Genomic DNA, 72089 nt, shown 5'->3' on the forward strand with positions numbered 1-72089 from the left:
ATTCCAAAATATTTGATAATGGTTACAAAGTCTGGGTAGGGTGGAAGAAATGAGGAGTTGATAACCAAAAAGCACACAGTCTCAGGCAGATCAGGGGAATGGTAGACATTTTTCTTTTGATATCTACTGCATAGCTTCGTGAATATAGTTAAGAATTAGATTTCATACATTTTAGTATCATTATGAGAGTGAATTCTGAATGTTCTCATCACAAAGTATGTTAAATACTTACAATAGTACTTATGTTAATAGCTTGATTTAATCATTCCACATTGAATAAAAGAATCAGAACCTTACTTTCTAACCCATAATCCCAAACTTCCACAATTTGTCAATATAAAAGAAAAAAAAACAAATAAATAACTCTAAACACAATATGAAAAAAAAATTAGCATTATTTTGGAAAAATCTTATGTCTGATAACTGATTTAGTTAATCAACTCTAGACACCCATTTTCTCCACATGCTATATTTCTAATTTCTTTATTCAGGATTTTTTTCCTTTCTTAGAATTGAAGCCAGAATTAGACAGGCAAAGGGAAATCGAGTCAGGTTGGATCCAGGAGGCCAATTTTGAGTGAGTTGGGGAAGTTGGAGACAGTCCCACAAGGATTGAAATGTTAATTCCTTCAAAACCCTTCCTCCACCCTTATCAAGAAATTGTCCCTGCTTCAATCTGTTGCCAAGGTAACCTGTCCCAGGAATTGCCCCTGCCTACAGTGAGTTTTAAGGTTGTTAATGTGTCCTCTGCTGCACCACCCTGCCTTTCCCCCTTCAGCCCACCATTTCCATCTTTTGGCCATCCCAACAAGGATTTCCCAGGCCTAGCCAAGTACTTAGGAAGAAGAAAGACAGGGGTAGAGGGAAGGAGAACAAAGGAAGCCTAGGGAATATAAACAGAGGAGAAGCCTAGCTTTTTAGGATACCAGGATACCAGCTGTGGCCCACTTCTCCCTCCCAGGAGAAGCCTATGTTACCCCTTTTTAAATAAAACCTGCTTTATGTACTTGCTTAGGCCTGCTTCTCTATTGTTCAAACTTCAACATGTGAGGAAGCAGGATTCCTCACCAATAACCAGTGGTATCAGAATGACCTCTTCAAAAAGGAATGTGACACTAAAAAGTGGCATATATATTCAGAGCAAATACAAATTTAATATATTATTTTTTATAGCACTACTGATTGCTAGTGTCTAGTTGGGTATGACCATTTTTGCAGACAATTAGCAATACTGAGTATTTCCTTGTAGGACTCATGGTCATTTGTATGTCTTTTTTTGAGAAATGTCTGGTAAGTTTTATAGCACATTTTTAAATGGGATGATTATTATTATTATTGAGTTATTTTGGTTTCTTATAAATTTTTAATGCAATACCTTGTCAGATTATAGTTTAGAAATAATTTATCCTATTCCAGAAATTGTCTGTATGACAGGACAGGAAAGTCTGGACATATGAGGAATTTTCAGGAAGGATGTTTTTGACTGAAGGGTCCAGAGGGCAACTATAGCCTAAAACATTCTCTGGACAAAGAATCTGGAAATTCCTTGAACTTTATATCAGTGGTAGGAGGGGCTTGAAGATTTACATGACAAGTGTTTTTTGTCCTATCTTTTTTTAGACTAGACAGAGGCATTTACAAGTTTTTCTTGCTATTGCTTTATTTTTTTTTTTCTGCAAACCTGACATTTACAGAAAACAGGAAACTACCAACCATAATGCCCTTCTACAGAAGTTTTTGCTGATATCCTATGTAAAAAGCTCTCCAACAAGACTAAGAGGAACATATATGTTACTCTCTGGCTTGCTTCATGTTCACTCTAATGATTGTGTTGCTATGCAAAAGACTTTCAGTTAGCTGTAATCCCATTGTCTATGTTGAACCACAATGCAAGAAAAGACCACTGACTCAGTTTTAAATCAAACAGCAACCTTATATTGTTTACACAAATGCTGGCCTGCGACTGTCTCTCCCTGCAGCAGTCCGGCTGCAGCAAAATAACCGGGGTGACAAACAACTTGGGTACATTGATACAGCAGGTGTGGGAGCCCTTTATTGTAGGACAGGAGGGGTATATATACATTCCACACAGCTTATCTTAATTAACATAAACTAGATACAGCAGTCAACCAATAAGGAATCTCCACACTTAATGGCTCCCTGGCATTACTTCACAAACCACTCCCTCTGGCAAAATGACTTGTTAACAGACCCTAACATTTCCCCCTTTTGTTTAATTTAAATAAGGACCATAGTGGTTTTTACACAAACACCATAAATAATCTGCTGCAAGCAGAAGGGGAGGATACAAAATGCCACAATACCAAGCCAATTGATGGCTCCATGCAAGAAGCCCTTGGAAAAATTATACCAGCAATGACACCATTAGCAAAGATATGGAGTTACAATTTGTTGTAGATTACAGTTTGTTGTCTCAGTCCAGGTAAAGCAGTGTCTCAATAGATTAACTCACAGTCTAGGTAAATCACAGTCCAGGTAAGTTCTGCAGGCAGCTAGCTTAAATCACAGTCCAGGTAAGTTCTGTAGGCAGCTAGCTTGATCCAAAGTCTCATCTGGTTCTTAGCAACACTGGAAATTCTTCCACCCTCATCCTCACAGGCACTGGGAGGAAGGCAGGAACTCTGGCAATGCTGTCTAATGAAAATCCTGCAGCATTCCACTAAGAAAACAATCTTTTGAACAATTTAGTACATTATCTCAAGGTTTTTTACATTTGAAATAAGCCTTAATAGTGCTATTACTCATTAGCTTCCAGGTGTGGGAGAACCATTGTAGTTACTGGCCTTGGAAATGATCAAACTTCAGGGAGGAGGGCTGTCTTTTGCCTGCAACATCCCGGGCAGCCCCAGATGGCCCCAGGAAGAGTCTGGGGAATGTTCAGGACTCAAACTTACACTGGGCACAGGGAGCAAGAGCCTGTGAGACTGTGCCTCAGGGTCAGGTCTAGATTTGGGCTCTGGCAGTGGCGTCCTGCTGCCCGGGGAGGGGGGGGGCGTGGGGGGGTGGGGTGGGGAAGCCTGCTGCTGCAGCTTGGAAAGTCTTTGCTGCGCCATGACCCGGCTTGGACACATGGCAGTCGCCACGCCAATTCATGCACCCTCCTGTAATGAAAAGTATTCAGTAATAGCCTTTTGCTGCAACTTTCCTGACAATCCTTCCTCCTCTGAACTTTCTTCTTTCTGACTAGAGTTCGTGGGCTCTTATCAACACATGCCCTAAGTATTCTTGGTTCCATTGGGTGTGAACGTCTAGTGCGTTTGGGTCCCTGGGTAAGGGTCACGAAATAACCAGGACACAGGGGATGCAGAGCAAAGGCAGCAATTTCAACTGCATGCTGAGGTTTATTTGCAAGTTCCTTTTATATTCTTCTTCTAACAAAGCAAGCAATTCTTCAATAACACTTTGCCCACATTGCCCAGATAACATGCCTCAGCAGATACACAGAGCTAACTTCAGATCGTTCCTGCTTATTTGATAAGTACCCTCCTAAAGTTCCTTGTAGACATTATCTACTCCCCTGAGGATGCATCTATCTCTTCAGAATGTACTGTTCCCAGGACAAGTATGCAGGAAGCTTCTTCCTCTTGGCCAAACCATGCAGAACTTGTGACTTGCGATAAGGGGAAGAGAACGTTTCCTCCTCCTAACTGAGGTTTGCCTCAGCTGACCTAAATCACAGCCACAGCTCTTGCAAAGTGTCAGGCCTGAGGGAGCTAAACTCTGCACACTCAAACCCCCAAAATTGGGGTGTCTTCTTCCCTTATCAATTTACTTCTCACCCCTTCCATATTTTCATCATAAAGACAATACAACATTTCAAGACAAAACAAGACACAAACATACTGTATCAATCTTCTCCATTTTCTCAAAATGTCCATTTTTCCTCTTGCCCTATCTGCCTAGGGACAAGCAGATTTGCTCCCGTCCTATCTATGGACTATGGACAGGCAGCTTTTTTTAGTCACTTACCCCCGAGTGTCCCAGGGCTCCCGGTATGGGCTACCATCTGCTGCAGCCCTGCTGGCTGGGCAAACTAACCGGGGGGTGACAAGCAACTTGTATACATTGATACAGCAGGAGTGGTGGCAGTTTATTGTAGGACAGGAGGGGTATATATACATTCCATACAGCTTATCTTAATTAACATAAACTAGATACAGAAGTCAGCCAATAAGGTATCTCCACACTTAATGGCTCGCTGGCATTACTTCACAAACCACTCCCTCTAGCAAAATGCCAGGCGCCATCCTGATTTGTTTACAGACCCTAACATCTCCCAAAACAAGGTCAGAGAATAGCCCCCCAGCACTCCAGGAAAAGTTTTTAAAGCACAAAAAGTTGCAAAAAGGGGTTGTCTTGATAACTTACAGTTAACAGGATTTTGACAAGAATAATACAAAGGGAGATAGTAGGTTAGTGATCTACATGGCATAATATTTTAAGGTAGGGAGTAAATTCAGATACCAACATCAGAATTTATGAGGCACCACTGAGGTTTTAGAGAGAGTTGTTACCTGGTCAGGGAATCCCAGGCATGAGTGAGTTCAGAGCATGGGCAAGAATTCCAAACAAGTTTAGAAATCTCTGTAATTTATAGTAAAACAGAAATTAACTTCTCATGACTTCAAGATAAGATAGCTCCCAATCTTAAAATGATTTAGGCTGGTTCATGAGTGTACTTTTGGTTCTTTTCTTGTACTTTGGAGATATTGTTCAAAATATTCTGTTCAATTCAATGTCCTGAAGCATTTCACATTTTTTTCTTCCTCATTTACCTTCTTAGATTTAGGTCCTACATTTAATGATTTAACCAATTTTTACTTATATAATGTTTAAAGACAGTGTCTTGTTTTATTCTTCAGCAAAGGGATATAAAGTCTTCACACCATCATTAATTGAAGAGACTGTCCTTTGCCAATGTGTTTTGAACACCTTTGTCAAAGATCAGATGAATGTGAGTGTATGGGCTTACTTAATTTTCTTAATTTTGAACCATTGGTTTATGTATCTATTTATATGTCCAAATCATGGTATTTTGAATTACTATATTTTAAGGTCAATTACTGTGATGTCTACAATTTGTCATTTTTCTAAACATTGCTTTGTCTATTTAGAATTGTTGGGGTTCCATATGCATTTTAGGACCATTTTTCTAGTTTTGTGAAGGATTTCATTGATACTTTGATAAAGAATTCCAATGAACCTGTAGATTGCTTAAAATAATATGGACATTTTAACAATATTGATTCTTCCAATTCATGAACACAGGATGTCTTTCCATTTTGTATGTCTTCTCTAATTTTTTATTGAAATTATATAGTTTTCAATATAGAGATAGTTCAAGTCAAGTGAGATACCAATTCATTTCAATAAGAATGGCTATTATCAAAAAGGCAAAAGATAATAGGTCCTGGTAAAGATGTGGAGAACTGGGAACATTTCCACATAGTTCATGGGCATATCCATGAGGAAAACAATGTGGAGTTTCCTCAAAACATTAAAAAAATTAACCTGTTATATGATCCAGGGATCCCCCTAGCTGGTATATATTCAAAGGAAATGAAACAAATATATTACAAGACAACTGTGCTCCCATGCTCATTAAAGCACTATTTACAGTACCAAAGACATGGAATCAAATTATGTGTCCATTAATGGAAGCCTGAATAAAAAGAAGGTGGAATAGATACACAATGGAATACTAATCAGCCATAAAAATAATGTAATCTCTGATCTGCCATAACAGGGATAGAACTGGAAGATATTAGGTTAAGTGAAATAAGCCAGTCACAGGAAAACACTGCATGATTTCATTCATATATTAGTTAAAAAAAATGTCGATCTCATAGAAGTGGGGTTTAGAATGTTGCTTAACAAGGTCTGGGGAAATTACAGGAATGGGGAAAGGTTGGCCAACTGGTACAAAGTTACAGTTAAATAAGAAACATAAGTTCTGGTATGCTATTGTATACTAGAGTGAGTAGGCAAATAGCAAAAATGTAGAATAAATTTCTAAAAGCTATAATAAAAGATTTTTAACGTTTTCACCATAGGTAAATGGTAAGTATTCCAGGAGAATAAATATGTTAACCTGACTTGAACAATACACAATGTATATATGTATTAATACATTCATGATGTCACATAAATAAATACAATTTTGAGTATCAAATAATTATCAATAAAAATCTGAGGCTTCACCAAAGTGAGAATTTGTTATCAGAGTCTGCTCTGAGTTTTAAAATTGAGTGTGGAATGCATTTTTGTAAATATGTTTTCCACCTTAATTTCTTTCTATTATTTTCCAGAAAACTATAATTATTGGAGAATCACAGTGGGATTACATATAAAAATAAACAGAAAAATTTATTTAACAAATGAAATCATCTTATAGCATGTATTGTTAGCCTCTTGAATTTTATCTGTTAATTACTTAGTTGTATGATAAATTTATACTACAATCACTTCCATGATATTCTTCTAATGTTGTTAAGGCATTATGAAATTTGGCATAATTGTTAAGAACTTATGAAAGTTATAAATTTTTGGAATGATTCACTGTTGACATCTATTAATTTATTGATTATTACTAATTAATAAAGGTCAGTCAATAAAAGTTATTTAGAATTATGAACTTCTGCCCACCCTCAATTATCTTGCATGGTAAAAGGAGATTTTTCTCTATGTTAAAAAAATGATAAGAGCTGGGGGTGTGGCTCAGTGCTAGAATGCGTGAGGCACTGGATTTGATCCTCAGCATCACATAAAAATAAATAAGTAATTAAAGTCATATCCATCTACAACTAAAAAAAAATATTTAAAAAAATGGTCAATTTTTGTGAGTTTTTTATAAGCATTAATCAGTGTAGATGGCATATTTTTAAATTTTACTTGGATAAAACACTCAATTATTATACTGATTATTACCCTTCATATTTATGAAATAAAATTAAGATAATTATATTTCCTCAAGTCCCTCATCTATGACAGGTTTATTTTCTGTGAATGTGCCAAAGGTACCTTAATCAAACAACTTCAATTAGTGTTTTCCAGAGAAAGCACTTTCTAGAGAAAGTTCACATGATTCATAAACTTGATGACTTCATGATCCACTTAAATAATAGGAAAGAAGTTCTTGCTGAACTCAAGGGAAAACCAACATGTTTATTTTCATATTTTCCCCTGGGGGTGGGTCACCAGTCTGCCTTTTTATGTACATCTTTTCTGTCTCCTTCTTAAAAACTGCAAACAATTGCCATGTATTTTCTTGGAGTTAAAAACAAGATAGCCAATTTTTCTTCAGAATTTCTTTGTGTCTACGTGTCTTTGAAGGAGTGACTCCTCAGAATAATTGGTAGGTTTAATAGCAGTGCTGAAAACACCTCAGAATTATGGGCTTTAGTAAAAGAGGAGATATTTTACCTAGAGCTTGCAACTGAATGAAAACCATATTATTCTGATCATGAGGGAAAGAGTAAAAGGCAAGTTAGATCCACTAGTATCTGGATGAATGTATCTGGTTGCAATAGGAATTTAAAAGCTTCTACACTCTCTCTGAGAAATAGCCTCCCAATCCTTGGTATCATTTTTATAGTCTTAGTTTTAATTTTCATAATATAAACTTGCATTAGTTTAATCTACAGGAGACAAAAGGAGAAAATAATTTACAACATGCTAAAATAATGGTAAATTAAGTTCTTTCTTGGCTTAGTTACCATCTATAATAAATCTAACATTTTATCTAATAATATCTCAAGAAAGTTGAGAATTATTGGCTCATTTTGCTCTATTAGTAATTTACTTATCTGCGTTTTTAGTTTCCTTCATTATTTATTTTAATTGCAAAAACAGTTATAGATTCATGTGAGGTAATTAATTCAAATCAATTTTTTAAAATTTTTCTCAAGTCTACACCTCTTTTCTTGATTGGTCATATAATAGTTTCATAGATACAAATGTCTAATTCTACTGCGAATATATGCATTTTAAAACATTTATTTTCTTACTTTATAACTCTATCAATATTTGAAAATGAAGCCATTTTGCACTAATAATATGGAGCTTCTTTCATTAAGTATACAAGTGTATTATTTTAATAAGGAAAAATACTCATGGTGATCATTTCCGAGTATATTTGACTTTTCACTTTCCCAAACTTTTATTAGTATTAAATGAATATTACCTTTGTATTATCTTATTTGTTTATAACTTAACAATTTAATGAAAAGGTAACATAGTGAAACCAAATGATCAATATAAAACTTATAATACATATTCTAATAAAAAAAACTGTATTTTACAACATTTCCATTTACACTAATTGTTCTACATAAGTGCTTCTGTGGAAACGTATTAGCTACTGAACACAGGCAAACAGCACTGGAGACCCCATAGTTTTTGTTTTGTAAGAAGGAGATTATAGTTGAAAACAGTGAGGCAATTGTTCATTTTTTACCCATGTGAAAGGCATTGAATGGGCCTCTCCCTCCAGTCCCACCATAATAAGTCATTTACCCCATTCTTAGATGTAGTTTCTGCCAGAGCAAAGCCAAACATTTTCTGACCCAATTTTATGCATTTCACACCTTTTTAGTTTACTCATGTTTGTATAACACATACTATTCAAAACTTTAAATTTTCCATTTTAGGTTTAGCAGTGGCTTTAGTTAGGAAAGTCTTTTTTTCTATTTTAACTTTATCTATGAATGAGAAATTCTTATACTTTTGAAAATATCTCATCTCTGATAATATGTACAAATTTTCATGATGAATAATGAAGGATTTCAGTCCATCTACTTATATACAGGTAAATATGAGATCTGAAGATTTTTAAGTATGCTTTTAAAACATACTTCTTAAATATTTATAAAGTTTTTGCTTGCAAAATATGCAAATATGATTATTAAAAGGTTTAAAAACCTAGAGTAATGGGTACAGTTTTCTTTTCTTGATTTTCAAGTTTTACATAGTAAATTAAAAAGTTATTTTTTGTGTGTTGTCTCCAGATTTTTACCTGTCATTTTTTTGAGATTGAGGACTATATAGTTTCAAAAATAATGTCAAGATTGACACGTAGTGTGAGTGAGCTAATGATGAATATCAAAATGATTCTTGACAACGAGGTGATTATGTCAATGACATTAAATAGAGCACAATATTTTTTATCAAAGCTCACTATTCCTTACAGATTGTCTGTTGTGAAGTGCTTCTGTGGTCTCTTTTGGGTTGAGTTTCCTTATAATTACCAAAAAAAGAAACTAATTCTAAAGAATAGAATCTCATCAGTGCACATACTTATATGTAGTCAATGAAATACACAAAGATGCTCAATATGTTAGCTTTATACCTTCTTAATAGTCTGCATTTAAAGAGTGCATATTAGACTAATTTTACAGAAAAAAATAATCAATGTTCAAAACACTTAATGGTATATTTCCCTTATAAATACTGATGCCCAAACTGAGATTTGGTATCAGTATTTATATTTCTCGACATGTCTCTTTATTTCTTCAGATATTATTCATTCCAAAGATGTAGGCTAACCAATGTTTTCTGAATATTTGATGAAATACTAAGTCAAAAGTCAGAATAAATTTCTGGCTTCTGTTCTGGTGCTTCAGAATCAGGACATGGTACAAGTGTGTGCCTTTTACACATGTGTGTTTGCTTTTTTATCTCTGTAGGTGTTATCAGTAGTGGTTCTAAAGAAAGAAGAAGGAACAGAAAAGAAAGGAGAAACCAAAAAATCCAAATCAAAATTAAAAAGTAAGATAGAAGTGAGTTGACAATATCAGATTGCTGTGGGAAAACAGAACCCAAATGTCAGGATTAAAGAGGCATTGTATTAGTCTAGAGTCAGTGTGCTCAGGAATGAAACACCAGGGGACAGTACATACTGGCTGCAGAGAAGAGAAGTTCAGTGTTTAGGAGAGAAAAAATCAAACACTACTTGGAAAATGCTTGGTGGTAGTCATGAGATTGTCTGCACAGAGAATACAAAGGAACAAAAAAGTAACAATCCCAGCCAGGAGTCAAGTACAACAGATTCATGAAAATAAGCAAGAGAACTGGAAGGAGACGTCAGGAGTTTGCTCACAACAAAGTAGTAATCACACCCTGCTCCATAAGATAACAAAAAACAGACCTGAATATTGAAAAACACTACTGTTACTATGCAGAAACTTTCTAGGAGGGGAGTATAATTATTTAGAGAGGAGCAAGTGCATATGACAGATACCTCAGTTTAAGTCTTCAGAAATAAGTGAAATTATTGGTCTATATTTGTAGAGTGAAAGACAGAGGAGGGAATATAGCATCACCAATAGAAGAAAGTACATTGAACTGATTTGCTGAGTTGGGTATGTAATTCAATTCACATGTACCCATCTGAATATATCAGACAGAGGGAAAAAGTGAGGACTTAGGTTTCAAAAAGCTCAATGATTATGCTCTAACCCACTTGAAATCACTTATTTGACCATTAGCCATTTGACTCCTTTTCTTCATCAAACACATTGAACACAAGAGCATAAATGCATGAATTCATAATAGAAACAACAAATGTATCTAGATACAATCTATGTATGCAAACAGGATGTATGAAATTTTAAATAGATTTCTCATATTCTGTGCCTCTCTGGCTGAACAACATGCAATAATGTTAATGGCACTTTTATTAATTAAAATTATTTATTTGTAAATATCCATTTTCTCTCTTCCTATAGAAACCAAAGTTTACTGCTTAAATGTCCATTCCCTGAAAACTATCCCTGATTAAAATTTCAGGTTTTTTTTCCAGATGATTTTCATCTAAGAGGCTTTCTGAAAATTTCTGCATGAATAAGAAGAACAGCTCTAGGATATCTGAGTTTGTTTTGTTAGGGCTCACCAGCACTCTGGAACTGGAAATTGTCTCTTTTGCATATTTTTGCTGGCCTATGCAGCAATCATGGCAACCTTCTCATTGTGATCGCTGTGATCTGTGACTCTCACCTTCATTCCACACCAATGTACTTCCTCCTTGGAAACCTCTCCTTTCTCGACATGTCTCTTTCCACCATCACGACCCCTAAGATGGTGGCAGATTTCCTCAGGGACAAGAAAACTACTTACTTGTGGGGCTGTATGGCTCAGATGTTCTTCCTCCATTTCTTGGGTGGCAGTGAGATGACTCTTTTCATAGTTATGGCGGTTGATCGGTACATTGCCATCTGCAAGCCTCTTCACTACACAGCCATCATGAGCCGCAGGGTGCTGGTGGGCTCTGTGCTGCTGTCCTGGGCTGTTGGCTTGATGCACACCATGAGCCAGATGGTCTTCACTGTCACCCTGCCCTTCTGCGGCCCCAACATAGTGGACGACATATTTTGTGACCTTCCCCTGGTAATAAAGCTTGCTTGCACTTCAGCCTATGTTCTGGAGTTGCTGGTAGTTGCTGACAGTGGCCTCCTGTCCTTCATCTGCTTAATACTCTTGCTTACTTCCTACTCTATCATTCTGGTAACTGTGAGACATGAATCCTCGGGTGGGCTCCCCAGAGCTCTGTCCACACTGTCTGCTCACATCACTGTGGTCAGTCTGTTCTTTGGGCCCTGCATCTTCATTTACACTTGGCCGTTCAGTAGTCTTTCAGTGGATAAATTTCTTTCCGTGTTTTATTCAGTCATTACACCCTTACTGAACCCCATTAATTACACACTGAGGAATCAGGAGATGAAATCAGCCATAAACAGACTGAGGAACCAACACATGAGCTCCATACACACCTTCTAAACAATAGTCATGGAGATGAAGGGTTTTGTGGAAAACCCACATCAATTACATGTCAGAATAGGTTGGTCTGAAATGGAGGTTCCTTGTAGCTTTTTAAATATTTTTATATCATACATTTAAAGTTTTACAACATGTCCCATTGTTGTATTTCTTTGATATATACAGTTTTATTGAGAGAAAAAATATTTTCATTGAAATTGATTTCAGATATGTATTAGTAAATTGATTTTTTTAATATAATAAGTATTTTGATTGAAAATTTGGCTCATTAACTATATTTAGAAAGTTAGTAGATACTGAAAAGAGAGAAAAACTGAATTTCTATACTTTATTTAAATCATGGATCTTTCAGCTCAATTCTATAGATGAGTAAGGAGAGTCAAGTTTATGTGAATTCTTCTGAGCCCACAGGCGGGGACATAAACATTTACATTTTGGGGGATCCTAACAAGTCAAAAGATTATTTTGTAACAGAGCAAACAAGTTGTTTTTATGATATCAATTGATAAAAGAATGCATTTTTTCCTTAACAGAAATTACAGCTAACAAGAATGACATTGCACCTTTTGTCTTATCTTTCATTCATGTTTGTGTACAGATTTACATCATGCACCTTTCTAAAAACAAGTAGGATCATTACTTTAGTGTTCGTCCCCTGAACAAAGAAAAACTAAAGTAGCCCCCATGGATTCCTGGCATTTATACCATGAAAAAACAAGATTAGGAAAGCTGATATAATTGCCTACAGAAACCCTAAATTTGGAATAAATAGACCATCCATGACCACTTGAACATGTACATAAAAGGCTAAGATCAAAATTGACCCTCAGCTAAATGCAATAGAATTTGATATTTTACCTTTTTTTCCTAAATTAATTCTTTCTTGTGTTTATATTATCATTTACTCGAAAATTGTTTACTATTGTCCCTCAAATAATGCTTACCAATGTAGTGATTTAACTTGCATAAGTGCCAATCAGTTTTCTTTCTTCTCAAACCCATCAATATGGTAATTCTAGAGAGAATTCATTGATCAAAGTGTTGTTATATTTTCATCATATAAATCAAACTCAATATAACCAACTGTGCCTTAATTAATAACTAAGGTACCTTCAATTTCCTAATAATACAAGCATTTTCATGATTAATATTTTTATACCCTCTCTGCATGTAAACCTGTGTAAAAATTTCTGTAGTATAAACACCCAGGGAAGAAAATAATTAATTTCACTAACAGCTACAGATTATTACCTACTTTCAACTGCTGAGACAGATTTTCCACCAGTCAGTATTCTAAAAGATAGACACTCACATCATTTTTGTGCTCTTTCTCCATAGAATACTGACTGATACACATATATGCATATTTATATATGCATATATAATCTCATATGTAATACATGTATTTTATAAGTAGACACATATAATATTTGTTTGCAAACTTGAGAGTAAGGTAAAGACTCAATGATATTTTACTACTGACTAGTTCAGTGCATTTCCTAAGACAGCATAATTTCCAAATCAGGAAATTCACAGTGCTATTTTATGAATAGCTCATCAATAGACTCATTCAATTTTATTAAACACAAACTAAATAAACAAGGTAAAACCTCTGGAACCACAAATTGTACTGCTTCACCATGTCTCTTTATTATGTATTAATCTTCAACAATTCCTCAATTATTCCTTGATATTTTTATGGTGATAAATAATAGAATTTGTAGAGTCTATCAGAGTTCAGATAATGTTTTATAAGGTTTTATATAATGTTTCATAATGTTCATAATATTTTATATGACATACATAATATCTTATAATGAGTAGATTCAGATTAATCACTTGTGGCAGTAGAACCCCCCAAGATGTATCCTTCTCAGTGATTCCTTGACTTTCTGAGTCTTGCTTATTTTACTTAGCATAATATTATTCACTGGTATCCATTTACATGCAAATTGCATAATTTTATTATTCTTTATAATTAAGTTAAACTCCATTGTGTGTGTATATATATATATACCACATTTTAAAATCCATTTATTGGACAGGCACCTGGACTGTTTCCATGACTTGGTTAGTGGGACTTTTACTACTGTAAACATGGATGAATCTATATCACTATAATATGCTGATTTTAGGTATGGGATAAATATTGAGGATTGGAACAACTGGGTCATGTGGTGATTTCATTTGTAGTCTTTAGAGGAATTTCCATACTGTTATCAAAGGTGGTTGTTCTAATTTGCAGTCCCACCTAAGAGTGCTGCTTTTTCAGAATACACTATTTTGAAATGCACAAACACTTGCCAAGTTAGATAATATTCTTGGCCATAAAACAAGTCTCATTAACTTTGAAAGTATTCAAGTCACTCAGAGTTGTACACAGATAAGCAAAGAAGGTTTATTTGTAATAATCTGAAACTGGAAACAACACAAATGTGCCTCAGGACATGAATGTGAAAACAGTTATGGCTTTTAAGTACAATGAAATATTTGGCAATGAAAAGGAATGTTCTATTGATATAAATAGCATGATGAATATAAAAATAATTATGATTAATAAAAAAAAATTGGGGGGGGTTACCAAGGATTGAATCCAGGGCACTCAACTGCTGAGCAACATCCCCAGTCCTATTTTGTATTTTATTTAGAGACAGGGTCTCACTGAGTTGTTTAGGGCCTCGATTTTGCTGAGACTAGCTTTGAACTCACAATCCTCCTGTATTAGCCTCCTGAGCCACTGAGATTATTAGGCATGTGTCACAGCACCCAAGCAAGAAAATTTTTAAAAAGAGTGCATGCTACTCCAGTTTTTTTACATGAAACCCTAACACATGATAGATTGTAGACTGATGGTTGCCTGTGAGGGAGGATATATGGAAGATCTGGAAGGAGATTATCTAAGAACAACTGAGCTTTGGGGGCTAAGGCACATGTCACTATTTAGAGGGTGGTGGTCTTATTACAGCTGTATGCATGTATTCACACTCATTAAATTGTACATCTTAAATATGAGCCCTGTCTCATATATCAATGTACTATAATAAATTTGGTTTTAAATTCAAGAAGTAAAATAAATATATTTAGAACTCATATCAAAGTCCTTTTTAAAAAACTGAAAACAGCTTAATAACTTGACATACAATATGTAACAGTCAGCATCTCATGTAATCATAGAATAAACATTACATCAGGTCATTTGACCAAGATTCTATATCAGTTCAGACAATCTTGACATGTGTTACGGCACTGACTATCACACCTTTCAGAGTATGACCTCTCTGGCAATTTGGAAATAAAATTTGAATATAATGTGAAACTTATTGTGCTTATTGTCCCAGTGAATAAAGTTTCAAATATTCACTGATTTTTAACATTGGGCTGATTTGCCTGATTTTTTACTTATCTCCCTTTTCTGACTTCAAGAGGATGCAACACTTGGTATCACTCTTATAAAGAAGATCTGAAGTGTTATCCAGGTAATTATTTCCATACTTGTGTTCTGAGCATAAAATGGGTTAATTTCCCCCAAGGGATGGCTTCAGGTGGTGAATATAGGACATGCTAAGGGAGAGCACCTCCACAGACACTATCTCCACCCATAAATGGATGTAACACAAGCACACTTCAGAAGACAGAATCTGCTCTAAGAGAAAAGTGTGTTTAGTAAGTCATCTCATTTCTTTGATTTTCTTTAAGATAATTCTTAAAATATTTTCATGCCTTTATTTTAAAGATCCGTGCTCTACCTGGTGGAAAGAATGGCTTCATTAGCTTTTGAAAATTTCAAAAGAGAATCCACAAATTTTCTCCTCCTACCTGTTTCTACTAGAATTTCTATGGAATTAACAAGAGTAAACACAACTGTAATATGCCTTTCCTCAGCGATGCTCTCAGATCCAGGTAGGAAGACCATAGTCATTTCCCCATGAATCAACATGAACTGGTTCTAGTAAAACTTTTTCATGTAGTCCCTGACTTTTAAGAGAATAAAATTATTTTTATTATCAAAGAATGCATAGTAGATGATGATAGCTCTTAGCATAAAGAAAAAAGAAAACACACAGAAACGTTATAAACCTAGTTATTACAAAATATGTTTAAACTAACAGCCTAAGAATAAAGAGTATAATTACGAACTATAGAATATAACTACATATTTCACCTGTAGTTATCACAGAATTAATTAAATCATCTAAGTCCTATATATACATGCAAAATGCAAATATTAATCAATAAATCTGTTGTGTGTAATTATTCACCAACATTTTCAAAAATAATAGTTACAAAACTTATTTTAAGTAGCTATGTGAGTTTTTATGGGTCAGTTGTTTCTCTCAAATATGCATAGTTATCTTTTAATAAATTTCTATCTCAAACATATTTGCAGTAGTATTTGTGACAGTACTGTCTATGTAATTTATTCCAGGGGGTACATAAATATAGAAAAGTGGCCTCATGGTATCTCTGGGTAAGGCTTCTGTATACGTGACCATAGGAAAGCTGGGTATGACTTCCACATGCATAACAGGATTAAATTAGAATATGTCCCTGGGGTAACAGGGAGGTGCTTGTTTCCTATAGGCTCCCACTACTTTCTCTACTCTACTTCCTCTTTACTCTGCTATAAAAATCACCTCAGAGGCAATAAAGATTGAGATTTGCTGCGCCTTCAAGGCTGACACAACTCCTGGCTCAGTGTGGTTGGTTCCCAGTCTTGGGTGGGGACTGGGCCGTGACACTTACCCTCTTGCTCAGCCCCTCGGAGATGACAGACTGGTCCTGCCTGTCTCCCTCGTACACTTGTCACAGGGAGCAACATTTGCCAGAGATCTAAAAGTGGTGCATCTAAAGCCTTGTCCACCTGCAGTGCCCACATCACAGTTCTGGTGATCTTTTTTGTGCCCTGTATCTTCATTTATGTGTGGCCACTCAACATCACCTGGTTGGACAAATTTCTTGTTGTATTTTATTCTGTTTTTACACCTCTCCTCAATCCAGCCATTTATACATTAAGAAATAAAGAGATAAAAAAGGCTTTGAAAAGACTCAGGAGTTATTATATAGGTTCCCAGGAAAAGGCTTAATGCCCAGAAATTCATTGCATGTACTTTAAATTGACAATATGCTGACCTTATAATATAGTTTAAACTTCAAGGAATATAGTTTATAGCTACAAATAGTTCCAGTTTCCAGATACATCTGTAGATTTGAGGCAATGCAGAGATCTTAAATTTTACTAATCAGGCAATGTTGTGAATTATTTCCCTAAAATCCATACAAGAACAATCTTTCATTAAGGAAAAATTATCTTTTCAGTCTTTCAACACCACTAATAATAGGAAAAAGAACCTGCCAGCAAGCGTAGTGACTTTAGTGTTCATCTGCAATGTAACATGCCTCAGTACAGGACACCAAATAAAACCTTATTGTGTGTGAACCACATTAGGCATGTCTACCAAAATAGTGTGGATTTTTCTTGGTGGGACATGAAAGCATTCTAAAATAAGATTCTCATGTTTGTTCATAGCTGTGTGAATATACCACTTTCAACTTATACACATATATAAGGGAGTTTTATGGTATGGTAATTCTATCTCAACAAGACTGCTCTTAAAAAATCCAATTCCAGGAGTACACCCATGGAACCTATCAAAACATGAAAGCTATGTCTTTTAATTTATTCAGTGTACAGGCTTTTTCCTCCTTTGTCAGGCCTGGCATGGCCCAGGAGTGTCACTGGGACTTCAGTTATCCTCTTGGAGAGGAAGTCAGGTGCAAACAAAAGGGTCTTCTGTTGCCTGAAGCTTCTTTGAGCAGCATGAGGTTCTGGCTCTTCTAAGGTAGGGAGACTGCTGGGGTAAATCTTTCATGAGCAACATCCAGTTGTTCCCACACTTTGGACTTCTAGGTTTTCTCTGACAGTGCCTGATCTGAGCTTAACACCCATATCTGGACTAAGTGCTTATACATTTCTGGAGCTGTGTTATTGCATTAGATGTTAAATGTAGGTCAGTACTATCCCTTCACCACAGGAAATAAGCTTCTTTTTTTTTTTCCTATCAAATATATCTTCAGGCCCTTACACTGGACCTTTAAGTACTTGTTTGTAGCCTTCTGCTCACTATTCCTCTGAAGGGAGTCCTACAGTTTAGCAATGAGTAAACAACTCCCCTATAGGAATGCAGTAGCTATTACTAATCTTTGAACACCTGAATCACTTCCCTGCAGGGGTATTCCTTTCCAAATGAATATTTTTTCCAGTGAGGCTTGGTGGCAGGCTAAGGCAGGAGGATTGTGGTTTCAAGGTCAGACTGGGCAACTGGAAAGAAACTAAATTTATAAACAAGACTAAAAACAAAGATCAAAAATATTTTTTCCCCCAGGACCATCAGTGAAATCTTTTAACAATCAGGAATCTTCTTCCAGAACTGGGATTTCATATATTCCCTGCGACTGATTCTTACTTGTCCACCAAGTTGCTCAGTGACTCAGCCACAAATCCACATTTACCATCTACTTTCCCAAGCTAGTCTCGTTCCTAGTTGTGTAAGCTTGGCTAATCCGAGAGGCAGACATAAAGATGGATTCCAGTGTACTCACACAGATAAAACAGCAAGAAAAACAGAATTTGATACACGAATAGTATAAAGATATGTCTAGAACATTATTTATGTTGATAAGGAGACATTTAAAACAAGAGTAAATTCTGTCAAAGTTTTATTTAACAGGAATTCAAAAATAGAGAAACAAATATTTAATGATAGAAATAAGAATAGTCATTCTTTCCAGTGATACTAACTGAAAAGTAGATTAAGGAAACTTTTAACCTTGAGAAAAAATATTTGGTAGTTGATAAATGTGATAATTTCAAGTACATATATGAGGGAAAAATTTAATCTTTTCATTTAAGAGTTTGCACCTTAATATCTGCAAATTAATTCTCATATAGTAACAGGAAATATGAATGGCAAAACTGGGTTCCCCTTGGTGGAATGGGCTGGGTGAGAAATAAAAGCTAAGAGAAATAAAACAGCAAAATATCATAGAACACAGAAAGTAATTTCAAGAGTGGGGGCAGGATGGGCAATTTGATCATACAGATCAAGGTTCTATACTGACAAAATGAAGCCCGGCTCTGTTTTATTTATATTAGGAAACAACAAAGGCCTTCCATAGAATGTTCTTCATCAAAAAAGGTTAAAGGTAGGCTGTCCAGTTCCCAACGGGTTACACCCATCTCCTGAGCTACTATGGGGGAACTTCCTAGCGGAGCAGAGATAGAAGGCACGTGCGTTGGGCAATCTATTGGGAGGGCCACGGGTAGTTGGATAGTTCACATACCAAACCCAAATCTCCCTGGCCACCATTCCTGGAGAAGACCCTCATGTAAATCACAGATGGCTTCCCACACTTACATCCTCTTCAAACTCCTGGGTATCAACTCCTTTCAACATTAGTAATTTATTATTACATAAAACAAGATTTTGAGTCACCCATTCTGTTACACTATCAAAAACTCTCTGACTTTTCAAAAATATTCTATTCAACTTGTCCCATTTATGCCTCATTTTCTCTCCTGAGTAAAAGAGTCTGTTTGCTATATATCTGGAAAGATGGAAATGATTTATTTATTAAAATTAACTGCAGCTACTACTTCTTAAATTACAAACTAAAATAACTCATTTTACTAAAATTAAAAATGTGAAATATATAAATTACAAAATAATCACCCCTAATAAAGAAGTTCTTCATTAGACTTGAAAGCTCTACTGTTTTAATTGGGTAGGCATATAGTTGGTCAGCCATGTATTGCTCCAGAAGATGATTATCTATCATTAAGAAAATGGAAGTTCGGGCTGGGATTGTGGCTCAGTGTTAGAGCGATTGCCTAGCACAGGTGGGACCCGGGTTCGATCCTCAGTACCACATAAAAATAAAGGCATTATGTTGTGTCCATCTACACCTAAAAAATAAATAAAATTTCTTAAAAAAAAAGAAAGAAAATGGAAGTGTCACTCAAGCAACACTTTGACAAATTTTAGAGGATAACACCAGACCCAAGGATTTCATATTTAGGGAAACTGTCAGTGATGGTCTGCTTATTTGTAGTCTTCTTAACTCAGGCTGAAGTTAATTCTCAAAGCTATATAGTATTATGCAGTGGGGCTTTTTGGAGGTAGGTAGACCAGGTCATGAGATTTGGCCTCCATGACCGCATTGTAATAACAGGGAGAGAGACCCAAGGTAGAAAGCTAGTTCTATCTCACATGGAGACAGTCCACAGAGCAAGAAGGACCTCACTAGAGGCAGCTGCCTGATCTTGCACATCTCAACTTCAGAACCGTGAGCCAAATAAGACATCATTCCTCAGGAGAAGATAGGAGAGAAGAAGGTTGGGAAAAAGAAAAAAAGCTTGTAACTTTCAAAGCAACAAGGGATAGAGTCAAAGCATCAAGTGAACCCCTGTTACACTTTTACTATATTCGTAGGAATAGTTCATTTATTTTACATAAATTAAAACCTGATAAATTTCAGAAAAAAATAAGATGTACATGCAGGTGTCCACACGAATGCTGACCTTCAACTTGTAGTTCTGATCATTTGTTCTTCACACACACACACATGTACACATTTTGTTTTATAAGGAACCCAGCCTAATTCCATCTTAAGATTGGGAACCATCTCATCACAAAGTCATGGAAAATTAATTTCTGTTTTACTATAAATTCCTAAGATTTCTAAACTTGTTTGTATTCCTGCCCATGCCTTGAAATCACCCATGCCTGGCTCTCCCTGACCAGATAACAACCCTCTCTGAAACCTCAGTGACCCCTCAGAAGATGCAAGAGAAGGTGGTGAAGCGGGAGGACCTCTTTATTATGAGAAAGTTGTGGTGCACCTTCTTTGAGAGGAAGCTTGTGAAGGAAGCCTGTCAGAAGACCCTCAAAGATCTGAAACTGGACTATCTGGATGTCTACCTTATTCATTGGCCCCAGGGATTTCAGGCTGGTAAGGACTTATTCTCCAAAGATGATAAAGGCAACAACCTCATCAGTAAAGAAACATTCTTGGATGCCTGGGAGGTCATGGAGGAGCTGGTGGATGAGGGGTTGGTGAAAGCTCCTGGTGTTTCCAACTTCAACCACTTCCAGATTGAGAAGATGTTGAATAAGCCTGGACTCAAATATGAACCAGTGACTAACCAGGTGGAGTGTCACCCATACCTCACCAAGGAGAAACTGATCCAATACTGCCACTCTAAGGGCATCATGGTCACAGCCTACAGCCCCCTGGGCTTTCCAGATAGACCTGGGGCCAAAGCAGCAGACCCTTCACTACTGGAGGACCCTAAGATCAAGGAGATTCCTGCAAGGCACAAAAAATCCCCAGCCCAGGTTCTGATCTGGTTCCATATCCAGAGGAATGCGTGGTGAATCCCAAGTCTGTGACCCCAGAACTTATTCTCGAGTACTTTCAGGTTTTTGACTTCCGATTGAGTGATGAGGAGATGGAGACCTTACTCAGCTTCAACAGAAACCTGAGGATCTGTGTCCTGGCTGACCAGGCTAATTTGCAGGACTACCCCTTCACTGCCGATTACTGCAGCTGAATCTCCTGATGAGACACCTGATGGATTCTTTCTCTTCACTGAAGTGGAATTTGCTCTCCCTGAGGCCCATTTTAGCTAAATTTATATGAAATTATATTGTGCTTGATCTTGTCAGAATCTAGGCAAATTTTTTAAAAAAGTTATTAGTGTATTATAATTGTACATAACAGGATTTTTTGAATGCTCTAATCGTCCATGCATGCAACATTAGTTGCTCAATCTCCTTCCCAGAACCTTCTTTCCTAGTCCTCCTCCCTTCCCCTAAGCAAGGTTTTATTTAGATCCATATGTTGAACCAGGAAAAGACTTATCACAGGGAAGTATGACTCAGATGAGCAAATGCCTATTTCTTCCACTTATTTGATCTGAACAAATGTTTGTTAAACAACAGGGTCTCTGCTACCATTGAGGATGCAAAAATAAAAAGAATTAAAAAAATAATGAAGGTAAAAAAAAAGAAATAAACCAAATTCAAAAGGTCAAGGTTAAATGTTTTCACTCAAAGTGGACGTAAGAGCAAAGTCAGCAAAAAGCTCCCATCTAAAAGATTTTGAGTTTTCTCCACACAGAAAAGATGAGGTTTGAGGAGGTAAATGTTTCACCTGATGTAATCATTATAGAACATATACATCTATCAAATGTTACTTGGTGTTGCATTCATATGTACAATGTTATATTTTTATGTACTGGTTAATTGACAAGTGGGATTACATCAAATTTAAAAGCTTCTGAAGCACAATGAAGAGAATAATTAATACACTGAAGAGACTACTTAAAGTAGGGGTAAATCTTTGGCAAGAATGTATCTGACAGAGAATTAATTTCTACAACATATTAAGAACACAAACATCAATAAAATAAGCATTTCAGTTAAAAATACGCAAATGACATGCATAGACACTTCTCATAAGAAATAAAAACAGCCAGTAAATAATTATATGAAAAAAATCCTTGTACAGTGGTGCACACCTGTAATCCCTGAGGCTCAGGATCCTGAGGCAGGAGGATCAGGAGTTCAAATCCAGCCTGAGCAAAAGCGAGATGCTAAGCAACTCAGTGAGGCCTTGTCTCTAAATCAAATAAAAAATAGAGCTGGCAATATGATTAAGTGATCAAGTGACCCTGAGTTCAATCCCCGGTATAAATTATATAGAGTGCTCATCTAGCATGTGTGAGGCCCTGGGTTCGATCCTCAGCACCACATTTAAAAAATATTTAAAATAAAGATAACGTGTCCAACTACAAATAAAAAATGAATTTAAACCAGGCAGAATTTTGAATGATTGAATATTTTCTTCTATTTAATTTCTTAATTGAGAAATGGAATGTAACAAAGCGTGTGTGTGTATGTATGTGTGTGTGTGTGAGTATTGAGCTTTATCAAAAATCTAAAAATGGAACTTCCATATGATCCATTTATTCAAATCCTAGGTATATATCCTTAAGAAATGTAGTAAAAGATACTGGCAGACCCACATTTATATCAATACTGTTCACAAACTATTTACAATAGATAAGACATGCAATCATTCTATGGGCCCATCAACAGCTGAATGGATAAAGGGAATGTGGTCTTTATGCCAGGGATTGTGATTCAGCCATAAATCAGAATGACATCCTATCATTTGTATTAAAATGAATGGGAACAAGTGAGCAGCATGACAAACAAAACAAGGCACACAGACAAGTAGAGCATACTTCCTCTCACATGTAAAAACATGAGCAGAAAAAGCTGAAAACAGTAGAGAAATTATTATTGATTGATAAGGAGGCAAAGGGGAGAAAGCAGAAGGATGAGGGGAGAGGGTAGAAAAGTGGATGGACATGATCAATAGTCAATGTATATTCATGTATAGAAATACCACAATAAGTATCACTAATGTGTATCATTAGTATTAGTAATTCTAAAAAGTAATTTTTAAAAACTTACACATGAATGCACACTAATGTATATCTTTATAATGTTATAAAATTCCCTAACATGAAAAAGTTTCTCAGAGGTAGAGATTATTTTGGACTAGTAAAGCTCTAAGATACTACTTTTAACCAATTCTAATGTACTATGTTATACACTGAGAAATGGCAGCCAAAGAAAGTCTGTAATTATATAAAAAAGGAAATAAAAACTCCACAAAATCCAAAATTAAGACTTTGTGTTTCCAAGGATACTCCCCTGCTCCCCCTCCCTCTCATTTCCAGCCCCTTCCTCTCTGTCTGTCCACGACTTTCTGAGTTCACCCATCTCTTTGGGCATTATCACTCTTTCTTTTCATCTTTAGTTCTGTATTTTCATATGTATTTTTGTTTATTTGATTTTTCTGTGCTTTCTTTCCAGATACTGATATATTTAACTTTTTTTTACTCCTAAGGATCTACTCTACAGATATATTTTTCATGCAAGATTACTTATGTATGTTCAAAGTTATTAGCAGCATTGACTCTAATAGGAAAGAAGCCCCAACAAACATTACCTTCCTTCCTTTACCTCTTTTATTCACTTTTCATCATCTCCTATTGCCTTTCTGTCTGAACTTGACAAACATTTGAATGAAAGAATACTTGACTGAATATTGTATTTACTTTGTAAAATTAAAGTTCCTTATTTTAGTTTTAATGTTGTTCAGAATAATGCCATTGTTCTTTTTCATGTATAAGAAAAACTAGGAAGGGCTGGAATTGTAGCTCAGCAGTAGAGTGCTCACCTAGCATGTTGAGGCCCTGGGTTCCATCCTCAGGACCACATTTAAAAAAATTTTAAATAAAGATACTGTGTCCAACTACAACTAAAAAAAAAATTTAAAAAAAAGAAAAACTAGGCATAATTTTGAATGATTAAACATTTTCTTCTATTTAATTTTCTTAATTGAGAAATGGAATGTAACAAAGCACATTTTTAGAAAAAAAAAGTATAACTATCAATACAAAACGTGCAATAGATTATTATTTTATTTGAGAGGACAAAGACCTAAAGGAATTGGTCTCCAAGACACCATGAAGGTCTTTAGATAAGCATAATTAGTTATTTCTGACAATTGATTAGAAACCTAATGTATTCTCTTCATCTTACTCGTTTGCACCAAAAATATGCAGATACTATGATATTTATTATTGATTCAGGACCACTATTTAACTTCCTAGATAAGATCTATGACTTGTCATCCCAGATATGAGTTACTTATCTAAAATAACCTGTCTAGGCTTACTGCTTTCATTATGCCTGATTAACATCTGACATTCTATTATCACTGCCGATAACAAATTGTCAAATATTACACAGATACATGTAATCCTATTCTTTTTTTAAAATTTTTATTGTTGGTTCTTCAAAACATTACATAGTTCTTGATATATCATATTTGCACTTTGATTCAAGTGGGATATTTTTACCCCGTATACAGATTGCAGAATCACATCATTTACACATCCATTGATTTACATATTGCCATACTAGTGTCTGTTGTATTCTGCTGCCTTTCTTATCCTCTACTATCACCCCTCCCCCCCTCCCTTCTTCTCTCTCTACCCCCTCTACTGTAATTCATTTCTCCCCCTTGTATTTTTTCCCTTTCCCCTCACTTCCTCTTGTATGTAATTTTGTATACCCCTGAGGGTCTCCTTCCATTTCCATGCAATTTCCCTTGTAATCCTATTCTTGTAGCAGCACAATAAAAATAACCAAGTTATGGAACAAGCCTAGATATCCATCAACATATGAACAGATGAAGAAAATATGGTGTATATACACCATAGAGTTTTATTCAGTTATAAAGAAGAACAAAATTATGTCATTTAAAGGAAAATGGATGGAACTAGAGAGTATAATGTTGAGTGAAATAATGCAGACTCAAGATTAAGGGCCAAATATTATCTCTCATATGTGGATATCTGGAGAGAAACAACAAAGAGAAAAAGGTATCACAACAAAATAAGACAGACTAGTAGAGAAGAAGATGATCAGAGGGATGAGTACAGGGAAAGGACAGGTACTAGGAATTGAAATTTACCACAGTATGTTATGTACGTGTAGAAATATACCATACTTCTAAGGACATTAAAGACATTTTGTTATATTTCAGATCTCTTTGGCTGAGTATGTTTGCTAATGCATGTGGGACTTTGCGTTTGTGTGTTCATCAAATATGTGCTCCTGTATTTTAACTACTTATTCCATAATATTATAACATTCTTGCACAGCTACTGTGCAGAAATTATCATGATATAACTCTAAAACCTTTTCATCAGGATAAATATATCCTCATGTACATTATGTAAATTTCCAGTGTACCTTTCAGCCTCTAACAGTTTCCTTGTCTGGATATTTTACACAACTGTTTTGTGTTGTCTTCTTCTTTCATACAGAACAGTCTTATTCAGGTTCCTTCCTATTGCATCATGTATCAATCAACACTTTACTGTTCTTCTTTTCTTTCTTTTCTTTTTTTGGGGCCAAATTGTATTTGTGTATTTCATAGCACTTTTAAAAAGTATTACATGTAACTAAAAATCAAACCAGCATCTGAATATTTCACATTGCAGTAATTTGTTCTAATCAGTAGTCATTTCTCTTCCATATAATCCACTACAACAGTGAACTATGTAGTCTCAAAGTATTAATTATGTATTTGTTAAATGTTTTTATATTAAACTAACACAAATACATGATTTTTAAAAATATCTGTAGTAAAAGAGAGAAATTCCACTGATTTCAGCACTCCAAAAGATTACCTTGTTACCCTCCATCCCAGAATGAATACTTTCTACCCTAGAGACTAGTATACAGACTAAATATTATTTCTCAATTTCTCCATGATGATTGTAACTCTTATTTAGACAAAGCTTTAGACAGAAAAAGTGACTTCTTTTTTGTTACTGGAATTGAACTCAGGGGCACTCCACCACTGATTGACATCCCCAGCACTATTTTGTGTATTAGTTAGAGACAGGGTCTCACTGAGTTGCTTAGTGCCTCACAATGCTGAGCTGGCTGTGAACTCACAATTGTCCTGTCTCACTCTTCTGAGCTATTGGGATTATAGGCATGCACCACCTCACCTGGCTAAAATGGGAAATATTAAGTCAAACAAAGTCATGATTTGTCATTTAATGCCTTGATGAAATAGTGTCAGTTAATGAAACACCAATACTTTCCTAATCAGTTTTAACAGGGGTATACACACTCATTTAATCACTTGCTAATGAGACTAAAGAAGAAAATACATTGCAAATTTAAAGTTAACTGCAATTAACTTTAATTTAATTATCTCTTAAATGAGTATATTATATGTTGTCTATGGCCAATACCAATGCATTCTGCATTAATTATATTACTTAGGATAGTCAAATTAATTTTCATATTATTAAAAAATATCTGTGAGAAGGATATCATTTGGCTACCATTCTGACATTCCGAGAAGCAGATTTTAGGTATATGGTAAGCAAAAAAAGGTATACTAATTAGAATTTAAGAACAGGATATAGTGCCTAAACAGGATCGGCACCTCGTCATGTATATAACCAGGGTAATACTTCTAAGTCAGATCAAAGGCACAGATCTTGTTTTAAGTGCCTGATGACCAGTTTAGATTGAGAATTCATAAGGCTATCTATGCAGAGCATGACATCAGAATTATCATTGCAATTCAGAAAACAAACAGAAAGATAACAAGCCAGGACTTGGGCTTCTGTAGGACTTGAAAAAAATACTTTGTTATGGGTCAATAAGGAGAAGGGACCCACACTTTGCCCATATTCTGACAATCAGAAATAGTGAATTACCATTAACAACAATGATTAGTCATCAATAACCCCAAAACAGAGAATCTTGCTAAAGTTTATGTTGTGCGTTAGTGAGTAAATTCCTAAGACATTGTAAGCAAAGTAGCTTTGAGTCCTACAGAAGCACAGTTCTATAGAAACTCATGGTTAAATAGGAATGAAAGTGTAGTTAGAAGACCTGAGCGTTGGTGAAGAATGAGTAGAATGAAAGAAGGGTAAATTCAGGGTTCACGAGAATTATGGGGCATAAGTTGCTTTCAACTATGCTAATTTGGGATGTAGCAAATATTTTTTTTTTTACTAGGAGAGGATATATTGAGCAGAAAAAGGTTGGTCATAACAGGTAACTGTTGAGGACCACAACCAAGTCAAGATAGCGCCTGGCACTTTGCCAGGAGAAGTGGTTTGTGAAGTAATGCCAGTGAGTCATTAAGATGATGAGGATTCCTTAATGACAGACTATAGCAGGTAACAATTTGCTTTTGTGATTCTCCAGATTAGGGAGGGATGGACACAGAAACAGCACAGTGGTGACAGAATTCATCCTCCTTGGTTTGACCCAATCTCAAGATGCCCAAATCCTGCTCTTTGTGCTAGTCTCAGTGTTCTACCTCATAATCCTCCCTGGCAATGTTCTTATCATTCTTACTATAAGATCAGATCCTGGACTTAATGCTCCCCTCTACTTCTTCCTGGGCAACTTGGCCTTCCTGGATGCCTCCTACTCCTTCATTGTGTCTCCCAGGATGCTGGTGGACTTCCTCTCTGAGAAGAAGGTGATCTACAGAGGCTGCATCACCCAGCTGTTTTTCTTGCACTTCCTTGGTGTAGGGGAGATGTTCCTTCTTGTTATCATGGCCTTTGATCGCTACATTGCCATATGTCGGCCTCTACACTATGCAACAGTCATGAGCCCCAGGGTCTGTTATGCATTGCTGTTGGCTCTGTGGCTTGGGGCCTTTGCCCATTCCATTGTGCAAGTGGCCCTTATCCTGCACTTGCCCTTCTGTGGCCCAAACCAGCTGGACAACTTCTTCTGGGATGTGCCACAGGTCATCAAGCTGGCCTGCACTGACACCTTTGTGGTGGAGCTCCTGATGGTCTCCAACAGTGGCCTGCTCACCCTGCTGTGCTTCCTGGGCCTTCTGGCCTCCTATGCTGTCATCCTCTGCAGAGTAAAGGGGCACTCCTCAGAAGGGAAGAGCAAGGCTATCTCCACTTGCACCACCCACATTATCATTGTGTTCCTCATGTTTGGACCTGCCATTTTTATCTACACCAACCCCTTCCGGGTTTTCCCAGCTGACAAAGTGGTTGCTCTCTTTAATACAGTCATTTTTCCTTTTCTGAACCCTGTAATATATGCACTTTGCAATCAGGAAGTGAAAGCCTCCATGATAAAGCTGTTATGTCAGCACAGAGTGTTCTAAATGAAGTAGAAATATGAGTAAATCAACAGCAGAGAAAGTCCAATCAAAATGAAATAAATTATTTCTTTATGCACTGAACAAATGAGTCATTTAGTAAATATACTATTACCAATCACTTTCAATTTTCAGGCTGTGTGGCATTTGAAGGAGATAAACAACATCCAGGTGTCCTAGGATTATATTCAAGTGAATAAATATAGGTAAAACTATTAAATCAGAAAAAATGTCAACAGCAGTGCTACACTCTAGATTGACTGGGGAGGTGCTAAATACCTTGCTTTTAATTGTCAATAAAACCAGCTGAATCCTTGGGATTCAGCTGATTCAAGATGATCTGAAAGTAGTAACCACACAATTACCTGAGATATTATAGAAAGAAAGGATGACTAATACAAGGATCCACAATTTTATAAGTTTGGTACATTTGAAGACCACAAGAAGAACAATGTAGCTTAGTGGTGTTGAAGCATTTGAAAGTGGCAAGAATTGAAAAGAGGAGAGGTTGGCAGGTAAAACTCTCCTAAAGGATTTTCAGCCAAGAAGTTCATACCATTTAAACCTTAAATGAGTTTATAAAAGGTATTAAACTGGAGAGTATTAATGTTTTCTACTTGTCATAAGGAAAAAGACTCAAGACTCTGAAGGAATATGGGAAATAAAATTTCATTAAGTAGAAAAAATTCATACTGTTAAGTAATTTTAATGGTGCCTTAATTAGTTTCAAATTTTTCCTAAATTTGAAAAGTATTGTGATTTTCCTCACTGTTATTGTTAATCTTGGAGAGGAATTTGAGTTCCCTTCAAATGATTTCATCCTGAATGTAATTATGTTGGCTATTTGGTATGTTAATCTTTATTTAGTTATAGATGACTAAACCACTTCAATTTTTTTCTTTGTCTCTTTGTTTGCTTGGATGGGGGTAATACCAAGTATCCTATATTTGAAATAGTTGAATGGGTGGTAAAAGAAGCCTATGAACTTGGAATCAAGTTATATATATAAAATATGCATTATATATATATATATATATATATATATATATATATATATATATACACATACATACATACAGCAAACTGGTCAATTGAAGAAATCCTGTCCTCATAGCAATTATTAATATGCAGAATACAGCAATTATTTTTCCATTTCAGGCTATAAGTTCACAAAACTGAAATTGTGTATAATGCTCAGGAAAATTGCTCAGAGCTTCTCTAGCACTAGTATATAGTAGATATCTCCATATAAAATGGAAACCTTATATCCTGCAGTCCCTATGCCACTTCCCTGATTTCGGAATTTAAGACTTACTAAGTCAATCAGAAGTTGTAAGAAGACTTTATCCATGATGCCTCTGGAGAAGACAAAGTTGGATTCTGTCTTAAGAAGACTGGAAATCAGCTTCAACCTACAGTCTTCTTTGGATGAACAAGGGCTTTCTAATGGTTTGTTGTGAGGTGCTTCCCTCTGCATTATAGGTTGCTGGGTAGCATCTCTGACCTCAACCTACTAGAGGTAATGTTTGCCCACACTTGAGATTCTCTGAGTTAAGAAGATTAGCTTCCTCATTTTGCAAATAGTACATGATCTAGTGCCTATGCAACTTATGATTTTTTAAAAAACTGTATTCATAGTATAATAAAAATCACTGGAAAATATTAGTATGCTATCTAAATATAATAAAAAATCATTTGTATGTATTTCTATACTATCCAGAGTATGAAAGAAAATAATATCATTAAACTAACTATGATGACTGTGTTCAAAATGGTAGAAAATAATGTATAAAAAAGGTAAAAGTTCAGACACATGGCACATGCCTGTAATCCCAGTGGGTTAGGAGGCAGAGGCAGGAGGATCATGAGTTCAAAGACAGCCCTAGCAAAGCAAGGCACTAAGCAATTCGGTGAGGCCCTGTCTCCAAATAAAATACAAAATAAGGTTGGGTTGTGGATAATTGTTTGGTGCCCCTGAGTTCAAACCCCATCCCCCCCAAAAAAGATAAAATAATTTCAACAGAAAATTATAATTCAAGAAATCGTCAACTAAAATTCTATTAATTAAAAATTGTTAAAGTAAGAATTCATCACAACTTTAAAATTGATTAAACACAGGAAACTGCAAAAAAGTTAGTTAGAAATAAAGTGAATAAAAAAATTCAAATGAAATGCAAATTGGATAAAAAGGAAAATAAGGAAAGGGTATTAGAAATATGTAAGATACAATGGAAATGTACTACCTATATGTAGTTGACAACCAAGTAGTGTGGGAAAAAGAGAAAATGGAAAGATGCAATATCTGCAGAGAACTTCTACAAAGTGATAAACAGAATCAACATGGACCATGGACCAGAAGTCTTTGGTCCATAAGCAGAATAAGGTTTTGAGAAAAAAGACCCAAACACACGAATGTAAAGCAGATAAAAGTCAATGATAAAGAGACTCTTAGAAGTCGCTGATGGAAAGAAGCACATATTGACTTGAAAGGATGAACAGTAAGGACAGCTTTTCCCCATAAAACAAACATGGAAATCAGAGTACAATGATACCTTGAAACTGCTGAAAGATGACAAAACAAGTCAAATAATTGTTATTAGATAAAGAAAACCATTTAAGTTAAGAGAAAGACATTTTTAGACAGAAAATCTGTTGTCTGAGAATTTGTACTAAATCAGTATTAGTATTTAGAATAGTAGTTCTTCAGTAAAGAGACCCTAATCCTGAAAGGAAACAATAAATTAAATGAAAGAATACATTAATTGTCAAATTGATACATGTAAATAAATATAGACTGACTATTGACAGTACAAACAGTAGTGTATTTTAAAGGTTTTATCATACATATATGCAGTACATACATACAGCATGTATATAATATATACATATTATACATATTGTGTGTCTGTATGTGCACATGACAAGAGTCATGAACAATGAAAGAAACAATAAACAAGGAATTTAAGTGTTCTATGATTCTAATATATGAAAATATTTGGTCAAGCTAATACTTCGAGTAGAATCTTTGGATATATGTTTAATCTTTATGAAATCCTGTAAAATACTAATAAGAAGTCTTCTAACTGTAAAATTCAGGACAAGTTTTGAAAAAGGATTATTTTGCCTGAAAACAGCTAGAAAGAAGAAAGAAAGAGTGTCTGAAATAAGAAAAAACAGATAGAAAAGTAAATAAGCTAGAAAACACAGAAAAGTAAATAAACTACAAAAAATAAACATTAAAAGCTTCATTTAAATTCTGGAATTGCTAAACTTCAAGCATGAATGCTTTCACATACTTAATAAATAGGTAGAAAAAAGCTGAAATAAAAGGAAAGTTTGAAATAAAATAGATACATTTGTTGTTTGTTGTTCATGAGTTCCATATTTGTTTATTTGCCTACTCAGGAAATTTATCTGAAACCCCAAGTCAACATCTGTTATGCTTTTGGAGTGATTTGAGGACATGCAGAGAACAGCAGAAACAAAACAAAAATCCTTGAATCACCCTGTGTGTGCACTCCCAGCTAAGGTGGCACAAAGTGACACTGAGTTTTCTTTCAGCTCTCTTCCTGTAACAGGTGTCCTTTTCACAGTCTGTTCACAGCATTGTTTTCCATGTATTTACAGTTGTTGTTGGTGATTCTGCTGTTTAAAGGGCCCCCAGTCAGAGTGCTAAGAATGTTCCAAAACACAAGGAGTCTGTGATATGCCTCAGAGACCAATGCTTGTGTTAGGTAAGCTTCATTCAAGCAGGAGTGATGCTGGTGGCAGTGAGGTCATTTTAAAACAGGAATCTTTTAAAAAAAAAATAAGCACAGATAAAACAAAATAATGTATTGATTCTTTGATGAAAATGTTGAGACCAGAGATTTGTAGAAAGATATGTTGCATTATTCTCTAAATTATTCTCTAAATTATTAATAAACATTAATGATTAATTATAATGTTATTTTATATAATATAAATAAAAGTTTCTTTTAGGTTGCCATTTTTTAAAGTTAGATAAATAATTAGACTGTAATAATCACATTTTCTGAAATGGCAAAAGGATATTTTAAAAATCCCCAGTGTATTTCTACCACTAGTCTCTGAGGGATCTAATAACTATCAAATGTGTTTTCTCCTATATGTCCCTTACCAATGGATACTTTTAAATACTGTACTCTTTTCAATCCAGAGCAGACAAGTTCACTGGATGATGAAGACTAAGCATTTCAGGATTTCATAAAGTTGTTACTTCCAAAGTCCAAGTGCAACCTGGTAGGTTTCCTGACCCTTACACATTACCCTACCTTTAAACTACATATGCCACACTATTTGAAGTTACAAATGGAATGTGTATCTAAATAATAAATACAAATGCCAAATTTCTAAAAGAATGAGGGGATTGAAAAGAGCTAACTAAATGGAAATAAATTTGATTTTGTTTCAAATTGAAAAAAATATTAAAAATACATTTTATATTTGGTGCTAAGAAATTAATTCAATACTCCTATCTGAATAAGTCATCTTTAGAAAAGAGATGATGTGTTTAAATTGTTTGCCCACACTGATCAGATTGAATGGTTTTATATTATCACATGATAAAAGAATCTTTACCTACTCTCTTTAAGGCATGCAATAATTTTTAAAAGTGGATATATAACAAGACTGCCAGCATCAAATGCTTGATCCATAGCTTAGAAAGTCACATCATATTACCACACATGATACTATTGTTATATTCATTAGAATTTAAGAGGAATGACATGAGAAAAAATCTAACATCTCTAAGAAACAGTCTAAAATGGGTAAATATTTAAACACTAATTCAACTGGAAAATAATCAATAGTTTGGAGGTTCATGTGCTCCTGCAAGTACTATTTATATACTTCCTAGAAATATAGACTGTCCAGAGGAAATAACTGCACATGATAGTCTTACAGAAAGAGTGCAAGCACAATCAAAAAGTCCTGGTGGCCAGTGAGAATAATTAGACATTTCCACTTTTGAATTCTGCTCATTTAATTTTTACATAACTCTGGAAGATGGAGTCAAATATAATGGTTGGTATATGAAACACTTCTCATAAGATACTTCTCTTAATGCTAACTATGCAAGGGAAGGGTATGTAATTGCATGGTTGGTATTTGGGACACCTCTGATAAGATATTTGCCTAGCTATGCCAGGGAAGAGTATGTAATTGCATGCTTTGTGTGGTTAGCTAGAGACACAGTGTATTTTCACATTTAAATCGTGTGACTTACAGGTTAAAATTTACAAAAAAAAAAAATTCCCACGTATCTAATTTTCTTTTTTAATAATCATTATTTGGTATGGTTATAAGATTCTGATAAACACAAGAAAAGTTCTAGAAATAATTCACAGACTTCTAATAAGAATTGCATTGCGGCCCTACATCAAGGGAAAGGGGAGGCTCTTCACTTTATGGCTTAAAGTAGATCAAGTTCTGACCTCATTAAATGTAAGCCCTTTTTTTAAAAATTCACTTAGCTGCTGTGTCCGCCTCAGTCATTGGCACAATGTCTTTGATTTAATTCATCCTGAATAATCTTAAGTTCAAATAAGCCTTTGTGAAAATAATTGAGAAGAAACAAAGATCCAAAAGGGACAATAACTTTCATGATACTGTACATACAGTGCATCTACATTTTTTGTGCTATTGTCTTTTCTTTTTCTTTTAATAAGCAAAATTAATGGTTCATCTCTCTTATTTTTTCTCAAATTCTTTGAGAAAAATTGGATAACACAATAATGGTGATCTTTGGTACATCCTAGTCTTAAGGAGGTGATTTTGAAATTTCTCTGTATGGTTGATGTATAAAGACATATGCACTAAATAGAAATATCACATTCAGATTTTTGAATCCAGTTTTGTAAAACACTTGCAAGCAATTATTTTGTTGGATAAATAAGCTGAATAACATTAATGTTTATAGAGGCAATAGGAATCATTCCAGTCTAAAACCTCTATCTTTCCTGACATATTGACTTTAATTTCAATTAACAATGTAACTGTATTAACATTAAACATTACATTAATGATATGAGTATTCTCTCTTATAGATCCTTTCAGTAATATACAATGCACCTTTTGTTTGAACACTGCGTTTTAAAGTGACAATGATGAAACTTTATAGTGCATACTGAAGATAGGATATGAATGTTTCAGTCAATGAACTTTTGCAAAGCTCAAAGATAAAAATGTACTTCATTATTGATTTTCAAAGTTCTTTTTTATGTTCATAATAAACTAAGAATTCAACCACGGTCTGATATGGAGCCAAACATGAAGACAGACTTAAGGGTTGATGCTCTGAATAAATGATAAAGTGAAATGCAGAAGTAATGAATAGGAACACTGTCTTATTATTCTCAGTGACTTTCTGTGTTTTCTTCTCTTTTAGACAACTTCTGACAGACTCACAAAAGTAGATACATGGATATCCTAAGTAAAAACACAAGTATTTCTGAGTTTATCCTGCTTGGACTTTCTCATTCCCAAGAAATTCAAATATTCTTTTTTGTTATCTTCTTTCTTGTCTATGTAGCCATTGTAGTGGGGAACCTTCTCATAGTGATCTCTGTGATATTTGATAACCATCTTCACTCACCCATGTACTTCCTTCTGGCAAATCTATCATTTTTTGACCTATGTCTTTCCTCTGTTGCAACTCCCAAAGTGATTGCAGACTTCCTTAGAAAACGCAAAACCATCTCATTGTGGGGCTGCATGGTCCAGATGTTCTTTATGCGCTTCTTTGGGGGTGGTGAGATGTCTCTCTTGATAGCGATGGCCATTGACAGGTATGTGGCCATATGCAAGCCCTTGCACTACCAGATCATCATGAACCGCAGGATGCTCATTGGGTTTCTGGTGCTGTCATGGGCAGTTGGATTCATTCATACCACAAGCCAAATGGTTTTCCTGGTGGGTTTACCTTTCTGTGGTCCCAATGTTGTGGACAGCATCTTCTGTGACCTCTCTCTGGTCATTGAGCTGGCTTGCACTGACACCTATGTCCTGGAGCTCCTGGTGATTGTGGACAGTGGGCTCCTGTCCCTGGTGTGCTTCATCCTCTTGGTCATATCCTACATCATCATGTTCGTCACCCTCTGGCAGCGCTCCTCCAGGGCCTCCTCCAAGGCTGTGTCCACACTCTCTGCTCACATCACTGTAGTGACCCTCTTCTTTGGCCCCGCTATCTTCATCTATGCTTTTCCGTTCAATAGTTATTCTGTAGATAAGTTTCTGTCTGTGTTTTACTCTATAATCACCCCCTTCCTTAATCCAATTATTTATACTTTGAGGAATCAGGAGATGAAGGCAGCCATTAAGAGACTGAGCAGTCAACAGATTGGTTCCTGTGTTTTCTCTTAGATATTGTTTGTGTTCTTGCTTATTTGTCTGCCTTCTACTATTTTAGGGACTTGAGTCTTAAGTACTTAATCAAGTATGATATCAGTTTTATTCCTGCCATATTCTGTATATTAAGGCACTGTAAGTGTTTTGATTTAAAAATTTTCATAACAGAGATACATTTCTGGAAAAGCAAACATTATTTTATAACACGAGTCTTAAGATATCAAAAATATGTAAACACAGTGTTTCCTTATAAAATCTTTGTAATATTTTGGTGAATGAAATTGCGAACTATTTACTTTTAGTAAGAATATCAAGATGATAATTTTTTACTTCTACAGTTGTGTTCTTTAACTTAATGTTCTTAAGATATCTTCCATTATATGTCAATATTATGAAGGTTTCTCAGTGGTATTAAATTAGAATTTGTAAAAACTTTCTTCAATTCTATGGCCTCAATAGTGTACTAATGGTATAAAAAATTAGGAAAACATTTTCAAACATTTTTTTGTGTTTTTAATTTGTTTCCTAATATTTAAAATCAATGGCAGTAATAATAATTAAAACTTTTGTGTCAATATATTTTTATACTAAATAATAAGCGTTATTCAATGTGTCTTTATATTAATTGAAGTATTTATAAAGCAACCTTTTTTTATAGTTACTAAGAACCAGACTCCTTTTCAAGCAATATAAAACATTGTTAGTGATATATGTCTAGTTCCTGTCCCAGAGAGGATTACAAGGTTGAAGTGGGATGAGAGATCTATGTTACTCATTGTGATCTCAGAAAACCACTGTGAGAATGATATGTTTAAACCAAGGATATAAGAATTAAGGAAACTGCATAACAGCACATTAAAGAGAGGAAGAGATTTTCAGACAGAAGTGTCAGTCTATAAAGGTATTGTGGAGTCAAAAGAACTGTGTCTACTGAAGATAGACCTTTATGAATTAAAGATGGCAAGTTTAATAGTGAGATTGAATACAGGTGAAGACTTCAGAATATGTAAGTAGTAAATCCTCTTGTTTAATAAAAATTATAAATAAAGGAATTTAAATGGGAGGGATTAGAGATAGTAACCTTTGATTTTAATACAGTTATGTCTTCTTAAGTAGATAATTGAAAAAGGGAAGTGAGCTGGCTTTTCTTCTTATCCTGATCTGTTAAATGATAGTAAATTTATTGAAACTGTACAATGAAGCCTTTTAAAGGTAAATAAAAATCTACAGTTATGCAAAAAATAAAATCTAACAGACCATTTCCAGGTGATGTCCTACCTGGAAATCAAGCTTACATATCTTCCCTTTTTACCCCTTTATGTTCCCTACTTCAATTTGGCCCTAGACCATGTCTTTTAAATTGTTTATCTTTATTTAATAACTAATACTTGATCATAGATATAAGAATAGTTTTTGTGTCTAGTGATACTGATTGCAAAGTGTATAAAGGAAACTTTTAACTTTGAGAAAAATATTTGATAGTTGATAAATGTGATAATTTTAGGTACATTTATTAGGGGAAAAGTTTCCATCTTATGATTTAAAAGTTTGAACTTTAGTATCTGCATATCAATTCTCATATAATAGGAATGAAAAGTCAATTGGTAAGAAAAAAATAGCAAAGCCAAAAGAATGTACTGGTTTAAGATAGTGTTCAGGGTAGATCTTTTCAACATATAGGCAACAACAACAACAACACAAATTGGCACATGGTAGATACCCTATTCGTTATTAAAAAGCAGTGTCTTTTTTCGTTATCATACACCTCTTTTTTTGAAATCTTCCCTTAGGTAATTTCTAGCCAACTCTGCATTCTGATAGCCAGTGGCTAATTATATCCCCCAAAGACAAAGCAGGTAAAGGGGCAAGAAATTATGTTTGCTGGACTTTAGGGACATCTTGTTATTTATTTGTATTTTTTTTTCATTCTCCTCTTTGCCTTAATTTGTAATTTGTCTGTAAGTTTGCCTTATGCATTAAATTTAAATAACTAATGTGTTGTAATGGATTGTGTTTTCTAAATTGCTATTTTATTGCAACAAAATAAATTTCAATACACCAATAAATTATTTTTTTGTAAACTTTTTCTTTAATGGAACTAAGGTTTTAATAAATGACCATTCATTATGATTTAGACAACAGTTGAAAACATATGACTTTTCTGTGTATGTATATTAAATTTTCTCCCAAACTAAGAAACTGAGTCATCAAAGGAAGAAGTCCTATCCTGTAACTTGATTAAGCCATAGTCTTCCTGCTAGAAAGAAGTTGATGTATTCAGCAGCTCAGGGAAGTGGAGTTCTCCAATTTCCTTGTGAATGAACAAAGATGAATGAATGAATAACAGAAGATGGATCAGAGATTCAATTTATCTAAAGATTCATTAATGTTCCACTAAGAATAGTTTCCACTTATGATCCAATGTGGACTGGGGAAAGACATGGCTGTTTCTTTTAGATTGAATTTTGTTCTACAATCATCTTCTTCCTTCTTTAGTACTGTTAGGGTACCTGACACAAATATTCATCAGAGACACATCTCTGAGTTCAAGCGAACGCTCATTGACTGAGAATATCTTCCAGGCTGCCCTTCTGCAATGTGAAACAGCCTGCTGAACGAGATATTCCAGTACAATGGAGTAGTTAAAAAATAACCTGTTTGATTGTGTGATTGTTACTTGATTTTTTGGCTGTGGTTTTGGTAGTTAGGGACTCTTTCAGGTTGGTTCTAACGGGATGGTCCTGCCTGGGTGGACAGGTGCTGATTATCAAAACTGAGTTACTTTGGCCTATGGACCTAACAAGTACTAGGGTGACTTTTATTTTAAAAACTTAAAGACTGGTTTTAAGTAATATTCTTAGATCTTGAATAGAGTTCTTTTTTCCCAGAAATGATAAAACAATGGATTTTTTTCATATGATCAAACATCTACCTAAAAAGAAATGAAAACAGGAAAAAAATGAAGGAAGTAAAGATATAGATATTATATATGTAAATAATATTATGGATCCTATTTTCTACCTTATGTCTTATTACCATAATATCACATCCCTAACTCCTAGAATACCTAAAGTTTTACTTATTTAGCCACACAATATTTCATAAACCTTAGTTAGAGAAAATTCTCTGGAAAAAGACTGTGGCCTGATATAAAACAAATAGTTTTACAGAATACAGAAATCTCTGGTTTATCTAAAATATTAGGGTCTATACACCACTTATTTATGTCTTGTTAGCTATTGCAAACAAAACACACTGTTATACTTTTTATAAAAATGGAAATAATTTTTGTCTCAAAATTGGAGATAGTTTCTTAAATTGCACACTAAAATAGTTCATTTTCATAAAATAAAAAATATGAAACTTATAAATTACCAAAAAAATCTCAGAGAAAGGAATTTTTAATAACAGCATTCAGAGAGGTGTAGTCTCTACAGTTCTCATTGGGAGGCAAGATAGTTGGTCCCTCATGTATTGCTCTAGAAAAAACTTAATTATCTTTTGAAAAGGGAAGTTGTTAAGGTCTATAAACAAGTCAGATTGGCTCCTGTTATTTTGCCAGAGAAATGTTAGAGTCTATAAAAAAAGTCTGCATGGTGCCTGACAAAATGCCAGAGGGAGTGGTTTGTGAAGTAACAAAAGTGAGCCATTAAGTGTGGAGATTCCTTATTGGTTGACTGCTGTATCTATTGTATGCTAATTAGATAAGCTGTGTAAAATGTATAAATACCACTCCTGTCCTACAATAAACGGCTCTCACTCCTGCTGTATCAATCTACACAAGTTGTTCATCACTCCCCGGTTATTTTGCCCAGCCAGGCGGGCTGCGGCAGGAAGTGACACTGAAACAAAACCTTTGTTCCAGTTTAGATGTGAGGTATCACCCAGAAGCTTACACATGAGACAATGCAAGAAGGTTCAGAGGAGAAATGATAGGGTTGTGAGACTCAACCCAATTAATGAATTAATCCCCCCCACATAGGGATTAACTGGTAACTGAAGTGGTTGGGTATGGCTGGAGGATGTAGAAATTGTGGGCGTGGCTTTGGAGTATATATTTGTAGCTGGTAAGTAGAGACCTAACTCTCTGCTTTCTGATCGTGAAGTGAGCTGTTTCCTTCTGCCACACTCTTCTGCCATGATGTTCTACCTCACCTTGAACCCTGTGGAATGGAGTCTGCTGTCAATGGATTGTGACCTCTAAAACTGTAACCCTCCAAATAAGCTTTTCCTCCTCTACAATTGTTCTTGTCAGATCTTTTAGTAAGCAAAATGTTCTGTTGTGCTATTGAACCATAGTATGACTCTAGATAACAAAAATGTACTCTTCATTTGCAAAAGCAGGAAGAAATTATTTTGAAAGTTTTACTATGAAGAAATGACAAATAAGAATATAGGAAAAAATAAACAAATCCCAAATGTTTTGTCTGATATAAGATGACTGAACTATAATGGGGTAGGGAGGGGGAGCATGGGAGGAAAAAATGAACTCTAGATAGGGCAGAGGGGTGGAAGGGGAAGGGAGGGAACAGGTGTTTAGCAATGATGGTGGAATGTGATACACATCATTATGTATGAAGACTTGAATTAGTGTGAACATACTTTAGACACAGAGATATAAAAAATTGTGCTGTATATGTGTAACAAGAATTGCAATGCATTCTGCTGTCATGTATTTAAAAAATAAAATCAATTAAATATTTTAAAAAATATATAGGTACCCTTACTGTGAGTTAAAAATTACACAACGTATACACATATCAAACCATCCCATGGTACATTCTTAATGTGTACTATCCGTAAGTTTTTATGTATCAGAGAAAAATAAATGATAGATTCAACACATGAATGAGGACATGCTTTAATTAATTCAAACTGCATTTTCTTCTTTTTGTTTTCCTTATTATATTATTCAGCAAACCACATATTGACTTAACAACTTTATCATGGAGGCTCTCACTTCCTGGTTGCGAAGTGTATATATTACAGGGTTCAGCAAAGGAAAGATGACTATATGGAAGAAAAAAACCACTTTGTCAGATGGGAAAACCTGGAAGGGGCGGGTGTAGATAAAAATAGGAGGTCCAAACATGAGGGACACAACGATAATATGTGTTTTGCAAGTGGAGATAGCCTTGCTCTTCCCTTCTGAGGAGTGTCCCTTTACTCTGCAGAGGATGACAGCATAGGTGGCCAGAAGGCCCAGGAAGCAGAGCAGGGTGAGCTGGCCACTGTTGGAGACCATCAGGAGCTCCACCACAAAGGTGTCAGTGCAGGCCAGCTTGATGACCTGTGGCACATCCCAGAAGAAGTTGTCCAGCTGGTTTGGGCCACCGAAGGGCAAGTGCAGGATAAGGGCCACTTGCACAATGGAGTGGGCAAAGGCTCCAAGCCACAGAGAAAAGTGAGACTAGCACAAAGACCAGGAGCTCAGCATCTTGAGATTGGGTCAAACCAAGGAGGATAAATTCTGTCACTACTGTGCTGTTCCCTCTCTCCATCACTTCTCATTCTGCAAAATAAAAGCAAAACAGAGGTCATCTGTTAGAAACACTTTTTCTTTTGTTTCACAGGTCCACCCCAGATAAAAGCAATATTTGCCATAGCCAACACATCCTAGTTAAATACAATTAATACCTCATAAGACTTCTGTGTCCTGGATCAATCCCTCTCTCCTTCTTCTTCTAATTTCTCACTAAGGCTCTCTTTTTCTAGTCACATGCACATTTAACTTTTATCCTGTGTTTATATATAACTGTCTTCTCTAGGACCCTGGGACGTTTTGCTTGGGGTATGTTAGAAATTTCCCAGTTAATGGAAAACTTAACCATTATCAAGGTTGTCCTTTTTGTGGTGTTGTAGGCCTATTATTATTGTTAATGGTTCTTCATCATTTGTAATTGTTAGATTTTGGCCAACTTTGGGTTCCTTCTCTTTATCCTCAAAAAACAAAGTGCTTTTGCACTTGCTTTTTTATTCAGGTCCTATGCAAGCCTGAGTTCCTGATTGCTATCTTTCTGTTTGTTTTCTGAATTTATGTATTGCTGCTTTGCAACTCTCTGCTCTGCTTTGTTGTCCTTTGTGCATTCTCCTAAACTGGTCATCAGGATCTCAAGCAAAATCTGTACATGTGACTTGCCTTAGGGGGTTCCTTTAATTAACGATGGTCTGGGCCAATCCTATATCTGCACTATATCCTGCTCTTAAATTCTAATTAATATTCACCCAGCCTCATTTGCTTAATCAATCTCAGAATGTTAGTCAAATGATATCCTTCTCTCTAACAGGTATTGTTTTATAATACAAAAATTCATCAGAATATATAAAAAATTTTGTCTATCCCTACTAATAATATTAAAGCATAGTAGAGTAGGAATTCTCTAGATGGAAATATACTGTAACATATTCATTTGATATATAAGAAAAAAATAAAAATTTTAAATTTATGATTAATGTACTCTTTTTTGAACTTATTAGCAAGTGATAGGCAAAATTATGGGTGCGTATTTTTACATTTCAACTAATTAGATAATTATTAATTAATGGTTCATCTATTGGTGCAATTTATTTATGCACTTTATAATATCATGGTATTGCTTTTCAAAATATTTCCCCTTTTCTGGCTATAATGTTTTACTAAATATTTATGCTAGAGAAATTGGGAATTAAGGTGTAGTCCATATGATGGTTTGCAAAGTAGAATATTCATTCTAGGGAGGGGGCATAACATATTTAATTGGGGTGATTAATAATAGTGGACCTTCTTTCTATGTCACTCTAAGCTATATTTTTGAAAAATCTTATATTTCCCAATGTGCTATAATTTTTGTGTTAGTATAATTGTACAAATATTTAATAACAAATAAATTCTCACACATTGTTAGACTGCATGTTTTAGTACTGGAGTGGATGACTTAAAAGATGAATCATTACTAATTAAAACTGATTGCTGCCATACAACATACAAGTAGTACCATTGAGTTTTGTGTTTTTTTTTAAGAGAGAGAGAGACAGAGGGAGAGATTTTTAATATTTATTTTTTTAGTTTTCGGTGGACACAACATCTTTGTTTTAATGTGGTGCTGAGGATTGAACTGGGGCCGCATGCATGCCAGGCGAGCACACGACCGCTTGAGCCACATCCCCAGCCCCAATACCACTGAGTTTTGATTACAGGTAATGCTTTCTTTTCAGAAGTTCCAGGAACCCAGGTTAATGCAATTTGGCAATGGAAAGTAATGAAATACACATGCTACAACATGAATAAAAAGAAAAAGCTTTACATTATGTTAATGGGGATAGTCACACAAAAGAAACAATATTTAAAAGGTCCAGAAATGGAAAACTTAGAAGAAATGTAGCATAATGATTGCCTAGGTTTAAAGGGTGGAATGAAGATTGACACAGCATATATGAGAACGTTTTAGCCTGATGAAAGTGTTCTAGAATTATATTATGATGATTCTTGCATGATAAACTATGATTAAATAGTGCATTTTAAATGTTGTGTTTTATGATGTGCTGATAATATCAATATTGAAAAATATTGATGTAAGTAAATGTGGAGTGATACTAATGTAAATGTAATATAAATTACTAATGACATCACTATATAGATGAGATAGGAAGGGAAAAATGAGGGAAAGAATAAAAAATAATCAGATCCAAAAGACCTTACAGAACTCATGGGACACTTAGGCAATGTGTTATATTTTACCACACACCTGTGAGGAAATATCTAAACATTTATTTTATGTGATTAGTCACATTTGTAACTAATAACTAAATGTTATAGAACAAGTACTCACAACAAAGGAGCACATATTTAGACACACAAACACATAATCCCACATGCATTAGCACACATAGAGTGAGTCTTAGAAATCTGAAATATGACATAATGCCTTTGATATCCTTAGAAGTAGCTAGGGAGCTGCCTTCTCTGTACCTACTTACACCTCCACATCCACACTTCACACTGTCTGCAGAATCTGTTCCCAGGACAGTGAGCTTGGGAGCTACCCTCCTGTACTTACATCTGGTGCATCCACTGCTCACCTGAGTTGATCAACTGTGCTTCTTCAGGTTCAAGGTTCTAAGACACAGGTAGCTCTCACTCTTCCTTTGTTTACTTTCCATTGTCTGTACCTATTCCCTGTCACCCAACAGATGGAATTCCATACCTTCCCAAGTCTTTGGTCCACTTCCTGCCCTCTTCAAGTCTCATTTCTGTTCTTGAGGTTCTTAAATCATGCTCATCAGAGACTGAGAATAGCTGTGTATGAGATGACATTCCTCTGTTTGAGCCTGGAGAACAGGTTCAAGCAATGGGTATCACAAGTTAAAATAAGTGTTCAGGCAGGGAGGACAAAGAAGTTATGTTAGTGTGGGCTAAGGTGGAGCCTGAAGGTGGTTACCACCTCTAGCCTTCCTTGTCATTTCACCTGCTACAATACTCATCTGGCACTGCAGATGCACAGGCAGAGGGGAGCTCATATCCCTCATTCTTTCTCAGAATTCAGTTGCACAAGCATCTGCAGGCCAGATTGTGCATAACTAGGTAGCCATTAGTCCATCTGCTAGAGCCATGGCTTGAAGACAGAATCTCTATCCTAGCACCTGTCTCCTTCATCATTCCCAATTGATTTTCTTTTGCTTCTTTTTCCTTCCTCTTCCTTCTGCTAATTCTATCTTCATATATTCATATGTATTCTTTCACATTGCTTTCAATTTTGTAGTTTCTTTCCCTTTTATTTTTTTCTCTGTAATTTTCTCTCTATTCTCTTCTTTTCCTCATTTGCTTTCTTACTTATTCTTTTCTCCTCCTCCCACTTGTCCACATTATTTGAGACTTAAGTATTTTTCACTGTCTTTTCTACATACATAATTTCAGTACATTCAATGCTCATTTTTTCAATAATTCTGAAGTAGTGGATTGTTTACCTTTGGTTAATATTTCTGTTGATTACATGGGCTAAATTCTAAACAGTCCACATGCAAGGACTAGAAAAATGAAATCTATCACTAGATGGGAAAACATCAAAGACAAATGATTTTCAACTTGCTCCATCTTGATAGTTTATTCTTCATTCTTCTAAGATATTCCTTGTAATAAATAAAAAATGAATTATCATATTAAAATTTGTCTATAGTTCTTTAATTTGAATGACATGTATCTTTGTCTGTTTCTCCTATTAGAAATGAATACCATAGACCTGAGAAATTTATAAAAACTATGGAACAATTCAGCTCATATTTGTGAAGGCTAAGGTATTCAAGATGAGGTGGCATACCTAATGAGGGCCTTCCTGCTGCTGTGGATTTTTGAAAAGTACCAAGGTGTTGCCAGTCATTAAATGTTTGGACAGAACAATCATGCTAACTTGGATCTCTCTATTATTTTAAAGTTACTAATAGAGTCATAGGGGCCCCATGTTCATGATGTCATCTAATTACCTTACAAAAGCCCTAATGTAAAATATGTAAACATAAATTTGGAGGATTAAGTTTTGACATGAGAGACTCAACATGGCGGCGGGCGGGGAGTCAGCGCTTTCAGTACCTCCTCAGCCATGCTGACAGAGAGACACATCAGAACTTTTGGATTCTACCTGCTGAGAAACTCCCAGCAAGATTCCGCTGAAGTGAGACCTAGGTGGGGAATTTGGGATTATTGGAGGTGACAGCTTAACCCGGACAGGTGAATCTCGGCCACCCTGTGCAGAGGTCCGGCCAGTGATTACCTGGCGACCAGCGCAGAAGGAGGCATTTCAGCATTGCCAGAGACTGTGTGCAGCGTAAATACCCTTTGAAGACATTGCTAACCAAGCCTTCATGAAACAGCGGACCAGAACTGAAACCGATTCTGGGACAGACCAGAGACAGGCAAGACCCAACCCTCCCATGGGACACTCCGGCAAGGAGTTTGGGGCCCGCCATAGCAAAGAGCTGATGTCACCAGAGTTGGGCGGAGGGGATCCCTTCCCAGCAAAATCGCTTCAACAGGTGTGTGACTCCCATTCCCACCAGATGCTTAAGGCTGGGCAACCTCAAAAATCTCACCCCAGAGCTCTGTGTGCATGACTGTAAGGGCCAAGGGAAGCAGAGGAGACTCCTGACTCCCAACTCCCCCTACCACTAGCAGCGAAACCCAAGGCCTTAGCTGCCAGTTCCCGGGGCATGGCCACCAAAGGGGTCCAGACAAATTAAACTGACGGTTCCCAGATCACCCGCTCCACAACCGTGGGGTCTGGATGAATGACAAACAGAGAGAGTGCTCTTTCATTTGGGAAATATGGCACTCAGGGGTGCTGCAACAGTAACTAGATCTGTGGAGATAGCCTCCAGGGGAGCGGGGCCTGGCTGGCTGGCAGGAGGAAGGGGGTAGGGGCAGGAGAAGAGAGACGGCTCTGGACTAACAGGATTGGAGAGATGCCCAGTCGGGGAAGAGTAGCTGCCTCACAGGAATTGCTGCTGGCACATAGAGGGCAGAAGCTCGGCTCGGGGGCACAGCTGCACCTACTGGAAGAGAAGAAAATAGAACTCTAAGACTTCATTTATCTTTTTTTTTCTTTTCCCTTTTCAATTTTTATTGTGCTTTCCATTCTCCTTTATTCTACCTACTTTTCTCTCCCACTTTCTCTTTAAGGACTCCTTCCTTCCCCTTCCCCCTAACTTTCATCCCAAGCATTACAACTTTCATTACGTGTAATTTTCTAAATGAAAATAGGTGAATGTTCCGAGGCTGTCTATAGGGCTTCTAAGTACCTAGCTATTACCAAATACCCTGATCCATTCACCTGTTAATATCCCCCTTCAGTAGAGCAATCTTTCAAAGTAGCCAAGACATACTAACCTTCATACCATCATAGCACCCAATCTAAACATAAAGTCCTAAGACTATATATATATGCCTACAGAATCCATAAGCCTTTTATGAATCGAATGAAGCAGCTTTAAATTACAAAAAAGCCCAACATCTCTAGACATCTCCCACCACAAAGGAGAGACCACAGAGATATACAAAACCAAAACAAATTTATAGGAGAAAACAGAAACACAGCAGTTAAACAGACTTGGAAAGTAACGTGAACACCATGAAAAAACAAGGGTAAAAAGGATTACAAACAATACAGGACAACTTAAATTTACAGGAGAACTTAGAGGCATCAAAAAATGGACAGAGAAAGAACTCAAGGCATACCTGACTCAGATGAAATGGAATCTTAAAGAAGTCATTAGACAGCAAGTCCAAACAATGAAAGAATGCTTTCAAAATGAATCACATAAGCAGATTCACGAAGTAAAAATGAAATCTACCAGGAGATAGAGATTTGAAAAAAAAATCAAACAGTAATCGTAGAAATGCAGGAAACCATAAACCAAATCAAAAACTCAAATGAGAATATTACAAATAGACTAGATCAAATAGAAGTCAGAACATCAGATAATGAAGACAAAGTTTATCAACTGGAAAAGAGTATAGTCCACACAGAAAGGATGGTAAGAAACCACGAGCAAAACATACAAGAGATATGGGATGTCATAAAAAACCAAACTTAAGAGTCATTGGGATAGAGGAAGGTATAGAGGTCCAAACCAAAGGAATGAGCAATCTGTTGAATGAAATAATTTTAGAAAACTTTCCAGACATAAAAGATGGAATGGATTGCCAAATCCTGGAAGCCTACAGGACCCCAAACATACAAAACCGTAATAGACCAACTTCAAGACATATTATTATGAAGATATCCAACACACAGAACAAGGAGAGAATATTAAAAGCTACAAGAGAAAGGAGGAAGATTACATTCAGTGGTAAACCAATTAGGTTAACGGCTGATTTTTCATCACAGACGTTGAAAGCAAGAAGATCCTGGAATGATGTATTTCAAATGCTGAAAAATAATGGATTACAACCAAGAATATTGTATCCAGCAAAATTAAGCTTCAGGTTTGACAATGAAATTAAAATATTTCATGATAAACAAAAGTTAAAAGAATTCGCAGCCAGAAAACCAGCACTGCAAAGCATTTTGAGCAAAACACTACAAGAAGAGAAAATGAAAAACAGCACCAAAAACCAACAGTGGGAGGTAACTCAGTAAAGGGGGGGGGGAATAAACAAAGAGGAAAAACAAGCCAAATTCAACTAAATAAATAAATAAACATGATTGGCAGTAGAAACCATATATCAATAGTAACCCTAAACGTTAATGGCTTAAATTCACCAATCAAGCGACATAGGCTAGTAACTTGGATTAAAAAAACAGATCCAACAATATGCTGCCTTCAGGAGACTCATATGATAGGAAAAGACATACACAGGTTGAAGGTGAAAGGTTGAGAAAAATCATACCACTCACATGGTCTTCGGAAGTAAGCAGGAGTGGCCATACTCTCATCGAATAAAATCAACTTCAAACCTAAGTTAATCAAAAGGGATAAAGAAGGACACTATATAAGGGACCATTCACCAACAAGGCATAACAATTATCAATATGTATGCACCAAATAATGGTGCTGCGAAGTTCATAAAAAGAAAAAACTCTTCTCAAGTTCAAGAATCAAATAGACCACAACACAATAATTATGGGTGACTTCAACACACCACTCCCACCATTGGACAGTTCCTCCAAACAAAAGTTTAATAAAGAAACTATAGAAGTCAATAACACAATCAATAACCTAGACTTAACCAACATATATAGAATATATCAACCATCATCAAGTGGATATACGTTTTTCTCAGCAGCACATGGATCCTTCTCAAAGATAGGACATATATTATGCCATAGGCAACCCGTAGTAAATATAAAGGTATGGAGATAATACCATGCATCTTATCTGATCATAATGGAATGAAACTGGAAAACAATGATAAAAGAAGGAAGGAAAAATCCTGCATCACCTGGAAAATGAACAATATGTTACTGAATGATCAATGGGTTACAGAAGACATATAAGAGGAAATAAAAAAATTATTAGAGATAAATAAAATACAGACACAACATATCAGAATATATGGGACACAATGAAAGCAGTTTTAAGAGGTAAATTCATTGCCTGGTATTCATTCTTCAAAAAAAGAAAAAACCAACAAATAAATGAGCTCACACTTCATCTCAAAACCCTAGCAAAGGAAGAGCAAAACAACAGCAAATGTAGCAGAAGGCAAGAAATAATTAAAATCAGAGCGAAAATCAATGAAATTGAAACAAAAAAACCATTGAAAAAATTGACAAAACTAAAAGTTGGTTCTTTGAAAAAAATAAATAAGATCGACAGACCCTTAACCATGCTAATGAAGAGAAGAAGAGAGAGAACTCAAATTACTAACATATGGGATGAAAAAGGCAATATCACAACAGACACTACAGAAATACAGAAGATAATTAAGATAATTAGAAGTTATTTTGAAACCCTATATTCCAATAAAATAGAAGATAGTGAAGATATTGATAAATTTCTTAAGTCATATGATTTGCCCAAATTGAGTCAGGAAAACACACACAATTTGAACAGACCAAAAACAAAGGAGGAAATAGAAGAAGCCATCAATATACTACCAACCAAGAAAAGCCCTGGACCAGATGGGTATACAGTGGAGTTTTACAAAACCTTTAAAGAAGAATTAATACCAATACTTTTCAAGTTATTTCAGGAAATAGAAAAAGAAGGAGCTCTTCCAAATTCATTCTATGAGGCCAACATCACCCTGATCCCGAAACCAGAAAAAGACACTTCAAAGAAAGAAAATCACAGACCAATATCTCTAATGAACCTAGATGCAAAAATCCTCAATAAAATTCTGGCAAATCAGATACAAAAACATATCAAAAAAATTGTGCACCATGATCAAGTAGGATTCATCCCTGGGATGCAAGGCTGGTTCAATATACGGAAATCAATAAATGTTACTCACCACAACAATAGACTTAAAGATAAGAACCATATGATCATCTCAATAGAAGCAGAAAAAGCATTCGACAAGATACAGCATCCCTTTATGTTTAAAACTCTAGAAAAACTAGGGATAACAGGAACATACCTCAATATTGTAAAAGCTATCTATGCTATACCTCAGGCTAGCATAATTCTAAATGAAGAAAAATTAAAGGAATTCCCTCTAAAATCTGGAACCAGACAAGGATGCCCTCTCTCACCACTTCTATTCAATATAGTTCTCAAAATACAGGCCAGAGCAATTAGACAGACGAAAGAAATTAAAGGCATAAAAATAGGAAAAGAAGAACTTAAATTATTACTATTTGCGAATGACATGATTCTATATCTAGAAGACCCAAAAGGGTTTACAAAGAAACTATTAGAGCTAATAAATGAATTCAGCAAAGTGGCAGGATATAAAATCAACACGCATAAATCAAAGGCATTCCTGTATATCAGCGACGAATCTTCTGAGATGGAAATGAGGACAACCACCCCATTCACAATATCCTCGAAAAAAATAAAATACTTGGGAATCAACCTAACAAACGAGGTGAAGAATTTATACAATGAAAATTACAGAACCCTAAAGAGAGAAATAGAAGAAGATCTTAGAAGATGGAAAGTGATACCCTGTTCATGGCTAGGCAGAACTAACATCATCAAAATGGCGATTTTACCAAAAGTTCTCTATAGGTTTAATGCAATGCCAATCAAAATCCCAATGGTATTTCTTGTAGAAATAGATAAAGCCATCTTGAAATTCATATGGAAAAATAAAAGACCCAGAATAGCAAAAGCAATGCTAAGCAGGAAGTGTGAATCAGGCGGTATAGCGATACCAGACTTCAAACTATATTACAGAGCAATAGTAACAAAAACAGCATGATACTGGTACCAAAACAGGCGGGTGGACCAATGGTACAGAATAGAGGACACAGAGACGAATCCACAAAATTACAAATATCTTATATTTGATAAAGGGGCTAAAAGCATGCAATGGAGGAAGGATAGCATCTTCAACAAATGGTGCTGGGAAAACTGGAAATCCATATGCAACAAAATGAATCTGAATCCCTTTCTCTCGCCATGCACAAAAGTTAACTCAAAATGGATCAGGGAGCTTGATATAAAATCAGAGACTCTGCATCTGATAGAAGAAAAAGTTGGCTCTGATCTACATACTGTGGGGTCGGGCTCCAAATTCCTTAATAGGACACCCATAGCACAAGAGTTAAAAACAAGGATCAACAAATGGGACTTACTCAAACTAAAAAGTTTTTTCTCAGCAAGAGAAACAATAAGAGAGGTAAATAGGGAGCCTACATCCTGGGAACAAATTTTTACTCCTCACACTTCAGATAGAGCCCTAATATCCAGAGTATACAAAGAACTCAAAAAATTAAACAATAAGAAAACAAATAACCCAATCAATAAATGGGCCAAGGACCTGAACAGACACTTTTCAGAGGAGGACATACAAACAATCAACAAGTACATGAAAAAATGCTCACCATCTCTAGCAGTGAAAGAAATGCAAATCAAAACCACCTTAAGATACCATCTCACTCCAGTAAGATTGGCAGCCATTATGAAGTCAAACAACAACAAGTGCTGGAGAGGATGTTGGGAAAACGGTACACTTGTACATTGCTTATGGGACTGCAAATTGGTGTGGCCAATATGGAAAGCAGTATGGAGATTCCTTGGAAAGCTGGGAATGGAACAACCATTTGATCCAGCTATTCCCCTTCTTGGACTATTCCCTAAAGACCTTAAAAGAGTGTACTATAGGGATACTGCTATGTCGATGTTCATAGCAGCACAATTCACAATAGCTAGACTGTGGAACCAACCTAGATGCCCGTCAATAGATGAATGGATTAAAAAATGTGGAATTTATACACAATGGAGTATTACTCTGCACTAAAAAATGACAAAATCATGGCATTTGCAGGGAAATGGATGGCACTAGAGCAGATTATGCTAAGTGAAGCTAGCCAATCCCTAAAAAAACAAATGCCAAATGTCTTCTTTGATATAAGAGAGCAACTAAGAACAGAGTAGGGAGGGAGAGCATGAGAAGAAGATTAACATTAAACAGGGACGAGAGGTGGGAGGGAAAGGGAGAGAGAAGGGAAATTGCATGGAAATGGAAGGAAACCCTCATCGTTATCTAAAATTACATATAAGAGGAAGTGAGGGGAAAGGGGAAAAAAAAACAAGGGAGAGAAATGAATTACAGTAGATGGGGTATAGAGAGAAGATGGGAGGGGAGGGGAGGGGAGGCGGGATAGTAGAGGATAGGAAAGGCAGCAGAATACAATAGACACTTGTATGGCAGTATGTAAAAATGTGGATGTGTAACCGAAGTGATTCTGCAATCTGTATATGGGGAAAAAATGGGAGTTCATAACCCACTTTAATCAAATGTATGAAATATGATATGTCAAGAGCTATGTAATGTTTTGAACAACTAAAAAAAATTAAAAGAAAAAGTTTTGACATGAGTTAGGTAGGGTACAAATACCCACATGAAAGCTAACCATTTTTCCAAAATGAAATCCTTGAGTTTTGTTTTTCTGCCCTAAAAGTTGTGGAGATTTTACATTAGGGTCACAGCCATTTTTTAATGATGTTTTACTATTTTTTGGAGCCGTACGTGAGTGCCTAACTAACATGTCACCCAATTAGAACTTAGAGATTACATGTCTCTAAATATTCATAATAAAAACTGCTTTCTCTAGAATGGCTTTTGTTTAGTAATTCATGTTTAATGTTTTTGATATTAGTAAAATGAGCTATTTCGTCTGTAATTTTAAAAACAGCACTTTTAGTTAATTTTGATAGATTAATTATTTCAATTTTTATAAGAGGTATTTCTACTGTTTTAGGATAGCAAACAAGACATGACTAGGTGGCAAATAGACCCTAAAATTTTAGATGATTCAGAGAATTCTGGATACAATGATATCTATTATATTGGGCCACAGTCCTATTAGAAAACATTACATGATTAAATAGGTAAAATTCCAGGTATTCTAGAGTTAGAGATGTGATATTATGATAATAAGACCTAAAAGTACAAAATATGGTTCATAACTTATTTACATAAATAATACATATACATTTTCTTCTTTCATTTTTCTCTTTTCATTTCATTTTTAGATAGATGTTTGATCATTAAAACAAAATTTGTTTCATCATTTCGTGGTAAAGTAACTCTATCTAAGAATTATAACTCAAAACCAGTATTTAAGTTCTAAAAATAAAAGTCGCCTTAGTACCAAGGAAGAAAGCACATGATTTGTAGGAGAAAACTAAATCTAAAAAACCAAAGCCATCTACCCCTATTCGACATTGGATCATGAGATGCAAACTCTATTATTTGTGGATCATCAGCATATCTTTAGATAAATTGACCCTCTGGTCTTGTGTCTGTTACAGGTTCATCTTTGTTCATTCACAATGAAATTGTAGAAACCCACTTCCCTGAGCTGCTGAACACCCCAACTGATCAATAAGAAGACTGCAGTTTTATCTTGTCACAGGAAAAGACTTCTGTCTTTGATGACTCTACTTCTCCGTTTGGATGGAAATTTGATATACATATACAGACAGACGAAAGTAATGTATTTTAAGCAGTGGTTTAAACCATAAAGCATGATACTTTATTGAAATCATAGTATTAGGACAAAAGGAAAGGATTAAAAATGAAAAAAATTATTGGTGTATTGAAATTTATTTGGCTGCAAGGAGAATAGCAAATTAGAAATTATAAGGCAGTAATCGTTTAAATATAATATATGGAGTAAAATTCAGGCAAAGTACAAATTAAGGCAAAAGTGGAGATTAAAATACACTAAGAAATAACAAGATGTTTATTAAACCCAGCCAACTTCCCCCTTTGCCTATTTTGACCTTGGAAAATATAATTAGCCACTGGCTATCAGAATACTGAGCTGGCTACAAACTATGTTAGGGGAGATTTTACAAAAGATGTCTGTGGTAAAGGAATAAAAAAGACACTGCTTTTTAATAATTAATACTATATCTACCATGTGCCATTTTTTAATTGACTGTGCTGTTGAAAGATACTGCCCTGAACATTATTTTAAACCATTTAATTTTTTGGTGATGCTTCTTCTTTCCAGTCTACTTATAATGCCTCTTAATATATGAGAAATAATTTGCAGATGCAAGTGAATGCAAGTTTTTTCTCCTATACATATATCTGAAATCACCATACTTATCAAACCATAAAATATTTCTCTCACCTTAGGCATTTACTTGGAGCTTTTTATGGTCAATATTACCTGAGACAATAGCTATTTCATTCCTGTTATTACATATTAGTTTCATCTATTCTTGAATTTGTATAAAATACAATATCATAGTTCTTTTCATTTTGTTTTAAATTTCTTCTTCTGAACATAAATAATTCTTTAGAGATATCTCTGTGGTTAGTGTATCTGTTCTATTTTTCTTACTGGGTAACATTTCACTGTGTGAATATGCTTTAATCCTATCATGACATCTACCTCTCATATGAGCCAAGGTAACATGTCTAGTAATGAGAAAAACCTTGGAAGGCAGCAGGTGTTACAGGTGTGCATCACCAAGCTCTGCTGGCAAAACATTCTTTTGTAAATAACACTACTTCAGGGAAGCAATTGAAGGTTTAAAAAAGAAACACTATGCCACTATGCCACAGTGGAGCTCTTTGCTCTTTGCTAAGCTGTATTGTCTCATTGTAGAGGAATAGTGCATAAGAGGCCACAAACAAGTAGTTAAAAGTTCCAGTGTAAAGTCCCAAGGAAATATTTGGTAGTTCCAAAAAGGTACTTATTTTTCATGGTAAAGGGATATCTACTAGAACTACAGAATATCTAATACAATTACATAGCTGCAAAAATACATCTATACTTGGTCAGGTATGTGTGTTCTACTCAAGTCAGGGTACTGGCAGAGAAAACTTGGACATCTGAAATATGTGGTCGGTACACCTGAATGGATGATCCTGAAGGCTTTGCCCCAGCATACTTCCTCCTTGAGTAGAATTAGAACTTCACCCTACTCAAAGGAGCTTCAGGTGACAGAGAACCCTTTTGTTCTGGCCTGGCTTCTTCACCATGATGATAACTATAGTTCCAGCAAAACCACTGGGACCCACTAGACTTGACAAGAGAGGAAGAGACAGCAATCGCAAGAAATAGCTTTCTTGTACTGATAGGACCCATGGGAGTGCTCTTAGAATTAGATATTTTTTTTAAAAAAATCTTGTTGTGATAAAAGTTCCATACCATAAATTTCACCTATATATGTATGTGAGTTCCTATGTTTGTTACATTCACAGAATTATGAACAAAACATGACAATGTAATTTTAGAATATTTTCATGTTAAAAAACAAAAAAATATTTTTAGCACGTTTCTAATGTGATACCAAAACACATGAGATTTTATTTGGTGTCCTGCACCGATGCATGCTGCAGTGTGATGAATATTAAAGTCACCAGACTAAACTAAATGATACAGTCACAAAAGATTACATTTTACCACGCTTCCACAGCTCTGGACAATCATTAATATATTTTCTGCCCCTAAGTTTTGCCAATTATGGACATTGGATACAAATGGTTTATGTCTTTTGGTCTGTCACGGAGCCTGATATTTTCATGATTCATAGATGTTTTTGTATATATCAGTATTTGATTATTTTATGCCAAATAACATTTCTTTGTATAGATACATCACATTTTAAAATCCATTCACCAGGTAATAATATTTTGTGCTGTTTTTATTTCTGAGCATTTATGTTTAAAGTTGCTATTATTCACAGGCAGATTTGAGTATGGGCATTGGATTTCACTTGTGGGAGGAATATGTAATTGGAAATTCTAGGTAATAAATATTGTAGTTTGTATTTGAAACATTCCACAAAGACTCTTGTGTTGAAAGCTTGGTCACCAATGCCAAGCTGTTAAGAGGAGGGTTTTTAGGGAAGGTGATTGGATCTTAATGGCATTTTGGTTGGGTGGTTATGTACTTTAAAAAATGATAAAGTTGATTAAAGGGAAAAAAAGAATTAACATGCCAAGTAATGGTCACTCTACTCAGGGATATTATATTTTAGGATTCTAGGCAAATGGTAAATAATAATTGAAATAATATATATTTGGTCTTTATGATTGAAAAACTGAAAAGTAGCAGAATATTTTTTTATTTATTCATTTTAAATTTATTATTTAATTTTATTTCACTTGAGTTAATGAAACGCAAAACATAGTAAAATCTAATGTTATGTTATAATTGTTATTCAATTTTGTTTCATTTTTGACATTTTTTCTATGTTCTGTTCTCCCTGTTAGAATATTGCTACAAAAATAATGATGAAGTTGCATTTTCACAAAGAGTAAAATGAAAGAAAGGCAGGGAAATTTTAAAATACTGAATAAAGTATTTTAAATGGAATTAAGACAATACTCAAGACAAATTCATAAAAATTATTCATTAGGACAAAAACATGAGTACGTCAAACACATTTTAGGTTCTTCTCACATCATTAATGGAATAAGAAGAATGACAAGCTAATTTCCCCATAATGAAAAATCATTCTTGTTTGGATTTTAGGGAAATAATTCACAAAATTAAGCTATGTGGTGTGCAAATGTAAAAAAAAAAAAGAAAAATCTGTGAATTGTCTTAAATGTATACTTGTGTCTAGAGACTGGAACAATTTGTAGCTCTTCACTAAATTATCTCATTTCAAACTATACCATAAGGTCAATGTATTTTCAATATATGTTGAAGTACACACAATGAGTTTCTGGCAAAAGTCTTTTCCTTAGAAAACATGTAATAGCTCTTGAATCTCTCAGAGCCTTTTTCATCTCTTTATTTCTCACTGTATAAATGGCTGGATTGAGAAGAGGTGTAAAAATAGAATAAAACACAGCAAGAAAGTTATACAACCAGGTGATGTTGAGGGGCCACATGTAGATGAACACACAAGGCACAAGAAAGATCACCACCACTGTGACACATGGGCACTGCAGGTAGACAGGGCCTTAGATGCACCAGTTTTAGATCTCTGTAAAACACTGAGAAGAATATATGTTTAGGACACGAGCAAGAGGAAAAAAAACAGTTACAGCCTCAGTCACACATTTAACATTCATTGATATTCTCAAATCAGAAGAATCCATGCAGGCCAACTAGATCACCAGTGGCATATCACAGAAGAAGCTACCTATTTCCCTGGGGCCACAGAAAGGCTGCACAATCACAGCCAGGTACTCACAGCATGCTCAAAGTCAGTAGTCCAGGAAAAATCCACTATTCCAGTGCACCTTTGCAGGTTCATAATGGTGGAGTAGTGGAGTGGTTTGCAGATGGCCACATAGCGGTCATAGGCCATGGACACCAGGAGCACCATCTCAAAGGCTGCAGTTAAATGGGTGAAGAAGATTTGGCACCTGCAACCTGCAAAGGAAATGGTCTTCTTCTCCCTGAGAAAATTGGTGATTATCTTAGGAGTGGTGATTGAGGACAGCCATGTATCAACAAAGAACAGTTTGGCCAAAAAGAAGTACATGGGGGGATGAAGATGAGGGTCAGTGCTGATTAAGGTCATAGTTACAATATTTTCAGATACAGTGATCAGGTAAAGTAACAAAAATAACATGAAGAGTAAGACCTGCATACTCCATGAGTGGCCAAGTCCCATAAGTATAAATTCTGACAGGGTGGATAGATTTCCTTCATCCATTTTATTCAGTGGGTTCCCCCAGTTAGTGGGAGGAGAAAGGAGACTTAATTTTGAGAATTTCATATTCACATTGAAATTCTGTTCTATTCTAACACATTCTAATAGAAATTCTATTCTAACATTAAAAGGCAGATTACAAGGAGAAATCTTGTTTAATTAAGAATGGCATTATGTCCCCCAAAGAAGCTAACTGACTTTACTGGACATTAGATAGAAATGTTATGCAAATGATTTGCTGAGCAAGTGCTTTGATAAGAAAGGAGTGAGGAAAACAGAGAAGCAAGGTGAAAGGTTAAACAATGATTATGGTTTCACCTGGAATATAGGTTACATGCACTAGTAAATGAAAAAAAATCTGAGTGTGAAACTCCTGGTCATTCCATTTTATAACAAAAATTAAATAATGTACTTCATATGATGGTGACTGATACTGCAGTGACAGGATCCTATCATTTCTTGGTCCTATGTGTAATGATTCCTTCAAGTCTTGTTGGAACATCTTGTTAAGATATCATAAGATTAAAGTTTTAATTTAAACCTGTAAAATAAAAATTGAGCCAACCTTCTAATACATTTGCTATGATGCATGCAAAACCAGGAACATAATTTACCATCAATTTCTATATATAAGAGAATGTATTTAATAGAGTAAACAGATTAGTAAGTAATAATAATCAATGTACAGTCACATAGACGTGGATTAACCAAAGTGTATACCAGTTCAAACTTAGATTAAAATACAACAAGCTCTGAAAGTTTCATATAACAAAGTTATATGAAAACATTTGCCTTAAAATTTTTCAGTAGATGCTGTAAAACACATAGACTTTGAAATATTTGTCTTTTGACTATGAAAGGTAAAATCTGTCTCTTTATACACACATAGATATTATTTGTAAGATTAGAATAAAATTAGAATACATCAATGTGTAAGTAAAATGTATCTTCAAACAGTTAGTGCTGAGTCAATGTGAAGTTAAACCTTAAGTAGTGAACATCTGTTATTCACCTTTAATTATAAAGATGTTGCTAAGAGCATCTCTGAGGCACTGCAAATTAAAGTGGTGTGCATTGTTGTTAAGACCATGGAAATTTTACTAAGAACAGAACAAGAGGAGAAAAATCTGTGGATTCTCAAATTGTCAGAAGCTAATGAAGCCATTCTCATCTCTAGGCATAGGGGCCATCCTTACAATAAAGGCATGAAAATACTTTAAGAATTTTCTTAAAGAAAATCAAATAAATGAGATGATTTACTAAACACACAGTTTCCTCTTAGAGCAGATTCTGTCTTCTTCTGAAGTGTGCTTGTGACAGTGTCTGTGGATGTGCTCTCTCTGAGCATGACCTCTATTCACCACCTGAATCCATCCCCAAATTTTTCTATTTTATGCTCAGAACACTCACATGGAAAACAGTTACCTGGACAACTCTTAGGATCTTCTTTCTAAGAGTGCTACCAAGTGTTGTATATACTCCTGAAGTTGGACAAACAAAAATTCATGCAAATCAGCCCAATGTTAAAAATTAGTGAAGTTTTAAATGTTATTCATTGGATTAATAAGTACTTAGGCAGTATCTTCTGTGATCTTGATCTGTAACTCTATATACATAGTCATATTTAAACAAAGATTTTATTTCCAATTTCCAGAGAGGTCATATGTGATACATGACCACAAACAAAATGATACAGTGCTCTAACACATGTCAAGATTGTCTGAATCAATAGGGAATCTTGGTCAAATGTCTAGATCTGAGTCAGTTTATTCTATGATTACATGAGACACTGACTGGTATATATTTTATGCCAAATTTTTGAAACATCTTTAGGGTATTTTTTTAAAGGACATTGATGCAATTTTAAAGTACACTTATTTTGACCTGCTGGGTTCGAAAATAATTTTATTGTAGTAGATTAATATATAATAAATTGCTCATATTAAAAATGTACAATTTTTTGAGTGTGGATACATGTATACAGTCATGAAATGGTCACCACAATCTAGATGGTAACATGTGCATCTGCCCCCAAAGCTCCTTTATCCTTCAGAATCTCTTTGCAGTCCTTGTACACATTCTCTCTCCACAGACAACCACCAGTTTCCACTCATATGCTAACTTTGCATATGCCAGAGCTTCATGCGAATAAAGTGAAATAGCATGTACTCATTTAAAAATATGACTTATTTTACTCATCATAATGGTTTTTGATATTCAACATGTTGTTTATATCAACAGAGCATTCCTCTTCATTGCCAGGTAATATTCTATTGTACTTAAACACCACTACTTTGTTACCCATTCATATCCTGAGGGACCTTTGTATTGTTTTCACTTTATTTGCTATTTCAAATAACCTTTGAACATTTGTGCACAAATATGAGTGACAAATAGTTGAAAAGTTATTGAGACTTTTTTAATGGCCCAGAAATTGTCTAATTTAAATAGTTTTAAACACTTTAAAAAGGAGTATTCTTATATTTTGTTCAAGGTGTTCTAAAAATATCAATTATATCTAATTTATCCCTGATGAATTTTTGTCTGTCTCTAGATTATTTAGAATGAGATTTGAACATTTTTAAATCATGGTATTTTGATTGTGACTCTTTCTCCTTGTAGTTTTCTTAGTTTTTTTTACCTATTGTAATGACCTATAATTAGAGACAAACATAATTGAAATTATTGTTTCATTCTAATTAATTGACCACTTTCTTTATGTGAGATGATTGTCATTTTCTGTTAATAAATTTGTCGTACAGTGCAATATTCATGTTATTAAAATAGCCACTGATATTTTCTTTTGATATGTATAAACATTGCATATATTTTCTATATCTTCTAAATTGTATTTTGTTTTTATTGAAGAGACTGTATTTTCCCCATTGTATGTTGTTGCTAACTTTCTTATTTTGGGGGGTGGGGTAATTACATTATTTTATTTTCATATATGCTTGACATTTTCCATAAAAAGAAAGTTCCAAAAATTAAAGGTTAAATTGTGTTTTATCCCAAAGCTATGCAATCTGAAAGACAAGGCCACTAGAAATAACTGTGGTACAACGTGTTTGGTATGTAACATATTTTACTGATACTGAACATTGAGAGAACTTACATAAACTTTTTAGCAACTTTCTTGAAAACAAATTGATCAAAAAGGCACAGAATTTCTGTACTCACTATTGTGTCCCATTGAGGTGAATACATTTTTATGTCAACACTCATGTTTTTTACTACTACACATTCATAGTAGATTTTGTAGTCAGGTAATCTGAAACTTCCTGCTCTGTACTGTTTGTGTGAAATTGCTTATGTTCTTCTGGGTCTTTTGTGGATCCATGTTTTATTTCATTTCTTAGAAAAAATTGTCATTGGAATTTTAATAGGAATTTTATTGAATTAATAGGTTTCTTTATAGAACATGGACATTTTAGCAAGATTAATGCCTAAAATCCATAAATGTTTGGTATCTTTCCTTCTGTTATGTTCGATTATTTTCAAAAAAGATCTTAAATCTTCATTTATAAGTATTTCATTTTTGCATCTATTAATAATGAGGTAGTTTGAGGATTACCTTATATATTCTAAAGGTAGTAAGTAGAAATGCAACTAGATTTGGTATATTGGTTATTTATCATACAACTTTAATAGATTTGTTTACTATAATTCTTTTCTGCCAAAGTCTATAGGAGATACATGTGCGGGTGTGCGCTCTCTCTCTCTCTCTGATATTTTTTGCTATAAACTTCTGTCTTAGACCTATATTTGCTGCTTCTCTTTAGTTTTGGTGTGATATGTGTCCATTTCATTTGTTCACATGCTTTAAAATTTTCATTTGGGTTTCTTCTTTGTCGCATTGTTTGTTTAGAATTGTGGTATTTACTCTTCATACTTTCATAAATTATCTAAAGATTCTTAGCTATTTATTTCTGATTTCATACCAAGTGGTCAGCATAGACATCTGAAATGATTTAAAGCTAAAATTTCACAGGACTTGATTTGTGGTCTATATCTGGTCTATCCTGGAGAATGAACTACCTGCCCTTGAGAGAATGTGTATTCTGTTGCTGTTGGATGGAATTTTCTGTGTGCTTTTTAGGTTCATTTGCTGTCATTGTAGATTAATGCAAATATTTCTTTATAGATTTTTGTGTCTTCATGATATGTCCGTTGTTGAAAGTGTAGTACTGAAGTCCTTAACCATCACTGTATCACATTCTATCTCTTTACAAAATCTTCCCTCAATTTAATATACATATATTAAAAATTGTTAAGGTTTCATGACTTAACCATTTTTCAATTGTATAATGACCTCCTGTGTTTCTTTGTACACTTTGTGTATGTAATTGTATTTAACCTATATAAGCTTAACCACTCTTGCTCTCTGGTTTCATTTGCACACATCTCATAATACTTTTTTAAGTGGGTAAATATTTAAATTATTTTCATATAAGAAATTGTACTTTTACTCTACACCTTCCCATATTTCTTCTAGGAAATATAAATGATATAAAATGTTTTACTTATGTATTTTATATTTTCTTTTATGTTGTTAGTCCTTCAACAAGTTTTTATATGTTTTATATGATTTCAACAATTCTGTGGTATTTCAAATTTTGTTTATTGATTTTCTGGAATTTTTATCATTGTTTAATCATTTCTTTCTATAAGTAAGTTTGCTCAGCTGCCATAAAACTGTAATTGTGAATTCTTTGCCTGGTTGTCCATAGGTCTGGAGTCTGCTACTGAGGAAAATTTTGTGTTCATTAGGTAGAGGGAAGTCTTCATGGTTTTTCATGTTTCTTGTTGTCTTAAGTAGATTTCTGTGCATTTATTGGACCACTCAGCACTTTTAGATTTTATAGGGTTATTTCTGTGGGAAAAGATCTTACTCTGTATGGGTTTGTAAAAGAAATGACTGAAAAGGGTGAAACTGTCCTGGCTAGCATGGGATCATTGAAGAGTAGAGCAGGGATCTTTGATGGCTAACAATTTAGGTGTTTGCCTTGGTGGAAACAGTTGATGTTCTCAGAGATTCTTTGTTTCTTGAGACTCAGAGAAACCCTCTTGGCATGGAGTCTTTCCCCATGGAGTATTATGATAGTGGTGGCATGAGGATCTGATAAGTGATGTTCTTGGAAAGCCGTGGAACTGAGGAAAGAAGCATGGGCAGGTGCTGCCTTACTATAGATCTGTTTTCTCAGGTAGCCATGACAGAAAACCAAACGTAGGCCCACAGCGAGTGCCACTTACTCAAACTGTACAGAAAACCATTCAAAGGATTCCCTTTATTTCCCATCCATCTACAGTCATCAGAATACTAGGAAAATATATATATCTACCAATCTTCTCTGAAGAACAAGTAAGTCTTTGACAATTATAATTCAGTCAACATCATTTTAAAAAATAATATCCATTTATCAATGTTATATAGACCAAAGTATGTTAGAATATCTGACTTTCATAATTTTTCTTCATTTGCTTACTTCTATATGACTCTAGTGACTTTCTTGTAAAGAAACTTTTAAAGATTTGAAAAATACTATTTCTCTTCAATTATATTTTTAATCTGAGTATCTTCTCTGGAGTTCACAAAAGCTCTCCAGAGTTTCCTCATGGCTGTCTTCATTTATTAGTTTCCTAGAGTGTAGATAAGTGGATTCAAGATAAGGGTGATAATGGTATAAAATACAGCAAGGAACTTATCCATGGAGTGGTTGCTAAAGGACCAGACATAGATAAAGATGCATGGACCAAAGAAGAGAATGACCACAGTGATATGAGATGTCATAGTGGAACAGGCTTTGGACTGCCCAGTAGAAGAGCATCTCCTGATGGTTATGAGGGTCACAATAGGAAATAAGCAAAATAAGGAAACAACCCGTGGAGAGCATGCCACTGTTGGCAACAATGACTATCTGTACAAAATATGCGTCTGTGCATGTTAGTTTGCTAACTAGAGGGAGATCACAGCAAATGCTGTGCACCACATTGGGACCACAGAAACACAAGTTTATTGCAAAGACTAACTGAAGTCCTACGTGAATGAGACCTGAGCACCATGACATCACTACAAGCAAATACACAGTTTCTTGTTCATGATGGTCATACAGTGTAGGGGCTTACAAATAGCCACATATCTATTATAGGCCATGGAAATAAATAGTACCATTCAACATCACCCAGCACATGAAGAAGAATTATTTGAGTGAAACAACAGCAAAAGAAAATAATCTTTTTTTTTTTTTTTACCAAGTTCATGATCATTTTTGGGTGTCAAAGGAAGCAAAGGTCATATTCATAAAAGAGAGATTTCCTAGGAAGAAGTACATGGGGTGTTCAAGTTTGGGGTGAAAACACTGTAACCATTATGAGAAGGTTACCTAGTACAGTTACAACATAGATAGCTAAGAAGAATGCAAAGGGAATAATCTCTGCATCCTGGAAGCTGGTCAGTCCCACCAAAATAAATTCTGACACTTGAGACTGATTTAGTAGTTCTAAGGACTCTGTCATGTTGCCTGATCTTGGGTGACCTGTGGAGAGAAAGAAGAGGTGACTCATACCATGAATGTGGCCAAGCTTTTTCATTCCTTTGGGTTTTTCGATATAATTCAAAAACACGGAGAACAAAAAAAAACTAGACAGATGTGATTTCTTTAGACTAAAGAGCTTCTGTACATCAAGGGAAACAGTTGACAGAGTGAAGAGATAACCTACTGAACAGGAAAAAGTATTTGCAAACTATAAATCTGATAATGGTTTAATATCTAGAATATATAAGGAACTCCAAACACTCAATAATATAAAAAAACTAACAGATTAAAAGACAGACAATAAATTTATCTCACAATAATATATACAAATGGTCAAAATACTTAGAAAAAATGTTCAATGTCACTAGCCATCATGCAAATACAAATTAAACCACAATGAGATATCAACTCCCTGCAATAATAATGGCTACTTAAAAATTTAAAAAAAAAAGCTGAAGATAAAAATGCTGTTGAGAATATAGAGAAAAAGGAACCGTTGCACACATTTTCAAAATGTGAATTAGTCCAGTCATTATGGAAAATCATATGGGGTTTCATTAAAAAAAATTAGTTGAACTATCACATCCATCAATCTCATACTGGGTACATATGCAAAAAAAAAATGATGACAGGGTGGACCAAGTAGAAGAACAGTAATCATAATGATCTCTTAGGATGATAAATTAAACATGTTAACATACTGATAAAAAACAACCAAAAGATCATAAGACATTAAAAATGCAGAAAAGAGATTTTCAACAAATTGTGATGGAAAAAAATGGATATGGAAACAAAAAATAAATCTAAAAAATTAAAAATTGGCAATTACATCAGAAGCAAGGTATCAGAGGGTGCTGGGTACTTTAAGGTCAGGAAAACCCTTGCCCCTGTGCTGCCCTGCAACCTGGGCACCTTGTTTGTTTTCAGAAGTTCAGTCTCACTGGTTGGTACAGCTTCTACCTCATCTGCTTTTGCCCGCTAAGGAGGCTGGAGAATTACCTGAAGGAACATCCACAAATCGAGCTGTTATTAAAGATGATATGCAGCCTCAAGGGTTCAATGTCTGGTCTGATTCATTTGCCAGATAGATAGATGTAATTCCAATTGTCTAATTTTTGCTTTCATTTCATGGCCTTTTGAAGTCAAATTCAAAGTAATTTTGCCCAATCCATGTAAGTTTTCTTCTATTAGATACATATTTTAAAAGAACCTAGGATAAAAATCACATGATTATTTCAATAAGTGCAAAAAAAGCATTTTTCCCCTTTTTAAACATATACTTGAAAAACAATTTACATAATATATTTTACCTAATATTTTTACTTAGAATATTTCTTGAATGTTTCCCTTAACATTCAGTTTCAGAAATCCTTATATGCCAGGTTACAATTCAATTTATAGTTGTATAAGATAAAAAATTGTGTCTTTATTAGGAATATATAGGCTATGTACTTTTTTATCTATGCCACTCTATTTTAAACCTAAAATTTTATTTTAAACCTAAAATTCTATATGTATGTGAAGAATATATTTCTAGAAATATAATTTGAGGGTCAATGTTAGTGTTTGTATAGGTGTGTGCCTGGAATATTTCTGACTTTTACCATTATAATTTATGTACAGTTATAAAAATAAACATTAAATAAACAGCAAAAATTACTTTTAACATGAATAAACATATAAACACAATGAAGATTATGTTTCATAATATTTCCTTCACTTCATATTATGCACTTGCTTAAAAATGGCTGAGTCTTATCTTTAAGTGCATGTGCATGTTTTCATATGAGATATTAATTTTGGAGAGAATGTTGCTTAACACTTTATTATGATGTAAGAGGTCCAAAGCTTTCCATCTTCCAATATTACTGTCCTTACTGCTGTTGAAGAATCACTAGTCATTTACTCATGGCTGTTTTTAGTTAGCTTTTTTGCTACTGTGACCAAAAGACCTGACAAGAAAAATTTGAGAGGAGGAAAAGTTTTTTGGGGAATCCCAGTTTTAGAGGTCTTAGTCCATAGATGGATGACTCCATTCTTTGGGACCTGAGAAGAGGAAAAAGAGTGTGGCAGAAGAAAATGGCTCAGGACATGGCCATCATGAAGGTCAGAAAGAGAAAGAGAAAGAGAGAGAGACCCATTCTTCGGTGACAAAATAAATATTTAAAAGGCAAACCAATGATGACCACCTCCTCCATTAACAAACTGCTTTCAGTAAATCATTAGTAGTAGATGAATGCACTAATTAGGTAACAGATTTCATAACCCAATCATTTCACCTCTAAGTTTTCTTGCTTTGTCTCACACATGAACTTTTGGGAGACATCTAATATATAAACCATAACACTAGCCTTCCAGCCTTTGTTGCTTGACCACAAATCCAATGCCATATGTTTTCATTTTTGTTTTAGTAGCATCCCAATACTGGTACCTATTTCCATTTCAATTTTTGTACCTCTATGCATACTAAAATATGACAGCAGCACAAAATAATAATTTTTAAATGGCAATGCCACTTTGGAAAGATAAATTCAGAGAAAGAAAGAAAAGATTTTTGGTAAAAAAAATTTCTGTTGAATTGCACTGGCTAAATTCAGAACAATCCACATGCAAGTGTTGGTGAAAAGAAATCTATCCCTTGGTGTGTAAAGGTCGGGCGAGCATCGGAGGAAGAGACCACCAAGAGACTGTCTCATGCAACAGCAAAGGGTTTATTGGGGGTCCAGCATGCTGGGGCTCAGAGCTCACTTGAATAGAGCAGAGAGCCCTGAGAACAGCTTAAGCAGAGCTTATATACCTTCCTTGGAGAGGGCAGGGAGGGAAGTTACATTCTGCAGTTTGGCAGTTGGGGACAGCACATTCTGGGAACAAGATTAGCAAACAGTTCTCAAGATTTCAACAGTGTTTTGTTAAGCATACAGGAAAAAGGAGTGACAAGTACCTATTTTATTAACCTTTCAGGTGAGAATAACTTCAAGGAGGAATGAACACTTTTTTTTCCATCTCATTCCTCCTAGATAGAGTTTGTTCTTGATTTCTTCTAAGAAATTTCTTACAGAAAATGGTTGTTGAGTTTTTCTATTTTTTAAAAATTATCTATGATTTTCTTTTGAGTGGCAGTTTCTGCTATTAGAACTGAATATCATAGACCTGAAAAATTCATGAAGAAACAAGGACCAATTCAGCTTTTGTTTCTGAAGACTGAGGTATTCAAGATTGGGTGGCAGCACCTAGTGAGGTCCTTCTTCCTGCTGTGGACTCTGCAGAGTCCCAAGGTGATGCTGGTCACTGCTATCTCCCTCTATTATCATAAAGTCACTACTACAGTCATAGGGGCTCCACCCTAATGAGCTCATTTAATTATCTCCCCAAAGTCCCACTGCAATACATCATAAACATCCAACTTTGGGGATTACATTTTGCATTAGAGTATAACACCAACAGCATAGCTGAGTTTTCCCTAATATAAAACTATTGGATTTTGTTTATTTTTTTCTCTATAATCTTGAAGGTTGATTTAATCAGCTTTTCTATCTCACTGTAATTTACTACCCCTTATCAACCTTTTCCCATTCCTCTTAACCCTACTCTCCCCAGCCTCTGGAACCATCATTCTATTCTTTTCTCTTTCCTGATGTTAGAAAAAATGTTTTCAGTGTTTCTTTCAATCAGCATGATGTTGGCTATTATGGGTTTGTAATATAGCCTTTATTGTGTTGAGACATATTCTTTGTAGATATAATATTTTTGAGGGTTTATTTTTATCATATTGAATTTTACCAAATGCTTTTCTGCCTCTATGAGATACTCATATGTTTTTTTTCCTTAAGTTTATTGATACATTTACAGAATTTTGTGTGTTCTACCATGAATAATCAAGAAATATACAATGTATCATGGATTCAGATGTGCTGTTGGATTCTGTTTACTAGAATTTTCTTGAAAATTTTTGTATCTATGTTCATTAGGGATATTGTTCTAAGTGTCCTTTTTGTTATATATTTTTTTTCTTAGTATTGTTATCAAGGGAGTCTAGTTTAATAGAATTAGCTCAGGAGAGTTCCTTCTTTTTCTACTTTTTTCTTAGAGTTTGAGATAGTTGATATCAGCTCTCCTTTGAAGATTTTGTATAATTAAGCAGTGAAACCATCCAGTCCTAGGATTTTGCTTGTTGGAAGTCTATTACTAATTCAATCTTGGCTTTGGTCATTTTCTGTTTTTTTACATTTCAATATCACTATGAATATTGGTTTGTTCATTTTCTGTTCATTTTCTGTGTCTTTACAGTTCAATATCACTATGTTATATGTATGCAAAAATTCATACATTTCTTCTGGATTTTTAAATTTATTGACAAATACTGTTCATAGCAGTCCATAATTCTCCTTTGTGTTTATTTGCATTTGTTTTAGTACCTTTGTTTGTAGGTAATCTCTTTTATATCTTGATTCATCTAGCTAAAAATTGTGCTTTTTAAAATGCACTTTAAAAGCAGTTCTCCACTTTGATAACTTTTGTATTCTTTTTGGTCTCTCATGTCTCTCCTCTGATCTTTGTTAATTTATTTTCTTTTTATGAATTTTGGCCTTTTTTTTCTTTTCAACATCAGATTCTTTACTTGAACAATTTACCTTTTTTGACATATATGCTTATTGCTTTGAAAGTTGTTCTTAGTATTGCATTTGCATTATCTTGTGTTTTGATATGCTGTGCTTCTTTTTATTTTGATTTTTTTAAAAATACTTAATTTTAAAAAATATTTTCATGTGTTATTGTTCATTCAAGAGCAAGTCAATTGTTTTTCATGTATTTGTACTATTTGTAAATTATGTGTTGTTGATATCTAGCTTTTTGGACAGACTCCATTGTGGTCAGAGAAGATATATGATATGATTTCAAGATTTTTTAATTTATTAAGATTAGTTTTGTGACCTAACATATTGGCCATGCTGGAGAAAGTCCTAGTTGCTGATCCAAAAATATATTCTGCGGCTATTGGTGAAATATTCTGCAAGTATACATTAGGTCCACTTGATCTACCATATAGTTTATCTACAATGTTCCTTTGCTGATTTATTTTTCCTGAATAATCTTTTCATCGATGAATGTATGCTCATTAACTGTGTTGAAACATATCTGTCTTCTTAGATCTAATAATCTTTTCTTCATAAAATTGGGTTCACCATTATTGGAGATATATATATATATATATGTGTGTGTGTGTGTGTGTGTGTGTGTAATTTCCTTTTTTTGTATTGATTCCTTATCATTATATAGACATTCTATTTTGACATTTTTTGACTTCAAATCTGTATTGTTTGATGTAAGTGTAGGTATTCCTGCTAACGTTTTATTTCCATTTGCATGGAAATAATATCCCATACATCCCTTTGTTTTAGTTTATATGTGTTTTTACTGGTGAATAATTTCTTATAGACAGCAATAGGATGTCCTTAAGTTTGCTGTAAGGATAGTCTGGTGGTGAATCCTCTCCAGTTCTGCATGTGCAAGAAAGAATTTATTTCTCCTTGATGTCAGAAGGTTAGCTTTGTTGGGTACAATATTTTTGGTTTTAGTTACTTCTTTCAGAATTTTTTATATACCATGCCATTTTCTCCTGACCTATAAAGTTTCCACAGAGAAATTTCATCTTAGTCTAATGAAGATTCCATTAAAGATCACTTGAAACTTTCTATATTTTTAGGTTTTTGCCTTTGCTTTTTATTTTTGACAGTTTGATTATACTAAGCCTTGGAGATGACCACTTTGGTCAAATCTAAGCCGTATCCCTTAAGTTCTTTGATATGGATATTTCTATCTTTTCCAAAATTAAGGAATTTTTTAGATATTATTTTATTGAACAAGTTTTTACTTCATTTCTTCTCTTCCTTTTTTAGAATCTCCATAATGCAGTTATTTGTATATCATGTTTCATATCTCAAAAATTTCTTCCAAGTTGTTTTAATTCCCTTTAATTCTTTCTTCTCATTAATTTTTTTTCTCATAGGTTGTTTTTTTTAATCTAACTAGATTATTTAAAAAAACTCCTTTCTTTAAGCTTTGAAATTCTTTATTTTGTTTGACATAGTCTTTTGTTAAGGTTCCCAACCCTATTTTTAATTTTATTTTATTTTATTTATTCTTTAGCTCCAAGAGTTTGGGGTTCTTTTTTATGATCACTAGCTTTTTTAAATCATTAATTATTTTCATAATTTCTTTGAATTATCTCTCCATATTCTCTTGTAATTCATTGATTTTTCTTAAAATGAATATTTTCCAGTATTAAGCAATTCACTGATTTCTTTTGCTTTTGGATCTATAACTACGCTATTATCAGGTATCATGTTATATTTCTTTTTCATGCTTCTTGTTTATCTATATTGATATTTGCCTTTACTAATGTTATAGAGTGACTTTTATAGTAAAACACATTAATCTGGTAATGCCTTCTATAATGTCAATTGAGAAGCAATATAAACTTTGGTTCAAAGTGTGAACAGAACTGTGATTTTCATGTAGCTTCTCCTTTTGTAATCAATGTTGGTGATATCAGTGAGCATATGGTCTAGGGAGACATGTGGATTTCTTATACAAAATGGATTTATCTCTGTGTATTGTATGAGATGGTTGTGGGTAGGGGGCACTCAACAATTTTCCAGGTTCATGTGGTGTGATGTCCACTTCCTTAGGCCCCAGCAGACAAGAAACAACTGGTATAATAATAGAGGCAATGCAGTTCTCAGATTTCAAGGTTTGCATGGGGATGGGTACGATAAGGTCTTCCAAGTACACATAGTTCAGTGGTCCCAACAGTGGGGATGGGGCACTTGTCGTATCTGATGGCCATGCAATGACTGAGCTGCACGAGTGTACCCAGGTGAAGTATCCATCTGTGTCTGAGGACTGTACAGACTTCATGAAACTCAGAGGCTCAATCCATTCATGGTAGGCTGTCCAGCTGCTTCCTGAAGATGTGAGTTGGTGGGTAAGATCTTCAGCTGTTTAATAGGAGGCAGAGAAAGGTGGGTGGGTTTACTTAACAACTTCTTCAGGTTAGTTGGTCTCAGGATGGCAAACATGTAGAAGAATACTGGATGGGGTGGCACCATGTGAACTGGGATCTTTCATGGGTTAATGCAGCAGATTCCAAAACTGGGCTCAGTGTTGTAAGGGTCACAACGTTGTCCATGGTAAGTTCTTTATTTGTCCAGGGAAATAGTGAGAATTGCTGGGGGACTCTTGCTTACTCTTCCTTGTCATGTGATGGCCTTCTCATTTATGGTTGTATTGCAGGGCAGCCAGCACCCAGCCAGGGTAGTTTCTTGCTCAGAAGGTGTAAGACACCTGCTAAAAAGTGTTTGAAATAATTGATAAAATCAGCCAAAAATTAGATCAAACAGGAAGCAGAGTGCCTGATCGATCCTCCAGTCCTCATAGAAGCTGGGACTGAACAAACAGAAAATGGAATAAAATGGCTCCGGTTCTTTATTTAAGGGCAAGTACATCAAAGGCAGGGATAAGGTTTCAGCAGGAGAAGTCTTATTTCTCCATGTGGCAAAGGTCTTGTAGCAAACAGGCTGATTGTCAACTTGGAAAGCCATACCATCTCTGAGAGGCTCTGTGCTGTGTGGCTCCAGCAGGTCACCCCATCTCAGGTACTGTGCTGAACCTGACAGAGCTGGGTAGGCAGTCCTACGTAGTGGGCAGTCTCAAACCAGCAGAATTGCTGCTTGAACTTCACAGATACCAGATTTTCCTATCCATTGGCTTCTATGCTGACTTGGTTCTTGCAAAGTTCACAGAGGACTCCCAGCATGGTTAATCTTAATAGAGAAGAACGGGATGATAGATACCATGTGCATCATTACC

At 35.0% G+C, this 72089-nt stretch overlaps 3 protein-coding genes and 2 pseudogenes across 3 annotated transcripts; 4 read left to right on the top strand and 1 right to left on the bottom strand.

Annotated features, from left to right (window-relative positions):
* Positions 1–10856: 10856 nt before the first annotated feature.
* Positions 10857–11793, top strand: LOC143393932 (olfactory receptor 4L1-like; annotated as a pseudogene).
* Positions 11794–19948: 8155 nt separating this feature from the next.
* On the top strand, positions 19949–21403 carry LOC143394703 (aldo-keto reductase family 1 member B10 pseudogene; annotated as a pseudogene).
* Positions 21404–27382: 5979 nt separating this feature from the next.
* Positions 27383–28608, top strand: LOC143394704 (olfactory receptor 4N5-like). The gene is made up of 2 exons (XM_077109064.1): positions 27383–27393; positions 27675–28608. Exons 1-2 carry the CDS (start codon positions 27383–27385, stop codon positions 28606–28608), a joined length of 945 nt encoding a protein of 314 aa, XP_076965179.1.
* A 6435-nt stretch (positions 28609–35043) lies between these two features.
* Positions 35044–35985, top strand: LOC143394705 (olfactory receptor 4K13-like). Its single transcript, XM_076849361.2, has one exon. It carries the CDS (start codon positions 35044–35046, stop codon positions 35983–35985), a length of 942 nt encoding a protein of 313 aa, XP_076705476.2.
* Positions 35986–40882: 4897 nt separating this feature from the next.
* On the bottom strand, positions 40883–57687 carry LOC143393933 (olfactory receptor 4N5-like). The gene is made up of 2 exons (XM_077109026.1): positions 57256–57687; positions 40883–41380 (listed from the first exon to the last, which is right to left on the bottom strand). The coding sequence occupies exons 1-2, from the start codon at positions 57685–57687 to the stop codon at positions 40883–40885; spliced, it is 930 nt and encodes a 309-aa protein (XP_076965141.1).
* Positions 57688–72089: the final 14402 nt, after the last annotated feature.

This window comes from Callospermophilus lateralis, chromosome 3, assembly GCF_048772815.1.
Source record: "Callospermophilus lateralis isolate mCalLat2 chromosome 3, mCalLat2.hap1, whole genome shotgun sequence".
Lineage (NCBI taxonomy): Eukaryota > Metazoa > Chordata > Mammalia > Rodentia > Sciuridae > Callospermophilus > Callospermophilus lateralis.

What these genes read in the sequence shown, in the direction of transcription:
- LOC143394705 (XM_076849361.2), top strand. Translation starts at nt 35,044, where the DNA reads ATGGATATCCTAAGTAAAAACACAAGTATTTCTGAGTTTATCCTGCTT.
- LOC143393933 (XM_077109026.1), bottom strand. Translation starts at nt 57,687, where the DNA reads ATGGATGAAGGAAATCTATCCACCCTGTCAGAATTTATACTTATGGGA. An exon ending in TGCAAAGGTGCACTGGAATA is followed by an intron (nt 41,381 to 57,255) that starts GTGGATTTTTCC and finishes TCTTTGTGCTAG; the next exon opens with TCTCACTTTTCTCTGTGGCT.